This window comes from Pan troglodytes, chromosome 5, assembly GCF_028858775.2.
Source record: "Pan troglodytes isolate AG18354 chromosome 5, NHGRI_mPanTro3-v2.0_pri, whole genome shotgun sequence".
Lineage (NCBI taxonomy): Eukaryota > Metazoa > Chordata > Mammalia > Primates > Hominidae > Pan > Pan troglodytes.
In genome coordinates, this window is record NC_072403.2 from 91,151,221 (window position 1) to 91,223,309 (window position 72,089).

At 38.3% G+C, this 72,089-nt stretch overlaps 1 protein-coding gene and 1 long non-coding RNA gene across 7 annotated transcripts; both read right to left on the minus strand.

Moving 5' to 3' along the window:
* Positions 1–5,509: 5,509 nt before the first annotated feature.
* On the minus strand, positions 5,510–6,242 carry LOC134810322 (uncharacterized). Its single transcript, XR_010158073.1, has 2 exons — positions 6,100–6,242; positions 5,510–5,705 (listed from the first exon to the last, which is right to left on the minus strand). It is a non-coding gene; the product is annotated as an uncharacterized LOC134810322 (long non-coding RNA).
* A 14,337-nt stretch (positions 6,243–20,579) lies between these two features.
* On the minus strand, positions 20,580–54,210 carry HMGN3 (high mobility group nucleosomal binding domain 3). 6 transcript variants are annotated; one of them, XM_009451581.5, is made up of 7 exons: positions 53,900–54,112; positions 34,291–34,341; positions 27,884–27,913; positions 22,919–22,969; positions 21,615–21,728; positions 21,408–21,494; positions 20,580–21,061 (listed from the first exon to the last, which is right to left on the minus strand). In XM_009451581.5, exons 1-7 carry the CDS (start codon positions 53,912–53,914, stop codon positions 21,023–21,025), a joined length of 387 nt encoding a protein of 128 aa, XP_009449856.1. In that variant the 5' UTR covers positions 53,915–54,112; the 3' UTR covers positions 20,580–21,022. The 6 variants fall into 6 exon arrangements, with proteins under 6 accessions (XP_009449856.1, XP_009449857.1, XP_009449858.1 ...); XM_009451582.5 differs by having other exon boundaries at positions 21,395–21,494; XM_009451583.5 differs by lacking the exon at positions 21,408–21,494 and having other exon boundaries at positions 53,900–54,210.
* Positions 54,211–72,089: the final 17,879 nt, after the last annotated feature.

The window sequence follows — 72,089 nt, forward strand, 5'->3', positions numbered from 1 at the left end:
CCCTTTTCTCTGACTCCATCTTAGTTCTTTTTTTCCATCTCCAACAGTGTCCAGGTTCATTGCTCTGACCTGCGAAACAGAAGCAAGGCAAAGGAAATGGCAACACTTCGATTAATTTTGAAAAAAAGAGATGATGTTGATGAGGAAATGGTAGGAAAAATGCCATGAGATGAAGGCTATCCAGAGAGTAACACTCTTTCGTATGCTCCTTTACAAATCTAACTTGGTCTGCCCCTGCCCGCGGGCTAGGTCTACTGGACCCAGGTTTGCATTTGCTAAGAAGATCTGTAGCAGAAGGTCCAGGTCAGCTAACTCGTCTAACAAACAGTCCCAGACCTCAGTGGCTTAATTTGATACAAATATATTGCTTCCTCACATCACAGTCAATGTGGTTGGCAGTCACGCAGGAGGAGTTCAGGTTTCTTCTATCTTTTGACACCACCATTGTCAGCACATATCCTAGTTGTCACAGAATGAGTGGCCAGGCATACAAGTCATGTATATCACTGCCACTCATCTTCCATTAGTCAGAACTCACATAGCCTGAGCCTAATTGCAAAGGGGCCCAGGAGGAAAGTAAACGGGCTTGGTAAACACTAGGCAGTGTCTCTGCCACACCAGGTCTGAGCTAGGGGATGAGAAATATTTCTATTCCTCTCTGAAGGCCTGATTTTGGTGTCTTTGGAAGGGACTCATTGTCACATTTAATAGTAAATTCTGAGATTTGCCTTTCAATTTAGTGAATAGTAGGGGTTCACTTGAAGTTGAATTGCTGAATATTCCTGATTCTCCATCAAAACATCGTCTCAAATAGCATCTAATAGTACCTGAATCAACAGTTGGAGATTCTGAAAAAGTGAAATTCAAAAGCTTTGCTGGATCCTCTCTAAGTAGATTTTATTTAGTGTTGTAAAGGTCAATAAGAGTGCAGTAGTGTACTAGAGCTTTGGCTCTTTCCTGATTTACACTGTTGAAATGTTTTTTATCACTGAAAAAGATTTCACCTTAAGCAAAAAAAAATGCTACTGGGATTTTCATTTAACCTGTGTGTGCACAGGACACACTGGACTTTCAGGAGTGAAGCCCAGTTGTTAAGAACATGGGTTCTTTGAAGACTGTCTTAGTGTGACCTTGAGCAATTTCCTTTTTTGTTTGTTTGTTTGTTTGTTTGAGACAGTGTCTTGCTGTGTTGTCCGGCTGGAGTGCTGTGGTGCGATCTCAGCTCACTGCAACCTCCTCCTCCTGGGTTCAAAGGATTCTCATGCTTCCGTTCTGGAGTAGCTGGGATTTACAGGTACACACTACCATGCCTGGCCAAGTTTTGTATTTTTTGTGGAGATGGTGTTTTACCTTGTTGCCGAGGCTGGTCTCGAACTCCTGACCTCAAGTGATCCTCCCACCTTGGCCTCCCAAAGTGCTGGGATTACAGGCGTGAGCCACCACACCTGGCTGAGCCATTTACTTAATCCTCTGTGTCTCAGTTACCCTATCTGTCAAACTGAAGGGTGAGGCATAAGGATGATAATAATAGTACTTACCTGGAATAAAGTGGATTGCCTTGCTTATCCTATATTCCACCTCCCTCCAGGGGTCCTTCCCCTCCTGCGGAGGTTGAAAAGCTAATATCTGCATTTCTCAAACCCCTTGGCACGTAGGGACTTGGATGTTAGGTCAGTCTTGTCATTTAGATTGGCTTGTTTGAAATTTGGAAGGCAGATGTGGAGGCCATTCTCTCACCTCACTTGGCCATTTTTCTGCTGGAACGCTAGATCTTGGAGGTGTGAGGCTACATCTGCAGCAGGGGTCCAGCGTCCTTTCCCCAGCTTCTTTGGTGCCAAAGGCAGGGGTAGTGGTGGGATCTGCAGCAGCTTCTCAAATCTAGATTCCTGCTCTGGGATGCATTCTTGAATTTACTAGCTCTCAGTGACCTTGAAAGTAGTAGCTTTCCTAGTGGGAGAGTTCTGTATTTCTCTGATAATTACTTTTGGAGGACCAGCCTAGAACCTATTCCTTCAGCCTTTCCAACAACTTTGTAAACATCTAATTCCTTGTATTGAATCCCAGCTTGCATAAAGTGGTTTCATTTTTTCTGTAATGAATCCTGACAAAATCAGTATCTCATAGTGTTATTGTGAGAATGAAATAATATATGTAAAACACTAAAACCTGGCATGTAGTATTAAACACGTGAGTTTTACTATTATGTACACATATGACCAAGAATGTGAAAGGAACTGTTACAGGATTGTCCAAAGAGTTCCATTTTAAAAGATGAATCTAGCTCTAGCAATATGGCTACCCAGCAGCAAATAAAGTGGAGATTTAGTTATACAAGGTTAATTTGCCCACATTCCCTTTCACATGCTAATTAAGAAAAAGCTGTTCGGCCCTCTGCTGACCCCATTACTTTGACAATTGCCATTTCACCTGGTCCTAAAAGGGCGCAACCTCAAATTACTCTTTAGCTCTTGGACTTTATGAGAACATTGTGGATAAAGATGAAAATGCACCAAGAACAGAAATATCTTATTAAAACCCTCTTTTTAAAAATCAATTTATTTAATTTCAGGAGCCAGCTAAAGATGAATAACTGTCTATTCTAAAAAAAAGTGCTAATATAAAAGAAGAAAATTTTAAACAAAATTGTATTTGGTCACTTTGAAACATCCTTTATTCAAGATTTTAAAAGCCTAATTTAACATTCATTATTTCATCCTGAAATCCATTCAGTCTGCCTTTCTTATAAATTACCTTTTCAATGCATGCTTTGTATCAAAGCCACAGAATCGTTTCCTTTTGTGGTTCCTTTTATTGAGCTGATATTTTGAATCCAAAGTGACCATTACTTGCCAGGCATGAGGAATTTTCAACAACTCAATATCATTAATGAAATTTGGGTGGCTGTTTTTGGGGATGGCAGATGTTTGTTATGAATGATGATGATGATATTTTTGACAAAAGAGAGACTATGTAACTAGCTTTTTCTGGAAATAATTCAGTTTCGTATTTACATCCTTGTATGACTTAATAAGCATCTTCTATCGTCAAAGAAGGATTGCTGGATACCACAAAGAAGAAAGGTGTGAATACACTTTAGAACCAGGTGGACTCTAATGAGATTCTAGCTACAACTTTAATAGCAATTTTTGGCAAAAATTATTCCCAAATCTCATTTGTAAAATAAGAATAATAATAGTTTCTCCTTGGATTTTTTTTTATGATCACTAAGGTAAACATGTATATAAAATACTTAAGAGAGTGCTTGGCCCATAGGAAATCTGTGGAACTACTCCTGACTACAAGCAAGTTGCTTTAGTTTTCTCACTAAAACTTCTTTGCAGAATATTAAGATAACTTTGTTTCAAGACCTAGTAAATGCTTCTAAGTATTATTCTGACTGTTATTACTATTCTTTACAATTAGTCAACTCTCTTTGAACCAGAATATTTCACTGACAGAGTACTCCTAAAATATGACAGATGACAATGGGTTACTGTATTTTTCATAAGTCACTCAATAGTTCTAAAAAATAATAGGTTAAAAATAATAAAAGCTGGAATAAAAATGGCTACAGACCTAAATGCCACAGAATCAGTTCATGAATTTCTATTGTTGCATGAAAAAAAAAGAATTTTTTTTCCAGTTGAGCACCTGTTTATTTCAATCAGCAGAGCACGGGAGACTATATCTGAAAACTTTGCTTCTGAGCTCAGCATCTAAACCTACTCCACAGATGGTTTTTATGCTACTTCTAGACAGGAAATACAAACTGTTCACAGAAGTATTAAATATTCTTATAGTCGTTATTGGGAATGTTTTATGTTTACAAATGTGACTTCAATTATAACCATTTAGGGCTTTAAAAAGCCAAAGGCAAGGCCATTGTGCCACTGACATTTTCTACAATGATCATTTGTAGATCCCCATGAGTGTATTTTCATCTGCCTGTGCAAAGATGCTGAGAGTTGTTGAGAGTTCTGAGTATTCTGTTAGTTTTGAGTTACCAAAGCCAAGACCCCTGCCCTGGTCCAAGGAACTGACTGGGTCTTGGAAGTTGAGGAGGGAGTTTCCTTCTAAGTACCCAATGCCTCTTGTCCTTCTAAGGCACGATCCACACAAACCCAGGGAATAAGGACCCTGATCTCCCATAGCCATCACTGGCCATCTGACTTACCTTTCACTTTACCTTAACCTGTTGTTCTGTAACCAGACTCCTCAGTGCTCTGTCAGATAAACGGCAATCAAATGTGATTGCCAAAGTTCTACCTGCTGTTGTCAGTACTGAGGTTTATGACAGTGGTATATCTGACTGCTACTCTGAATGACCTGGAATTACCACATTTGGGGCTCTGTCCTTCAAAATCAGAGTATTTGACACCAGATATTACAACATAAAAATTAGGTGTAGATAACGAGTAAAATCCTCCTTTTGTGGAAAAAAATTGTGGTTTTTCCTTCTTTGACATCCCCTAATTTGTAAAAATTTTTAGAGACAGAGTCTTGTTCTGTCACCCAGTCTGGAGTGCAGTGGCACGTACCATTATAGCTCACTGCAGCCTCAAACTCCTGGACTCAAGTGATCCTCCCACCTTAGCATCCCAAGTAGCTAGGACTACAGACATGTGTCACCATGCCCAGCTAATTATTTTATTTTTTGTAGAGATAGGGTCTCACTATGTTGCCCAGCCTGATCTGGAACACCTGGACTCAAGTGATCTTCCTGCCTTGGTCTCCCAAAATGCTAGGATCACAGCCTGAGCCACTGTGCCTGAGCCGTCCCCCAATTTTAAAAATACTTTATGGGAGTATAATTTACATACCATAAAATATACTCATTTTAAATGTATAATTCAATTACTGTTTGTAAATTTACCCAGATTTGCAACTATCACCAAAATTCAGTTTTAGAACATTTTGGATTGTTCATTGCTAGTATACTGAAATACAATTGATTTTTGTATATTGACTGTGTACTGCAATTTTGCCAAACTTTTCAAAAGTAGTTCTAACAGTTTTTTTTTCTATGTGTGTTTTCCTTAGGATTTTCTAAATACAAATTCCTGTTTTCTGTGAATAAAGACAATTTGCTTCTCCCCTAATTTTTAACAGATTTCAAATCCAGTCCGTTTCTGAGAAGGAGATATTGGGAGGAGATGCTGATCTTGGCCATACAGCCCTTGCAGGGTGTCTGTCTGGCAAATCTGGAACCAGGAACCAGGAACCTATTTCTTGTTTTCAGGAACAGGACCCCTCTTTGGAGTTATTTATTTTCTTATAACTGTAGTTGTAATTACATATATGTTTTTATATATTTATAACTGATATTTAGCACAGTTAATGAGAGTGTTTTCCTTCTTAGGTTAAAAAAGAAAAGAAATGCAAGACTGGTAATTCAAATGCTTTTGGGTGGCATTTATGGACACAACTATACATATGTACCGGAATTTCTACTAGGTGTTCATTGCCATTGCTTCTTACTCAGCTGAGCAACGAAAGAATTACTCACCCCTCACAAAAAAAATTGTCTCCTTTATTTTCCTTTTTTCTGCGGAATTTGTCAATAGCACTTGATGTGACATCTTCATAAACTCCCTTCGACTTCATATCCATGACCCATTTATTGCTAAATTCTATTCCTTCTCTCTTATCATATTGACACAAAGGGTTTAACTTTTTAAATTATTCTTCTTTCTCTCCTTGGCCACCTGAAAAGCCAAAGATATTTTCTCCGTTGTTAAAGCTATTTAATATTCTTCCAGATAAAATATCAATCTACACATTTACCATTCCTCATCTTGATTAATGTAAACTTCTCCTGTTGGCCTTACTTATAAATCACTTTCATTTGCCAAAAATTATTTTCCATCTTTGTTCTTGTAAGAGCATATCTTTACCAGACTCTTCTTTTGTTAACTGCATTCCCCCTTAGGATTTCCATTATATTATGAATCTTGTTTGTCTGCTATGTGTTCTGCTTCCTGTCATCTTGGCTAATGTTTTAACTTTGAGGACTTTAGTCTCTGCGCAGCTATCCTTTTGAAATGTAACTCCTCTACCCATTTCAGAGAGTAGCACTCATACATCCACACGTTTACCAACCTGGGGGTTTGGAAGTCAGGAAATGTGTTCTGTTTTAGTCATCTGTGTGCCCCCAGCACTTAGCACAGGCCTCTGCTTAAAGTTGTCTCTTCACGTTCCCTGATGACTGAGCATCTTCTAGGCGCCTGATGCCCTGCTGCACTCTGGGGACAGAAAAAGGAATTAGAAGCTGTCCAGGGCTTTGATGAGCTCACACTCTAACTTCGAGGATTGTGAAAAGAGCAACTTATTATTCATTGTGATGAAGGCTATGATGGAGGCACAGACAAATGGCTGTGAAAACATAAGGAAAAGACCTGCCCAGGGGTGAAAATTTCATGAAGAAGGTGCCACTGGAACAGGACCTGGAGGGAGTTTTTACCAGAATCGAGACTCTAAGCAAAATGGTTCCATAGCTGTTGAAGTAAAAATGAAAACAAAACAAAACAAAACAAAAAAACCAGTATATTAGTAGCAAATATTCTGGGCTCCAGTTCCATCTTTGCTATTTTCTAGTCATGTGGTCTTGGGCACAACATTTATCTGTGTTCTGATTTCCTTATCTTTTAAATGGGAATGATATGACAACATACCTGTCAATAATTCTGTGAGGATCACATGAAATTATACATGTGCAAATCTAAAACATTATATGAAAATAGCTTAATTTCAATATATGCTATATATATGGTATGAAAGTTTGTATTCCCTATTGGGAAGCCAATCGATAGTATTTGTGGTTAAAAGTTATTTTTATAATATACATTAACATATATAATATATAATTATTAAAAATTATGATTAAAAAATCAATAACTGAGAACAGAAAAGCATATTATTTGGAATTTTGGAAGCAAGACACTAGGGGAATACCTGAAAGTGTTTGCTTTTGGGGAGTGAGCTTTGGAGGGCAAGTGTGTAGTAGGCAGGTACTTATGTATCACTTGACTTTTAAAACATTTGGCTTTAAAAAAGGTAAAAGTAAATAAAAAAGAGTGGAGATCCATCGAGAAGGGAGTTTATTTGTGACCTGGAATCCCTTGTTCCATCATACCCCCAAAGAAGAGCACAGACCCTGCCCCTTGAAGCCTGACCTTGTACCCAGATGCTCACTCTGACTTCAGGATGGGAGATTACTGAAATTCTAGAGCAGTAGGTCCTAATGAGGGATGTACTGTGCCCTCAGGGAAAGTTTTCATCTTCTGGGGAGTTATTATTAATTGTCACAGTGACAAATGATGGTGAGGTAGGTGAGGGGCTCTGGAGTGGGTCACTGGCATCTCCTGGACAGGAACTAGGGATGCTAGACATCTCGCAAGGTGTGAACAGGTCCACACAGTGTAGGATTGCCCTGATTCTCTCATGACTTTCACATATCCTACTGTACATTCATGTAGTTAAAAAGAAGTCACCTTGTTTAAAAGTATCCAAGCCTAGAATCTAACTGTGTTTTAATATATTCACATTGAATTTTCTGAAATTTTCTTGCAGTTTTAAACATGTTTAGTTTAGACCTTTAATAAGTATTGTGTGCACCATTTCAGAAAATCATATCACCAATAGTAACACCATTCGTAGACTTTGAGACTCCAGTGCAACTGTAGCTGTTGCATCACAGTGATTCCAAGCATACGTAGCAACATATTTATTCTCTATTTCAAAGTTTCAAGTATAAAAGAAGCATGTTGATAATCCACTGAGTAGGTTTTATTTTTCTCAGGTTGTGCATCTATCTCTTCCATTATGTCTTCTTGTGAAGTCATGCCTAAACATCTGCATATTAAAATATACAGTTTATTATAAATTACTTAAAAATTCCTATTCATTTTACAGCTAGAGCAGTATGTGTTGATTTTGAAATTATGCCTGTAGATAAGTTATATTATCTATGAACTTTATTTCAAGATAGTAAAAGAGTTTTGAACAAATATTTATTACATAAGGCAGTAAGTCTGGCAGGGCTTGAGTATAGTTATTTTAGGAAATCCTGGAAGTTCTTTTTTGTATTTGACCTGGATCCCTACTGTCACTGTTTAGGGCCATTTTCAATTCAGTCACCTTCCCCCTCCCTTTAGAGATGGAAAAGAGCTACTCAGAATCACCTTAAATTTTTCTTTCTCTTTTTAAGTCCAAAGGTGTCAATGATGTAATATTGCCCACTAGGTTTGGCATAGCAAAGCCTTTTCCGGTTATAAATATAATTTTGCATGGTTCACAGTTCAAAATCCACGTGTTTTTTTTTTTTCTTTTTCTTTTTTTTTTTTTTTTTGTGGAATCAGCTGCAGGATGGCAGGAGTTTTTCTGCAGTCTTTCAGTGAAGCCTCTCTGGAGCTTCCCCGACTGGTTATGTAGAACTGGTCCTGCTTCCTGATCTGTGGGGGCCCCATGTGCCTCTACCCCAGAGCTAGGGCTGCTCTGCATTCTACCCTTCATACTGCTAATTCACCAAGCTAATTAGGCTGGTTAAGGGTCTGTAAAGGCAGAAATCTGTTGGAGTTTAGTCTCATTCATTTCTTTCAGAGGAACTTGCAAGGAAGCTCCTGTCAGCTTTTGGAACGGGAACAGAATCTCAAAGGCTTGGCATGAGAAATAGCTGAAGGTGCCAACCTTCCAGGCCAAAGATTCTAGTCACAGAGTCCCAATTCAACTTTTTCCCTTGAGGCAAACTTCAAAGTATGCAGGAATCAAAAACTCATATAATGAAAATAAACCAAGGGATAACACACTTAGCTAAGACTTGCTGGAAACACATTTCTCCCACTGTACCTCAATTCTCTCTGCCTCCAGAAAGACCTCATGGTACTTAATTACTTGCAAGGAGGACAGAGCAGGTTTTCTGATGTTCACTTTATTCCAGTTGCGCCAGTTTTATTAAATAAAGTTATGTAGCTTACCACTAGCCAGGCACTGTTCTAAGCACTTTAAAAATGTTAATTCATGTAATCCTCATAACATCCCTAGGAGATAGGCACTTTTATTATTCTTATTTTACAGATGAAGAAACATGTACACATTGTCTATTTTTCTTTGCTGGTAGATGTTTTTCTTCTTTCCCTTTTTTTTTTTTTTCCTTACATAAGGTTTTAGGACAATGCATAATTTTCTTGTAGAACTTTTTTTTAATGATTGAACAAAATCACAAAATGACTAGAGCAAAGCATAATCTCAAAACACGACGTTTAGAGTTGTGAGTTTTTTGTTCTAGTGAAATATGAGCTACTTAAGGAATTCCATAGAAGGGCATAAACTAAAACCTCTTAGAGATTCATTTGACCATTAGGCCTAATTTAGAAGAATAATACAGCACCAGAGGTTTTAATCTCTTGAATTTCTCATGTTTTATGTGCTCTTGGCATTGCCTAATTTTTTTCCCCACTAGTGAACCTCTAGGCTTTTGGGGGGTGGCAAGAGAAGAATAGCATCCTTACAACCTGTGTAAGGCTATTGTTCACACACCAATGCACATATTAAAAGAGCAAATGTCCAACTATGGTCATTCACACTTTGCTTGCACCTATATAGTACCATTTATATGCAAGCTTTTGTGACAATTTGATTTAATGAATATCCAGCTAGTTGGTTTAAAAAACTATCATAGTTCTAGCAAAGTCTTGAGACTTGTGGTCTGTTAAAATTAGAACCCTCCTGCTGGAGCATTTTGGATTTTGAAAAAGGAAAGTATATGGCAGCTTCACTTATTAGATAAATCTTCCATAATATAATTTCCTTAGGGTATTGCAATTCTTACCACCCCTATTTTGGAATTCTGAAGCACATGCCATTTAGATTTGGATTATTTTCAACTATCAATTAGTGGGGAGAGGTGGGACTACTCTCCCCTTTAAAGCATTTTTCCATGCCACTGAAATTTTACAGGAAGCTTGGTATTAACTGGAATGTTCAGAGAATGTGGATGTCTGGCTACTTGGATAAGCAAAGAGTTAATGAGAAAGCCCATTCTGTTAGAATTCTTAGCCTTCTTTGTAAAACTAATTAGCCCACCTAATGGCCTTAGAAAACAAAGTATGTAGTACTAAACATCACTGATTCTTTCTTTTAGAGAACAAGGTATTGGTATGCCTGAGGGTCCTCATTCAGGAGGACCATTATTGCTCTACAGAACTGTAGTTAGAGAACAGAGAGGACAGGACTCAACCTTCATTGCTTCCTGGACTTACCTACTCTGGAATTCTTTTCACTTGTATCTCTAAGTTTTTTTTTTTCCTTTCTTTCTTTTTTTTAATCAACAAGATGCACAGGCTCTGGAGCAGCTTGCCAGGGTTTAAATTCTAGTTCTACCATTTGCTCATTGCATGATGTTGAGCAAGTTAATTCCCTGTTCCTGAGTTTCCTCATCTGTAAAACAGGCAAAATAGTAGCACCTACAACAACCCATTACTACTCATGTTATGAATATTAAATATTCACACTAAAGCACTAAGGAGAATGTCTGTGTCTGAAATTAGGCAAACTGCGAAGTCTAATGGGACAGTCTCCAAGACTGTCCTCACTTCTGACACTAACTGCAAGCCTAGGGTGGGTCTCTAAAACCATGCCTACTTTTGATAATCCACTGAAAGAGCTAACAGAACTTACTGAAAGCCGTTACACTGATAACTATTACAGTTTACTACAGGATACTCCTTAGAACCAGCCAAAGGAAGAGACACATAGGGCCAAATCTAGGAGGGCTCCAAACACAAAGCTTCCATTATCCACAGGATTTTCTACTCTCCTGGTCTCAATGTGCAACAATACACATGTAATATTGCCAACCTGGGATGCTCACCTTAGCTTCAGTGTCCAGAGTATTTATTGGAGCTTCATTATGTAGGCATGATTGATTGTTTGCCCATGTGGTTAAACTCAGTTTCTAGTCTCTCCCCTCACTCTCCAATGTCACGCTAACACCACATGGCTCAAGGGCCACACCATGGGTAACCTTGTTAGCATAAACTACCAGGAGTTGTCTAGCCCACCATGAATAACAAGATGTTTCTTTCACTTGGAAAATTCCAAGAGTTTAAAGGTTACCTCCCAGAAGCCAGGGACAAGGACCAGACCTCTCTTTGGGTCAGGCCAATTTCTTTATTACGCAGGGTAAGCATTCTCCTAATGTTTATGATTATAATAGTAATTGCCCTCTTTCTCTTATAAGAAGATCAAAGAAAAACATTTTTTCCCACTTCTCTTTTTATTATAAAAATGTACAAACATACAGAAAAAAACATTGTAAGAAACACCAATATAACCACCACACATTTTGCCATATGTATCTATCTAGATGAATATGAGTATACATATGTATGCATATATAATAGGTATGTTATGTATGGGTAATATTTTTGGTAAATCATTTGAAAATCAGTTGCAGCTATCACTACCATTTATCCCTCAACACTTCAGCACACATTTCCTGTGAATAACTACAATACCACTATTATAACTTATAAAACTAACAGTAATTTCCTAATATGTAATATCCAGACTATATTCTAATTAAAGATAAAATATGAGTTAATTGAGGGATCCAGTTAGTTGCCAGACTCCTTTTCCCCAGACACATGCTCATCCTGTATCTCCCCCATGGAAGAATCTAGGGTGGCTTCATGTTTCTTGCTGTTCAAGTCCAAACACTGGTGGCTGACTTTCAAAGCTTTCTATGATCTTGTGGGTCTTTTGTGCATTGCCTGTGTTCCCACATACATTTACGTAACATTTCCTGAGTGCCTACTGTGTGCCAGGCATGGTGCTGATTGCTTTGTGTTCACAGTCTCGGTTCCTACTGCCTCATTCCATCAACCTTCTGCTCAGACATGGTGTCTCCTTATCTTTCTGCAAAAACTGTGTGCATTGATTGTCGAGAGGGGTTATTTTGTCCTCTCAGCCTTTAGAGTTTCCTAGTTCAGTAGTCTTCAAATTGTGTCCCATGGATTCAGTTGATGAACCCCAGGAGTGGCCTTGAGGTTGAGGTGATGGCCAAGAGGTTGGGTCATAGTGTCCCTATAGCTTCCCCTACTACCACTGAGAAAGAATTGTTAGTATTCTACCACTTTTAAAAAAATGGTTTTACAAACCATTAATCTAATCCAACCAAATCCTTTTACAGAACAGTGAATCAATTTGCTCACATATCCAAAACTTGGGTTTGGGGAGAAGAACCTACTTCAGGGATATTTGAGTACCCATGCTTACCTTTAGCCTTTGGAAAGGTTGTCCCCTTGTCTGAACAGCCACTCAAACTCCTCTCAGATCCACTCTTATCTCCTTAAAGCATTGGCAACATCTACCCTTTCGTTATCATTAAATCTCCCAACAAGCTGCCCAAGGTGGTATCTTTCTCTGCTCTCCTAAAGCATTTTTAGTCTGAACTGCATACATTTAACATTTAATTCTGTGCTCTGGAAAATATTTTTTCTTTTTTTGTGTGTTTTAGTTTTCTCTCCCTTCAAGGTCAATGGTACTTTGAACTCGGGAGAACGACTTCCACTTTTTAGTCCACCAAACAAATAAACATTTACCGAATAATTACTGTGTACCAGGCACTAGTTGAGGTGCTTTGAAGAACATAAGGATGAATAACTCCTTGCTTCCAGATGCTCAAATTCTATTTGTGAAAAGAGACAAGGAAATAATGTTCTACAGTGTGAATGAAGTAAGTACAAAATATAGGTCAAGAAAGGTGCTGTGAAAATGCAAGAGGAAATGCAACTCATTATAACAGAAAAGATCAATAAAGTTTCCATTTGTTTCTATCCATCACGGGGCACCCTGTAGACAAGTGCTGTTGATTAACAGAGGGTTTTACTCCATCTCAGTTTTGATGAATTAGTATTCAACTTTGCTGGGAAAAAAATCCAGAAGTAGATATGGCCAAAGGCCTGTTTTGCCTTACAAGAACAAAGCCAAAAATTAAATCTCTTTTTGGGGTTGTGATTACTCTTGCAACACAGGGCTCAGAACATAGTAACTGCTTAACACTTGCTTGTTAAAAGCAGCTTGTGGTGCTTTGTACATACCAGTTTTTAAGAGTACCATTCATTATCAATTTCCTACATTGAATTCCATTAAAGAGCAAAAGCATATTTTAAAATCACCTTATTCCGATTCGATCCTACCTTCAGGAGATTTCAAAAATTTCTCAGGAGAAAAAGCAATTCTTTTGGAATTCAAAGGAGACTCAGCTCCAAGAATAAAACTACATCAGATAATTATTAAGGTCAAGCCCAGGTCTACGATTCCCAACTCTGAGGCTACCTTCCTCTTATCATTTATTCCCCAAAACTATTTAACCTCAAATTCAAATTCCATAGGCAATTTGTGTGACATTCTAGGGTTTTCTAGTACAAAAATATATTAGTGGAAGAGCCACAAGAAATACTCAGGACAAATTATTTCCTGGAAGTACAACTAAACATTAATTACGCCAAACCCAAATTGTCATGTTTGGCAGGCACTCTCTGGCAACCAGATGAATAATACTTTTAAGATGTTATTCATTAAGTTAACGTATTTAATTTCTTGTGGGTTTGTTTATGGCTAACATCTGTTAAAGTCATGGAGCTATAGTTCCCAAAATGAAATCCATTAGAGAAACTACATTAAAGGTGTACCATGAAAGAGGTTAGGATTCCATAACGGCTCTTGTAAATGTATGTTTATTTGTGTTACTATGTAATTAATGTTGGCTTCCCCACCCACTATACTCTAAGCACCATAAGAGCAGTGAAACTAACCTTTTCACTACTGCTTCCCTAGTGCCTTGCAAAATGCCTGATACCTAGGTGTTCAATATATTTTTGCTAAATTGATGAACTTGGAAGATAGACTTTGGCGCACTCCTGGATTACTCTTTGCCTAGTAAAATATACTTCTTGGAGATCAGGATGAACTCACAGAAGACACACTAATCAATTTGCAGAGGCGGGAACAGCTAGGGAAAGTGTAGGTTGAGCCGTAGGAAAATGCTGTTTTTGCTGGTCCAAATGAGAAGAGAAGATAAACCTTTCTTTTGGTTCAACCTAATGTGACCATTTTGAATATTCCTGCTCCTTTTTCTCAACCATCTGAATTTATAAGACTCATTTAAATGCATCACACTTTTAAAAGACATCGGCTGGGCGCAGTGGCTCATGCCTGTAATCCCAGCACTTTGGGAGGCCGAGGTGGGCGGATCACGAAGTCAAGAGATCGAGACCATCCTGGCCAACATGGTGAAACCCCGTCTCTACTAAAAATACAAAAATTAGCTGGGCGTGGTGGCATGCGCCTATAGTCCCAGCTACTCGGGAGGTTAAGGCAGGAAAATTGCTTGAACCCAGGAGGCAGAGGTTGCAGTGAGCTGAGATCGTGCCACTGCACTCCAGCCTGGTGACCGAGTGAGACTCCACATCAAAAAAATAAAATAAAATAAAATAAGACATTTATGTCCTATGACCATAATCTGGCAGGGTAAGAGAAACAGAGTTGTTTTAGACAGGATGTGATAGACATCTTTAGATATTTGAGCAGCTTTGGGGGAAGGATCAAATTAGCTTATATGTGCCTGATCCTAGTTTAACTGGAATCAATAATTGGAAGCTACAAGGAGACAGTTCTTAATTCAGCAATAAGGGTGAACTTTCTTTCAGAGCTGTTTGGATGATACTTCTTCAAACCGGATGTATTTAATCAGTCTGAGTAACTCTTTGCTTGATCCTATTGTAAAGAGAAATCTAAGCCACATCAGGGAGAGACTAGATGACCTCAGAGGCTCTTCTTAGCTTTAGAGTTTATGACTTGGCTTCAAGGAACCCAGTGAGACCCATTAACGTAGGTCCAGGTGTATTTATCTCTAAGGGGATATTCTGTATTCAGTTGTTAAATATTATATGATTTAAAAAGAAAGGTATTACAGATCATGGTATAATTTTTCTACAAAAGTGAACTTGGGTCTAGATTAAAAATAAATGTGTATACACAAGGTGAACAAGTACTATCACAAGAATAGGACCACAACCAACAGAAATATTTTCTTAAATTTGTGGTATTAGTGTTTTAAAAGGCTTTAAATCCAAACTAAATTAGATAAAGATTAATTTTTGCATTAATTCCAAGGAATACTTGCCAGAACCATGGTTTATATGTTTGGGCTACACCAAACATATAGCGTCCAATTAGCTTCAGTTGGAGATGGATATAGCAGTGCTAACAACCCTGAGCTTGGTCATTTCCTGTCCATAAAAGACCAAATTCAGTTCAACAAGTATTTACTGAGTCTATTTAATTTGTCATGTCCTAGAGGCACAAGGGAGAATGAGACAACGCAACCACTCCTCAAGGAACTAATGTGCTCCAAGTTTTGGCTAGAAATATTAATACTCCTGTATTGGTCCATTCTCGTGCTGCTAATAAAGACATACATGAGGCTGGGCAATTTATAAAGAAAAAGAGGTTTAATGGTCTCACAGTTTCACAAGGCTGGGAAGGCCTCACGATCATGGTGGAAGCCAAAGGAGGAACAAAGGCACATCTTATACGATGGCAGGCAAGAGAAGTCAGAAGCGAAGGTGGGGGGAAGGCCCCTTATAAAACCATCAGATCTCATGAGAACTAATTCACCATCATGAGAACAGGATGGGGGAAACTGCCCCCATGATTCAATTATCTCTACCTGGTCCCTCCCACGACACTTGGGAATTATGGGAACTACAATTCAAGGTAAGAGTTCGGTGGGGACACAGACAAACCACATCACTCCCTGAACACTTAATTTGTGCCATTTAACACTTCTTAACACCTTATAAAGTAAGTACCATTTTTAATCTATTTATATATAAAAATACTAAAATATAAATAACTGAGTAAACGCTTGTGGTCATACAGCTGGTGAGTAACCAAGACAAGTTTGGCTTCAGTGTTCACAAGCTTAAGCATTATAATATATTGCCTTCTGAGAGAAGCACAATTCCTTTGCATTGTTCAAGGGATACCCACTGCCTCTGACAAAAAATGTGGTATATACTCATCAGAAGATGGCTACATAGCCCGTTTGTATTCATCCAATGAGTTCAACTGATATTTGTGGAAAACCTACTGTATTTTAGATACTGCACCAGGTGATTTCACAGTGACTATCTCATTCAATCTTAACAGCTTTGTCAAACAGATACTATCTTTATTTTACAGAGAAAACTGAGAGCTAGAACTTAAACGACCTGTCTGGGTTCACACAATTTTTGAGAAATAGTGCTGGGATTTAAGCTCAGGCCTCCTAAGTCCTGTGCTCTCAGTAGGCTTATAAAAGTCATTTTTTAAAAGAATACAAGTCAGTAGTTTTTAGTATATTTACAAAGTTGTGCAAGCATTACCACTATTTAATTCCAGGACATTACAAAAGACACCCTCCACCCTTTAGTAGCCACTTCCCTTTCCTTCCTCCCCTGTCCCCTGGCAACCAATAATCTAGTTTGTGTCTCTATGGATTTGCCTATTCCAGATATTTCATATATGTGGCCTTTTATGTCTGGCTTCTTTTACTTAGCATTTTGTTTCCAAGGTTTATCTGTGTGGTAACATGTATCAATATTTCATTCCTATTTATGGCTATTCCGTTTTATGGACATATTATATTTATCTACTCATCAGTTGATGAACATCTGGATTAGTTTCCACTTTTTCGTTGTTACCAATAATGCTACTATGAACATTCATGTGCAAGTTTTTGTGTGAACATATGCTTTCAGTTCTCTTGGGTATGTACCTAGGAGTGGAATTGCTGGATCATATGATAACTGTTTTAACTTTTGAGGAGCAGTCAAACTGTTTTCTAAAGAGGCTTCCCATTTTACAGTACCACCAGCAGTGAATGAAGGCTCAAATCTCTCTATATCTTCTCAGTACTATTTTTCCTTTAAAATTATTATAATAGCCATCCCAGTGGGTATAAAGTGATTCTTCATGATGTTTTTCAGTTGCAATTCCCTACTAATGATGTTGACTGTCCTCTCATATTTCATGTGCTTATTGGCCATTTGCATCCATTTTTGGAGCGATGTCTATTGAAATCTTTTGTTTTTTTTTCTTTGAGATTGAGTTTTGCTCCTGTCGCCCAGGCTGAAGTGCAATGGCATGATCTCAGCTCACTACAACTTCCACCTCCTGAGCTCAAGCAATTCTCCTGCCTCAGCCTCCCTAGTAGCTGGGACTACAGTCATGTGCCACCACACCTGGCTAATTTTGTATTTTTAGTAGAGACAGGGTTTCACTATGTTGGCCACGCTAATCTCGAACTCCTGACCTCAGGTGATCTGCCCTCGGCCTCCCAAAGTGCTAGGATGACAGATGTGAGCCACCGTGCCCAGCCTAAATTACTTATTTTTAATTTGGTTTCTTGTGCTTTTGATGTCATACCTAAGAAATCATTGCCTAATTTAAAGTCATGAAGATATACATGTAAATATTTTAAAATCGGGCTTTCAAAGACTCTCTTCTCCCATGAGGGAAGAGATGCATAATCACAAAGTTCCCTTTATGGCTTTAAGTGAGCCTAAGTCTCTATTTGGTGTTGTAAAATTGGGCTTATTTTCACTAGGGGATAGGAACATTACATTTAAATAAATAATTAAACATTTTCTCCTAAATTAAAATTATTTATGTAAAGTGCTTATTACAGGACCTTAAACACATTCTGGCTATTATTATCCTAATCATTATAACCATCCTAAGATTTTAAATCAATATTCTGCATAAAATAATAAATAGAAAATAATAAAAGTTTGGCATTCATGGTAAAGGGAAAAACATTCAAAAAAGAGACGCGTTAGCATGTGATAGCTGAGCTGAGACAGCTTCTCTAAGCCCATTATTTTTGGTCAACCTAAGGGATAGCATTTGTACCTCTAACCAACAGTGATGTCTCCTAAAATTTGGGGATAGAAACCTTCATTTCATACCTGTTTCCAACTTCTTAATTATGTAAACATACATTTAAGATTTTATGGGATGGTTCACCTATTGTTTGACCATTGTATCTTCACTTTTGGTTCAGATTAACTTTTCACAGAACTTATAATTGGGGATTCCAGGGCCACATGCCCATTCTTGCTGCACCAGAATCCATGGGGTAGCCTCCAGAAAGAATTTTAAGTGTGCAGTAAATTTTAAGTGTACAAAGAGTGCAACTCAATTATGGGGGTACCATCTGACTCAAAGTGATTGTAGATTCATAGGGCTTTTATGATTCTCCAGCAAATTAGCAGACAAGTGTCTTAGAGAAGAAGAATCTTTTCCTAATTTTCTATAAATTCACCAAAGGGGTAGCAGTGGGGCAGTGCATGGAGAGTCCCACAGCTTCCATGTAGTTGAAGGTAGTGTGTCCTTATCTTTGGCAGTATATTCATCAAGTCTTCAAGTTCTGGGGGACCAATTTAGGGATCCTGGGTTATTTTGGGTAGCTGTTGTCTCTATGGTATCTGCTCGGTTTTTCAATGTGGCCATGATAATATCCATATATTGTACTTAAGTAGACACCAATAGCCTACAGAACCCCTGATCTTTGTGTGTTTGATGCTATTACTGATAGCAATAATAGTAATAATTGATGCTATTAATAATAGTAATAGCATCTATGGTTATTATGAGCAACAATGATTTAAAACACACTGACTCCCCAATAGAAAAACAGACAAAATCAGAATTCACAGAAGAAATCCAAATGACCATTAAACAGAAAAAGTTTAATTTTACTAATAATAGAATACATTTAAAATTAAAAGTGAGGCATATTTTCATTTATTAGACTGACCAAAATGAGTGCTGGCAAAGGTGGAAAGAGATGGTATTCAAATGTTGGTGATGGAAGGGGAAATTGGTACATCCTTTTTGGAGGCAGTCAAAATGTCAAATGTATATTCCCTTTGATTCAGACATTCTGCTTCTGGGAAGTTATTTAGTTGAGCAGAAGAAATACATAGGTAGGCAAAGCTTTGTATATAAGCATGTTTACTGCAGTATCATTGACAGCATTGTAATATTAGAAATGATCTATTTCTCCAACTACAGATTGAATAAATTCAAAATAGGATACTGATTCATTCTCTTTTAAAAATTATATATATACATATATATGTGTGTGTGTACATAACCCTAACACACACACACATACACACACATGAGAAAGAGAAAATAGAGAAAATAGTGTGCAGTGATTATCTCTGGGATGTAGGAATGGGAGGAAAAAAGATTTTGACTTTTTGCTTTATGTATTATTGTAGTATTTGGTCTTCTTCTAAAAAAAATCACTGGTATCACTTATATAATTTTTTAAAAAGTAAACCTAGGGAATTTATGGTTCACTTCTGGAATGGAAACTAGCCAGCAATATACTTCAACTGAGTACTAACTGTATACTGAAAATATTTTTGTGAAGAGTTCACTGGATACTAGATATTTTTCTTCGAGGTAAAGCAGTTTTTAGCATGTCCAAAACTCATGAATTAAAGTATGTTTCATACTCAGAAGCCAAGCAAACTATGAACAAGATTATTCTGTATATAACATGGTTGATATATGCAGTCAACTAATGACAGACTTGGGACAATGAGGCAAGTTTAAGTTCTTAGGCCCAAAATATAATCTGGAGGAGGAACTTTGTTTTTGTTCATAAGCACAATATAAAAGCATCTAAGGCCCAAAGGAACAACAGCTTCTTTGCAGGAGTCCCTGAGCAGCACAGGCACTACCTGCCATCTTAAAAGATTCAAGTCTTCATTTAAGACAAATGCCCAGAATTCAGCTTTCCTGGAGTGCTTATGCAGTTACCAAACTTCTCAGGTTGCAAACAACAACGAAAAATTACATGTATAAAATAACTCCTCTGTTCCTGGCACTGCTATGTCCTTTCATAGACATAAAGACACTGTTTAAAATTCAAGACTCCAGCCTGGATTTTCTCCTTCCAGTAAGTCAAATACACTCCACATCCCTATTTCTTATCCTAGAAAGGAGCTCTAATAATACCCATGCCAACTCCATTCTCAAACTGATGCAAGGCTGAAACACGCTCATGTTGGGTAAAGCACTTTCAAAGCTGTGAAGTTCTCAACTGAATGCAAAGGATTTTGTACAAATGTGACTTAGTATTTATCATTTCAAAAGTGGGAGATTTTCAAAGTTGAGCCTTAGTTTATGTTTTTTTTTTTTTTTTACTAGCTTTGATTTAGCAGCACTATATCCTATTTATAAGGATTTTTAAAAATTAGTGCTTTATGAAGTTTTATTATACAGTAATCATTGCTGGTCACTTCTGGTATAAAGTGAATTAGATGTAATTCTTCTACATTAGCATTCATAGATGATTTTATTAAAATAGTAACAATGTTAAAGGCCAGAAAATTAAGAAACAATCTTATTTGACTTATTGGAGATACCGCTATGGCAAGGTCTATCAAAATTCTTTATATCTTCTGCAACAATAAAATGAAACACTCCCAAAATGCAGTAAAGATACTAAGAGTCAGGTATTCTGCAGACAAGTAAACCTTTTATTTTAAACCACAAATAGTCAGCAGGTGGCCACAACTATCCATGTTTCATTAAAATCACATAAAACCTAGGTACAAAAGCACCACTGATTATTGCTCTAGAAAAACTGCATGAAAAATTCAAATATGCACAGTAAAAACACCACAGTATGCACAGGACTAAATTTTAAAGCAAGTGCATGGAATGCTGAATCAATCTTACACACAGCTTCCAATATTTAACTGATATTTATTTTACTTGAGGATGATGTAAATTTCCAAAAAGCATGACTATGAGACGATAAAATGTCCATCCTTATATATTTTCGTATGCCAACTAGTAGAGTCCTAAAAAATTAGCATTTACAAAATACTTGGTAAAAATAGCTTTTAAAAGTTGTCCCAAGAGATACATAAAATCAACCCCAATTTTTCATGACAATTCATTCTCCCTCGTTATCTACAGATTCAGTTTTCTGTGCCTGTGAAAAAGAAAGGAAAAAAAAACATATAGTTACTACTGAAACTACTATAAGCAAAGGAAATTCCACCCACCAACACACACAGTTTTGAACATTTGTTTTCTTTTTTTTTTCCAGCTTTACTGCAAAACCTATTTCAACTCTGAGTGAAGAAGACAAGGCAGGAATATATTACACAAACACTTTGTTTCATTTATTGCTTTCTGCTTTTCAAACAACCACAGAAGCCTTACCTGCAAGCTCCCACTCTTCATAATGATTAAAAAAAAAAAAAAACCACCACACTACTATCTGATTCTAGTCACTGCAAACATGCAGAATTTTCTACTGTACCCTTAACTCTCACTGTTTCAATCTGCCCCTTTACTGACAGTGTGCTGGGTGGGGTGCCTCTGGAGGTTGAGACATTAACAGTTGAGCGAGAGATGTGGATCTGCAATAACATTACAGGCAATAAAAAGAGACATTAAGAACGTGCTATCACCGGCTGAAGGATTGAGAAATTTCTTTAAAGACACTGATTCAATCAGTGGGAGGTATTTATGGAAAGTACCTCTTCAGCTTTAGTTTCACCATTTTCAGATGGTGCAGTACCTTCCTTTCCAGCTTCCTGCTTTTCCTCCTTCTTCCCTTTAGCACCTCTGCTAATCTTTGCTCCAGGTTCTTTCTAACAGAGGATCAAAGCACAGTGAAAGAGAATGTTAGACACGGTGTGATGATGGCTAAAATCAATCAGCCTCTGTCCAAACACAAGGTGAAGTACAACCGTTACCATCATGGTGGCCTTTATGGAGACACGGGAGCCTAATTTTGCTGGGTTTCAACTGAGTTACACTGCACAAATATGAGTCTCTGTGAAAATGTAGTAACAGGTTGCACAGAAAGTCCAGTGTACTTTCTCTTCTGTGGAAAACACAATGATTCCTCTCCTGGATTTGTTCAGTGGACCTCCCCTCCAGTAAGGGGAGAAGTGGTTCTGCCACGGAGAGAGCAGCAGCAGGACTTGGGGAAGGAGGAAGCAGAGCTGGGGAAGAACCCAGCCAGGGGGTGGCTCTGTGGCTGCTTTCCAATGAACCCCTCACGTGGAGACATGTGGCTTGCATGACTAGAAAGCTGGGAAGGTGCAGGGAAATGAAGCCCAGATGAAGAAAAGTTCCTAATTTTAAGACCAAACAACAAAAGTGAGTTCTGTTTCTGAAATCACCTACTCATGCCACTATACACATAAGTTTTAAACAATTCACATGGGACAATACCAAAGGGCAGAGTGCAGAAAAGCCATTTTGGGTAAGTTCCCTAAGAATTCTGTACTTCAGTTTCCTCATCTGCAAAACAGGATATTTGTATCTACTTCAACAGAGTTGATGTGAGGGTCATATGAGTAAAGCAATCAACCTTATCTGCCATACTATAAGGGCCTTATAAATGCTAATATTACCTGCTGGCATTATTATATTATTATTATTAGACCTCAGACTGGCCTGCGAAATCCAGTTAGATGAAGTCAGAAGCCCCTTCCCAAATTCCTCCCATAGTGGGGCAGTGCTGCCAGGGCCCAAACTCATCCCCGCTGTGTGCCGCATGAACCGTATGTTCACGAGGCTGCTGCCAAACCCCCATCGGACATGAGGCTTCTCAGAGCAACATCTCTGACTTCCCGTGCCTCACTGACCAAATGGAAAACACACTCCTATTAACGCAGAAAACTGTGCTTTATGCCTTTAAGCAAGCCCGTAACAGTGGTAATGGTTTCAGTTTGGATCATTAAATACGGCCTTTCTTTGAATGATTCTGAGGTAGGGAATTATAATTTATTCATTGTTTAAAAAGCCAAAAGTGGGAAACAGCACTTCTTACCTTAGCAGATGTTTTTCTTGGTTTGGGTTCAGGTTTTGGTGGAGCAGGTTTCTGCAAAGATAATTTAAATCACACAAATACTGAAAAAAAAAAAACTATCAGCACCAAAAGAAACACGAAAGGACTAACAAAGACAACTATCCATTTTGACATGGCTTTGGTCATTAAAAAGTATTTCATCCTATTTTCAGCACCGGGTAACAGCATAAAGATCTCTGCATTTCATAACTATTTTCACCCTGGGTTCACAAGGGAACTGCAGGTGAGATCGAAAAGCCGACTCCTTATTCCCTGGTCCAGAATAGCTCTCCGGGAACAGGTCTAAGCTTCTATCTCCAATGTGTCTGTTCTTCCTTTTATCACAGCACAGCAGCAAGAGGAATGACTCAGGCCCATGGCCAAAGGACTCAATGAATTCAGTTGCACTGGCCTTCCTAACAGTCTAGAAATCACAGCACAATCACTAGCAAAGCCCAACTGGTAATGAAGACTGCTGCCTGTGAAGTATTTCAAAATCACTTCCAAATCCTTCCACTTCTAATGTAGATTTCGAGTTCTGTTGCCAAGCTTCTTCCTACTTTTATTCTCCCCAATGCCAGCTCAAGGTGAGAATCTCTTGTCTAACCAGATATGCTGGGCTCATTTGTGTCTAAAGGTTTTTATTGAGAACATCATTATAATGATAAAATGTCTACTGTTAGCTCCCAAAGTTTAAAATTTTTCACAGATATTATTAGCCAAACAGTCCCCTAGGAAACTATTTTTCTCCTGCCTCATGTGGTCCTCCTCCAGTTCCCATGAGCAGCACCTGCACACCGTGTGACCATGGACCCTCTGCCACACAATGCTTCAGCCCTGGCCAGCTTCCCAGGGGCCTGAGACCAGGTGGCATATGCGGATAACTGGGGAAAGATAACCATTTTACACCAGGAGTTTTCTGTGGATATTTTAGGGCAAATATTTCTCTCATAGAACTAGAAAAAAGTGTACATCTCTCCTGGCACTAGAAGAATGGTTTTAAAATAGAAAACACGGGCCAGGGTCTCCCCCTATGGAGAAAAATACATGTTCCTCCCTAGTGCCTCTAGGTAATTCACGTTCACACTGAATCTGCCCCTTTTCATCAAGGGCATAAAGTGAAATTGTAGACAGTTTGATTTCAGAAGATTGGCTGTTAGAAATGGCCTTTCAAATAAAAAAAGAAAATCGAGCTTGAAAAGTTAAGAAATGTTTTTATTAATCTTCTTATCACTCTAAATCTGCAGGCCAAATACAGCAGCTTTCATGGCTCTTACATTTTCAGAATTTAAAACATTTTGTCATCCTAAGCTTTGATATACTGTATTAATATACATGTTTTCTCCATTTACAGTAAACAATTTCCTTTTATATTATTTTCTGTAGGACAGACCTTTCCCTCTGACCCAGCATTCAAGTGTTTTGATAGGACCAGGAAATGAGGTTTTGTAGTCTGTAATCCTGCTGGCCTCTGAGGAGGCTCTGTTTCGGTAGCACAGGGAATGATCTCAGTGGAAGGTGCTTATATTGCTGGTTTCTGGTGCTCAGGAAAAGCTTTGTTTCAAATTTTGGTTTTCATTTGACTTACAAGGTCTGTTCCCTTAACTGCCTGGAGACTCACAACAGCAACCCCAGCTCTTAAGTCCTCCTAGTGACTGACACCTCTTCCTAATATGGTTTAGCTGTGTCCCCACTCAAATCTCATCTTGAATTGTAACTCCTACAAGTCCCATGTGTCATGCGAGGAACCCAGTGGGAGGTGATTGAATTATGGGGGTGGGTCTTTCCTGCACTGTTCTCATGATTAGTGAATGAGTCTCATGAGATCTGATGGTTTTAATAACAGGAGTTTCCCCGCACAAGCGCTCTCTCTCTTTGCCTGCCACCATCCACGTAAGACATAATTTGCTCCTTTTGTCTTTCTCCATGATTGTGAGCCTTCCCCAGCCACATGGAACTGTAAGTCCAATTAAACCTTTTTCTTTTGTAAATTGTCCAGTCTTGGGTATGTCTTTATCAGCAGTGTGAAAATGGACTAATACAGTAAATTGGTACCAGAAGAGTGGGGCACTGCTGAAAGATAACTGAAAATGTGGAAGTGACTTTAGAACTGGGTAACAGACAGAGGTTGGAACAGTTTGGAGGGCTCAGAAGAAGACAAGAAAGTGTGGGAAAGTTTGGAACTTCCTAGAGACTTGCTGAATGGCTGTGACCTTTCCTAAAGATTTGTTGAATGGCTTTAACTAAAATGCTTATAATGATATTGACAATGAAATCCAGGCAGAGGTGGTCTCAGATAGAGATGAGGAACTTGTTAAGAACTGGAGCAAAGGTGACTCTTGTTACGTTTTAGCAAAGAGACTGGCAACATTTTGCCCCTGGTCTAGAGATTTGTGGAACTTTGAATTTGAGAGAGATGATTTAGGGTATCTGGTGGAAAAAATTTCAAAGCAGAAAAGCATTCAAGAGGTGACTTGGGTGCTGTTAAAGGCAATCAGTTTTAAAAGGGAAACAGCAGAAAAGTTTGGAAAATTTGCAGCCTGGCAATGCGATAGAAAAGAAAATCCCATTTTCTGAGCTGAGGAGAAATTCAATCCGGCTGCAGAAATTTGCATGAGTAATGAGGAGCAAAATGTTATGCACAAGACAATGGGAAAAATGTCTCCAGGGCACGTGACAGACCTTTGCAGCAGCCACTCCCATTACAGGCCCAGAGTTTAGGAGGAAAAAATGGCTTCGTGGGCCTGACCCAGGGTCCCTCTGCTCTGTGCAGTCTAGGGACTTGGTGCCCTGTCTCCCAGCCACTCCAGCTGTGACTAAAAGGGGCTAAGATACAGGGGCTATTGCTTCAGTGTGTGGAAGCCCCAAGCTTTGGCAGCTTCCATGTGGTGTTGAGCCTGCGAGTGTGCAGAAGTTAAGAATTGAGGTTTGGGAACCTCTGCGTAGATTTCAGAAGACGTATGGAAACAACTGGATGCCCAGGCAGACGTTGTTGCAGAGGCAGGGTCCTCATGGATAACCTCTGCTAGGGCAGTGCAGAAGGGCAATGTGGGGTTGAAGCCCTCACACAGAGTCCCTACTGGGGAACTGCCTAGTGGAGCTGTGAGAAGAGGGCCACTGCCCTCCAGACCCCAGAATGGTAGATTCACTGGCAGTTTGCACCGTGTGCCTGGAAAAGCTGCAGCCATTCAATGCCAGCCTGTGAAAGCAGCCAGGAGGGAAGCTGTATCCTGAAAAGCCACAGGGGCGGAGTTACCCAAGACCATGGAAACCCACATCCTGCATCAGCGTGACCTGGATGCAAGAAAAGGAGTCAAAGATCATTTTGGAGCTTTAAGATTTGACTGCCCTGCTGGATTTCGGACTTGCATGAGGCCTGTAGCCCCTATGTTTTGGCCAATTTCTCCCATTTGGAATGGATGTATTTACCCAATATCTGTATCCCCATTTTACCCAAGAAGTAACTAACTTGCTTTTGATTTTACAGGCTCACAGGTGGAAGGGACTTGCCTTATCTCAGATGAGACTTTGGACTTTTGAGTTAATGCTGAAATGAGTTAAGATTTGGGGGACTGTTGGGAAGGCATGATTGGTTTTGAAATGTGAGGACATGAGATTTGGGCAGGGCTGGGGGCAGAATGATATGGTTTGGCTATGTCCCCACCCAAATGTCATCTTGAATTATAACTCCCACAGTTCCCATGTGTCATGGGAGGAACCTGGTGGGAGGTGATTGAATTATGGGGCGGGTCTTTCCTGTGCTGTTCTTGTGAAAGTGAATGAGTCTGGTGAGATCTGATGGTTTTAAAAATGGGAGTTTCCCTGCACAAGCTCTCTCTCTGCCTGCTGCCATCCACATAAGATGTGACTTGCTCCTCATCTTCCACCATGATTGTGAGGCTTCCCCAGCCACATGGAACTATAAGTCCAATTAAACCTCCTTCTTTTGTAAAATGCCCAGTCTTGAGTATGTCTTTATCAGCAGTGACTGTGAAAACAGACTAATATACTTCCTTACGAGACTCACGTGAAACACTGGCTTGCCTGATCCAAACAGCTGTATTTCTGAACTTGTGAGTGGTCCTAATACCCATTTTTGCTTTGATTCCTTATATTGTATCAGGCACAGATTTGGGTTGAGAATGAAATCCATGCTTTCCTGAAGACCAAAGTAGCATGAAGCTTCTGTAATAGCTGGTATGGGGATATACTAATATAGTGTCAACCAAAATGCCAATGCCTTTCCCTCTACCTTCTCAGTGGGAAGTCTGGGCTGCAGGAATTTTAACCAAAATCCTCCACTAGAGTCCAGCTAATCTCTCAGGAGAGCAGCAAAAGAGAAGAGCATAAGAACCAGTAAGGAGCACAGGTTGGTGAGGAAGAGCTGAAGGATGTCCACCTCAGAGGCTCAGCCACATCTGCCCATCTCAGCTTGTATCCTAACCCCGCAAGAATCTCCTGGCCCACAGAAGGAGACACCAAATAGCAAAGTAGAATTATTACTATTACAAAGATTCTTTAGGTCTGAAATGAGGCTACAGTATATGGACTCAGACAACTTTCAGAACATTCTCATACATACATTCTAAAGTATGAGTTGTGGACAGAGAATCAGAATTCTGTCCACTTCAGCACATCATAGGTACAATCTGAAGACTGGAACTTTGCCTAATATACTACTTTTGTTTCAGAGATCTAGCAATGTCAAACAACATCCTGCTTTATATTCTTCGTTATGGGGCTGGCCACTGTTTTTCTGACACATTTGATCAAGTGAATTGCTTGGCAACATTGGTCAAATGTGCTAGACATGAGGACCCTAGGTAATTTTCAAAAAGAAAATAAGCTCATGGGAAACCATGTTAATCTTCCTTTTGCTGCTTCACTTTGGACAAAGGGAACATGTACTCATAAGAACTAACACTGAAGTGGTTCTAAGGTACTTACCGCTGACAATCTGGCAGACCGTCTTGTGGGCTACAAAGGGAATGGAAAAATATACATATTTTTTGGTGATTATATAAAACAAAGTTGATTTTTAAAAATCTATTCTTAATATACCTTACTTTGTTGAATGACTATAATGTATGATTCCCATCACCTTCTCCAGGTAAGCACAGTGAAACATATCCCAAGTCCCCTGGGCACGATGACACTCAAGAGGAAGTGTTTCTAAAAAGGGGTAGGTATACTGTTCAAATAAACGGCTTCTCCCAACTAAGGGTGTGGTGAATAAGTAAGGGAAATGAAGATCAACTTAGGCTTTATCCCAAATTAAAACCTCTACTTTTATGACAAAATCAACAACAAGAACATTGAGGTGCTATTTAAGAGCTAGTCTTCAGTCTGACTCCAGCTCCTTAAAAATGGAACTAAAGCTTTTAAGTTAATACAAGAAGAGACTTATGCAATTGTGTAGAAACCAAAATAGCAGGAGTTCCCCATCTTGCTGCTATGTTAGAAATGAAAATGACTACAAATCTTGGCAGTTAACAAGAAAGGCTTCTTTTTACCTATAACAAAACAAACACATTTATCTAGTAGTATATGTTCAAAGGATTTAACTAGAATTAAAAGTGCATTATTTTTTCTTTTAATTTCAAAGTTTAGAAAATTTACAGAGAAACTGTGTAGAAATTGATATTTTGGGGAAATCTTTTTTTCTTCAAGGATATTACAAGTTAACAGCAAATGACCCTGAAAAGAAAATCTAAATTAACAGAACTGTCCTAGGCATTTCAGCAATAACACACAAAATTGATATTCTACTTACCATCCAACCTACGGTGGCTCCCCAAGGGATTTCACATTCTAAAAGCATAACTGCCTTTTTAAAAAAAGTGCTCTAGAAATAAATACTCCATACTTTTTGTCTGTTTTATTCACTGCTCCATCTCCAGTAGGGTACTGGCCAACATATAGTACAAACTCAGTATTTGCTGAATAAATGAATCCAAGCCTTTCCCTAATTCTCACTGCCTTATGCAGACTTTGCCTCATTACAATAGCTTAAATGTTTCAAATAATTTTTCCTAAGGGGGACAGCAAAAATGGTCAGTAGGAATCCATGCCATAATTACGAGGAATCATGGAATTCTTGAAGTGGGGCTAAGGTCAGTCTAGGTCAGCCAGTCAGGCCAAACTGGAAGAAATATTTCTTGCCATCTCCACATCTAAGAACTTTCTTGCTGAAAATAGCCAGAGAAGCTAAACTCATCTTTCTTTAAACTATAGAAGGAAATGAAGGGCCAGAGCCTCCATGAATACTTTTAACCCTGGAGTCTCGAAGAAAGATCAGAGCTGGACTTAAGGCCAGCTAGGAGAATGTGCTGAGAATGAAAGGCTGTGCAGGTTAAGTGATTGGGTGGGATACACTCACTGCACAGAGTAAAAGCTTGTACAACTCAGCACATAGCCCTGTGAATTAGTACAGGAGGAGTGTGTGTCAGATTCTCCATAGGAACCATAGTGCCTGCTATGGTTATCAAGGGTGCATTCTTGACAGTGCACCCATAAGTCCCTGGGAACCAGAATCCAAATCCTGCAATACCTTTCCCAGCATGGTTAACTGTATTAAGTATACTGAAGGCAACATTTTCAAGTAAACCAGGCAATAAGAGGGTATCTTGTGTTTTTTTAATGTACTTTCTGAGCATAGAGGAGCAAAGAGCACCTTCCAATTACCCAACAGAGCTCAGCTTTGAAGCTTCAGTGTGGCCTCAAGGACTATCCATGTCTCACAAACTACAGCAGGCAGAACAATACCTTCCAAGATGAAAGTGACAGTCTCCATGCTAAAGAGAGGTGAAAGAGCCTTATCTGACTCCCTCTCCACTTGATGTCAACTCATGTGCACCATGCTGGTCTTGCCTCATGTTCACCTCATCTGACACGTCTCCATACTTCCTTGCACAGGACCACCTTCTCTTATATTTCTATGGCTCCAATATGTAGCAGGGGCCCTCAATAAGTGTTGAGATGAACAGAAGGGGTAAGCACCAGAAACATACAGCAACTGTGAACTTGTAGGGAGGGGAAGAAGTCCTAGAGCCACTACTCAGTTACTCTTTAGTTTGGGGCCTGAAAAGGGGCCAAACATGTTAGCCATTACTCAAAACTGCCTCCCTATCTGCCATCTAGTTGTCTTGAATAAAATCTCCATGAAGTGAGGCAAAATCATGTGAAAAGTTCCCCAGCTGCGACACTGTTGTTCCTCTCCATGTGAACACCTGAACATACCGAATAGACTAAGTGATGCCAGAGAGCTCTTTGGGATTTCCAGAGACATTCCAATCTAAGCACTGCTCTACTGGGACTAACAGCTGTTCTGATCCAAAGGACTTAATACCTTTTAAAAATTCAGGTCCAGTACAGGAGTTCCAAAATAAAAAGCCTAGGAAATTAATGCAAAAAAAAAAAAAAAAAGCCTAAGCTGTCTAAACCAGCCAGTACCTAAAAATCCTATCTTCTATTATAAAATCATTTTATGACTTGCTACATACAATTTCCCAGCTCTTCTTTCTATGCCATTAAAAAAGACTTTTCTTACATTTTCTTTTCCAGTAGCTATCATAAGAGATTTTCGTTTTCACTGCAAACAGTGGAGGCTGAGATGAACCTTTCACTCAGTCAGCAGTACTGATTATGCATACAAGTATGGACACCTTCCTGGAAAGTTCTATCAGCTTTCACAGCCTTAAAATCTGTAAATTATTGGACTATATTTATTGGATATGAAATAGATTAGACTGCTATTTTTTCCTTTTTGAAACACTAACATGTGAAGTACTCATTTGAGACTCAGATTGTTGGGTGGGACTACGAGGGGAAAAAAAAGCTATTAAGAATTTCTCTTGTTTTTTTTTTTTTTAATTGTGAATCCTCAGGAAAAGTGGTCCAGAGACTGCTCCTCAGCACTTCTCTGACATTCGCTATTTCCCTTCCTTGCTTTGTTTTCCTTAATTGCCAATATCCAATTATTTTACTAGCTCTCAGGGAGGGAAGGAGGGCTTTTAGAATGAAAAGTCATCATTGATAAATATGACAAACAGATACGATAAATGTGAGGGTTTGCCACTATGGTATATAGGTGCTGGTCACAATGGAATTATCCCATAGGCATCATCCCATAGGCATGATCATCCTTTAGGTTGGAGAAAATTCTGGCGAAGCCTATTCTGAAAGACATGAAATCTTCTACTTTAATATCCTGGTTGCAAAAGCAACATAGAAGTCTAATCTCCCAATGACAAAGTACACAGGGATAGCTAGATTCAATAGAATCACTGCACTTTGCTGGATACTGCTTGAAACACATGGACTATTCCTTTGGAATGTGGGAGTATTTTTATTTTTATGAGATGTTTTTGCTCCTGAGCCTGACCATGTACCTCCAAGCAAAACCCAAAAGTCAAGTTGCTTTTAATTCTAAAAAAAAAAAAAATGCCTAAAAAGAAATTGCCTTTTTTTCAAAACTGGGAAGTAGAAAAGTTTGTACCTCAGAGCCTTGGCTGGGAATAGACAAGACAGAAAAATGGATACTGGATTACCAGATTTTTAGGACTGTCATAAAAGGGCCATAGGGATAGCGGATTTTGGAGCAGGAGATGCAGATATCTTTCCTGGTTCTGCTATTTACAAGTTCTAACACCCAGGGAAAATCATGTTTCTCTGAGAACTTTGCTCTAGTTAAAATAGGGATAACATCTGTCAATCTGTCCTCAAAAATAGCACTTCTCTGACATTCACTATTCTCCTTCCTTACTTTGTTTTTCTTCATAGCTAATATTCAATCATTTTATTTTACTCTCTCTCCCACTACAAGGAAGCTCCATGAAAGCAGGGATTTTTGCTTCTTTTGTTCACTGTGGGATCTGGAGAGCTTAGAACAGTGCTTGGCGCATTATAGGTGCTTATACATTTTTGTTGAGGAATAATCTGCCTTCATCTCATTTTAGAGTTACTATATGGACCAGACAAAATAATGGATGTAAAAGGGTTTGTAACTGTTGATTGTAATGACTATAATGTATTATTTTGGTTATTTACTGTCCAAGTCCCCTGAAGTACTATCTTCTGCACAATGCCTTCTAATATGGCAGTGGAAGAGGATTTTCAAAAGAGAATCCCCCTTAGTAACTGTTATCTATTCACTAAAGTCAAGGTGGTGCATACTCAATGACATAACTGGAAAATTCAGTCAATCCAGTGGGAAAGAAAAAAAAAATCAATCAATCAATACACTGACAGTTTTTACCCGAAACCATCAGCAAACTAACTGACCTTTTCACTTTTTAAATAACTGTGTTGATGTCCTGAAGACATTATCATGAGTTTTAATCTGGCCTTGGCTTAAATGACAGGTAGAGCCTTGTCTAGAAACCATTTTTATTAACAACAAAAAATACATAAAATATATAGAAATAATATAAAATAAAATATAAAAATAACAATTAAAAATAAAAACATAATAAAAAAATTAGCCAGGTGTGGTAGCATGCACCTACAGTCCCAGCCACTTGGAGGCTGAGATGGGAGAATCACTTGAGCCAGGGAGATCGAGACTGCAGTGAGCTATGATCTTGCCACCTCACCCACTCCAGCCTGGATGACAGAGTGAGATGCTATCTCAAAAAATAAAATAAAATAAAATAATATGTATAAGACAGCTGTACAAGCAAAACCACACACATATCCTTTATATATACATTCTCACAAGCTTGATTTACTTTTGGTGTAGTGGAATTGGAAAGACAATCAAAGATTACTGGGTGCCATGGTGTTTCTAGGTTTTTTGACTGACACATCAATTTAAATGCCAGTCCCTAAGGAAAAACCCACATGCTTTTGTTTTGGTGTCCAAATCTTAAAAACATTAAGGTTAGTTATACTTAGCCAACTGTTCTAAAAATCACATTTTGCCATTTCCCAAGAAAATTCAAGCATTTATCATTTTTTGGTTGGTTCTTGCATGTGTGTGATGACTCTGTTTTGGATAACAAACTTCATGATTATTCCAAACTCTGTCAAACAGTGAATGCTAGGTACATGGATGATGGGGACAGACTGTTTTGTTTTGCTTTTAAATTATTTCTTTATAGGTTCTGTTTAAGATTTTCCACTTGGCAGAATGAATTTCCTTGTACAAATCTTGTGCAGGGGTTTTGGTATCAAGATAAACTCCTCTGAATTATTAACCACATTATGAATCACCCAATCAAAGAACCTGTAACTAGATATTGTTTTTGTCTCACCCATGACCCCTTTTAGTTGATAAGTTCAAGGGTAACAGCTGCAGTTTTCCACCTATTCTAAAGCCCTGTGCAAAGGGAATGGTTGTCATCAAAGTTATATCTCTTTTCCTACTGTTTAGCCCATCTTTTTTTAGAGGTTCATAATAATAACTGTGGATGGTCAAATCCAAGAATCTCTTCCAAGTTTCTAGACTTTTGGAGGTTTCTGAATTTTAAAACAAAACATCTTTGAATCATTGCCTAATTAATTATCCCAATATCCTGAGTGTTCCCAATTTAAAAAAAAGCTTTAATATTTTGACATATTGTGTATCCCTCCATAGTTCTTTTTTTTTTTTTTTTTTTTTTTTAGAGTCTCTCTCGCTCTGTCACCCAGGCTGGAGTGCAGTGGTGTGATGTCGGCTCACTGCAACCTCCACCTCCCAGGTTCACGCCATTCTCCTGCCTCAGCCTCCCGAGTAGCTGGGACTACAGGCGCCCACCACCACGCCTGGCTAACTTTTTATATTTTTAGTAGAGATGGGGTTTCACCGTGTTAGCCAGGATGGTCTCTATCTCCTGACCTCGTGATCCGCCCACCTCGGCCTCCCAAAATGCTGGGATTACAGGCGTGAGCCACTGCGCCCGGCCTGTAGTTTTTGATTTTAGAGATGATCCTTCTCAGGCAAAATATTCAGAACCTAAAAAGTGATTTATAATCCACTCATTGGAGCACAGAATTTATGACATCAACAGTCTTTCATTTTCTTGCTGTGAAAGGCAGACTTTGTTCTCCTTGATGAATTTACCTATTATCTTACTCTTTGCCCAGAAGGAATTCTCAGTATCTGCTTTAACAGAAAGCAGGGCTGACAGGTAGAAACATAAACAACACAGTAAGTGGAAAACGCCTCATCAATATACCCAACTGAAACACACCTTGGCCAAGCGAGACTACATATAGACACTTATCGCTGTTTCAGGTAGTCTTAACAACCTTGATCATTCATATTAAACTTTGTTCATACAATTGTCCGCATTTCATTCAGATGCAGACAATCCTAATAATATTAAACATTTCAATGTAAATAATTAAATATAGGATGTCAAAGATATACTTACCTCCTGTTTAGTTACTTTGGATCCATCTTTGCCCTCTGTATTCTCTGGAGACTAGAAAGAAAATATTTCAGTGAATTGTATTTAAATTGGAAAACACACATTAGAAAAATGTTTTTAAAAAGTTATCTCATTCCCAGGACAAGACAAGCCAACAGATTTTTTTGCAAAGAAAAAGTAAATTACAACAGGGTATGTCTTTTACACACCTACGTGCATGCATGCACACACACGGTAGACAGCTGCATAACTGCTCAACTTTTAAAGCAGAAATGGTGAAAGAACGATGTGATTCCCTGTTCTCAAAGTGCATTCACCCTAAGCGACTTTCATTTATCTTTGATGATTCCAGTTAAAGAACAGGGGCCAGAGGTCAGTGGCAGGAATGCCTGGGAGCCACCCTCTTGTTCCATTTGCTTGTTCCAGTCACTCCATTCCTTTAAGATAAGGGCAGGATGCTGGTAAAGCCCAGGCCAACCACAAAAGCACATTTTCATCCCATCCTTGCCTAGCCTTGATTTCTAGCCCATTTCTTGATATGAACTGACAAATTTATCATAGATTACCATTTTTCCATTATCAACTCCAGCATCTCTACTAAACTCCCAGCCTTGGCATGACAGCCAGGCTACGTGCCACCCCCAGCTGATTTATTTCCAGGTTTTGATCCATCCCCTGGGGCAGCACCTGCCTCCTCTTGTAACAGCTCAAACCGGATTCCTTTAAAGGATGTGTATACTATGGGAAAAACATGTCTTATATTTTCTTTATATTTTAAAGTAAAATGTACTTTGGATTTATTGGACACTGCACATGTCCCAATATTTTTTATTGGCTAAGAGTTATTAAATAATATTAAAACAACTAAACTACTTAGAAAACTAGACTATTTAACATTTTTAAACTACATAAAGTTAGAAAGTGAATACTCAGTCTCTATGGCACAAATAGGCTGCTGATCTGAATAGAGCTCCTGTTAGAAAAAAATACAAATAGCAAACTGACATTTGACACGATGTTTGGCTCAGCAAAATAAAACAGCTATGTGGTAATGCCTCATCTGATAAAATGAGAACAAAATTCAAGAGATCATAAAACCCACTGTTTGAGGCTAGTGACACTGTAAATTAATATAATCGTTTCAAAGAACAACTTGGCAATATGAAAAAGACACAGAGGACTAATATGATGACCTAGTAATTTCAATTTTGGTACCTGGACTCAGAAAAAGAAACTCTTTGTAAAAATATGGTTTTATTTGTACTATTTCTAATATGGAATAAGTGGAAGCAACTCATGTATCAGTAAATAATAGAGAAATGATTAAGTAAACTATTACTTATTTACATATTTATGTAACAGTGAATGGAATTAAAAAGTTAGGTGATGTAAACACATGAAAAGTCCACATAAAATAAGGCTAAATTCAAAAACTTAGGTCATAAAAATGTACGCAAAACAAAGGTCCTAAGTATATATAAAAGTCTTTAGGAAAGATAAAAGCTTTTCTTCAAGGCAAAGGACCCAGTGACCTTTCTCTATTCCCTAGAGCTGCCCGTTACCCAGAGCCTATCATATGCCCTCTTTCCAGAACCTCCCATGTCATGGATTTCTCTCTTGTTTCCAAATTAACCATCTCCCCTCCTCCGTGGAACCTTCTCAATTATGAAGAAACAGTTTTCTCTTTTTTGTACCCCACTCTCTTGCACGGGAATATTTCGTTTATAGATCTTGTGTTAATCAGTCAGTTGTGGCAGAGATGGCAAAATCTTAGTCTGAGCATATGAAGATAATTCCTAGGTGGACCACTGGTCTTTGCTCACTTCCATGGCTACAAACTCAACCCTTCTGGCCACACAACAGACCCTTGGTTGTCTAGGAGTGCTGGGCTTTCATTCAGACCTGTCAGGTCACTCAGTAGATTTCAGTCTAGGGTACTCTCTACCTATAATTGATAGGCAGTTAAAGCAGCAGTACATAGCTATTATAAGAAAAACTGATGTTAATGACATTATTTTCATATTTTTCTATGCAGTGGATTAGTGACAGGCAATATGATGGAGTTCAATCTCTAAACACCGACCTAATAATGTTTGTATGGGATGCAAATTATTCAAAAAAGAGAAACTTGGAAAGGCACTGCATGAAAAAAGCAGGTACACTGAAAATGTGAATGCCTTCAGACAAATGAACATAAGGCTCTGGATGTAAAGAGCTAGCAAAGCTCGTTTCTCTGGCAATCTACCACAATGGCTTTCTGTTAGCAAGCATTTAATACATCTGCAGTCAGGAACAATCAATCTTTACCGGGGATCAGTGTGATACAATGGTATGAATGCAGGATGTGGGCTCAAGACACCTGGTTTGAATCTTGGCTCTATACCTAGAAGCTGTATGATCTGGGACAGTGACTTGATCACAGTGGCTCAGTCTCCTTCATCCATGAATGATAGATGATAATGACAGCTAACTCAAAGGGTACTGCTTATGATCAAGTGAGATACTGGAGAAAGCATTTCATAAACTGTAAATTGTTACACAGAGGTTATGCAATAAAAAAGATCTTTAGTCTTCTAAATTATACAGTATGAAACTATATTCAACAGAGCCTTAAAGTTGAGCACATTTCCTTACATCCAGATTCCCTGCAAACTGGTTATCTGTTTTTGTTGCACAGAGTAACAGGTAGACTATTTTGGAAAGACCTACCATTATAAGCTGTCTTATCACATAACCCTCTCCATCAATTAACACTAAGCCACAGGCCGGAGACAGGAAGGAAGAGAGCATGGTTTTAAGGGATTAAAACAGAAACCCAAAGCTTTTTGTGCCAAGGGATTGCGAAGAATAAAAACATAGAAAGGAGGGAAACAAAAGGTTGGGGGTGGATATAGGGGATCTCAGATGTACTTCAACCTTCTGGCAGGTGGATGTGAAAGATGAGGAGAGTTAGATGGGATGCAGGGACTGCCAAGGCAAAGGGGGCTCTTGCCCCACTCTCCAGGACACAACAGGCTTACACTAATCCAGTTTGAACCAAGAATGGTCAAGAGGGCCCAAATCATGGTCAAATAAAAAGGTCTCATGCACGTATCCACGTCTGCAAGAGATGTTTTAACTTTTTGTTGTTGGTTTCTCATGCCTTTTAAGGAAGCTGCTTATGTGAGGATACTCCTGTATGCTCTCACCCTGTACCAGCCCTAGGCTTTGTTTCTTATCCCTTCTGGCACACCCGAAAAAGGAAAACAATGGGGAGTGGGGAGGGAAGGAATGCTTGCTCAATTAGATTTTAAGACTTAAAAATAATAAACAATATAGGTAACTAACACTTATACAACAATATGATACTTAAAAGAGACACCAAAAACTCAAGGATATAGAAAGCATGAAAATAAAAGGATGTTGAAAAAATATATACTTAGCTAAAATTAATTAAAAAGTAGAAATGACCTAAATATATGTCATCAGAAGGATATATACACTGTGGTATATAATCAAATAAATGTAGCAGTGAACACAAATGAACTACGGGTGTGCACATCAACAGAGATGAATCTCACAAACGTAACGTTGGGCAAAAAAGGGAAGTCATGGCACGATTTTAAATAAAGTTTGAAAATACAAATACAAGAAAAGTCTATAAAGAAAAGCATAACAAATGATAACTGCAAAATCATGACTGAGGTTACCTTTTGCTGAGGAAAGGGAGGGTAATTTGACTGGGAAAGACAAAGTCATTGGTAAGAGTTATATTTCTTAAGCTAGATGGTGGTTTATTATTATGTAAATAGTATTTATTTAGATACTACGTATGTATGTATGTTTTATATTAAAATGTTTTTGATTCATACAAAATAGAAATTCTGAAGCTAATAAAAGCAGGCTCATTGAAATAAAAAACTCAAAACACGGATAAACTCTAGACCAGACACAGTAGGAACTGCCATAGACTGCTGAGGAATTAAGAATGCAACAAAGAACAATAAAAGGATGAACAAAAGAGAGGTTAGGTGATGTGGTTAATTGAGAAGCTCCACAACTATCTAATAGGCATTTCAGAAGCAGAGAAAGAGGTATCAGTAGGAAGGCAAAGACATAATGACTATTTTCCCAAAGTAAAGTCTTGACTCCCCAGATTGAACACTCACACCAAGGAACAAACTGAAAACAAAACAAAACAAACAAAATAATACAACAGGACATATTGTAATAAAACTACAAAGCATCAAGAAAAATGAGAAAATCTGTAAAGTTATCAGAGTTAAGGCAGATTACCTATAAAGAATTACTTCTCCAACAACAAATACAAATGTATGAAAATATAGAGTACTATTCAAGGAGTTGAGGAAAACTGCCAACCTAGAATTCTATACCTAGCTATCATTCAAGAGTGATGGCAAAATAAAGCCATTTCAGAATACAAACATAAAGAGAGTTCACTTCCAACAAAGCATTTCTTTCAACAAGAATCTATTACTAAAGGATCAAATTTAGTAATAAGAAAAACAAATCTAGAAGGAAGGAAAACTATGTAAGAAAAAAATGTAAAAAATATACTAATAAATTTAATTAACCACTAATCGTGAACAACATTACCTATTGTGTTTTTAAGTTTCAACAGAAATTCTACAGCAGTTCTTTCCTACAGAAATACAACATATAATTTTAGATTTTCTAATTGCCACATTAAAAAAGCATAAAAACAGGTAAAACTAATTTTAATATTTTATTTAACTGACTATATCTAAAACTTTATTATTTCACCCTGTAATTAATGCAAAAAAAGATTAATGAGATATTTCACAGACTTTTTTGTACTAAATCTTTAAAATCTGGTGTTCGTTTTGTACTTAGAACACATCTTTATTCAAATGCTAAATTTTTATCAGGAACATCTAATCTGTATTTAGAATTCATAAAACTTACAGTAGTTTTACCCAGGTTGTTCCAAACATTTATAATTTACCAATCACTGATTCTAATATCAGTTTTTAAACTTAAGTTGATTAAAATTAAATAACAAATTCAGCTCCTCATTCTTAAGTGTTTAATAAACTCACGCAGCTAATGGCTACCATATAGCACAGCTTTAGACAAAAACAATCATGAAAGATAGAAGTGGGGTCGGTAGATAAGAAGTTAAAGGATACTATGGTCCTGGTTTTGTTCTGGAGGATGATACAGATACAGATTAATTTTAGACTTTGTTAAAATAAAATTTAAAGTTACCATTAAAAAATGTAAGAACAGAAATAGGATCTATAAACTTCCAAATCAGGAGGGGTGGAATAAAACATATTTACCAATAAAAAGCAGGAAAGTAAAAAACAAAGGAAAACAAAGAATAGAAAACATAAAAAGTCCAAATAAATCAGCAATCACAATACACCTAGACATAGTATACCCTTCCATTATAATGTCAAGTGACAGAGGGAAGAAACAGAGTAATACATGTACAGGACTACACTTCTACAAATTTCCTTTTTTGTTTTTTTGAGACGAAGTCTCACTCTGTCACCCAGGCTGGAGTGCAATGGCGCGATCTCGGCTCACTTCAACCTCCACCTCCTGGGTTCAAGCTATTCTCCTGCCTCAGCCTCCAGAGTAGCTGGGATTACAGGTGCGTGCCACCACACCTGGCTAATTTTTGTATTTTTAGTAGAGATGGGGTTTCATCATGTTGGTCAGGCTGGTCTCAAACTCCTGACCTCAGGTGATCCACCCACTTTGGCCTCCCAAAGTGTTGAGATTACAGGTGTGAGCCACCACGCCCCACCACTTATACAAATTTTAGAACATGCACAAATCAATATTATGGATGGATGGATGGATGTGTCATAAAGGTATAAAAGCAAGAACTGGAAGAATACACAACAAATTCGTGATGATGGTTATCTTTGGAGGCGATGATAAGGAAAAAGGAACCAAGGGGATGTTTCAAAGGAAACTGAACTTTAATAATTTATTTTCTAAAAAGGCCTGAAATGAACAATGATTTTTAAAAGACTCCAATTTGTGAATTCTCAGTGGTGGGTAAATAGGTATATTATATTATTTCCTGGATTTCTCTGTATTTATGTTTTTTTCTAAATAAAAATATTATCCATACTGGGGAGAAGAAAAAGACTAAAAGCAAACCTACTCTATTAAAAACAGTACCATATCTACTCCCTAATACAAATTACATAACTAGGTTTACTCACAGCATTTTTTCTATTTCTTCAATATCATATCAATCTGGTTTATATTGCCTCCTCTTCTGTACAAGACATGTAATATAACTGCTTCATTTGTACTGATAATGAAGGCACTGGACTCAGAACTCTTGAAGGAGTGTGGGAGTCGAGATGGGCAGAGGGAGTGTGGATTCCTTCAACAGCTGACCAACTGTGCCATCCCCATTCTTTCTTTACACAAAGATGACTGGGTCCTGCATGTGCAGAACACTCAAATGTACTGAAGGGATCAGAACTGTATTTTCCTTAAGTCTTTCCAGCAGTCCCTATCAGAAACCAAGGGAAGAAACTTGGAATTTTTATTCCATAGGCCATCCATGAAGAATCAACAAGGTTTGCTGACCTTCTTTCATGTAAACAGTGGTTACCACAACATAAACAGGCACTGTGGGGTGATGAGCCCAATTTTCTCCCTCCAAACTCAAGAAGGTATCAGAAGAGTGTAAGAAAATCCTTACACCCTTTCAACAGCTGCTTAGGAACGGCTTTAGATGGCAGCAGTCTGTGGCTTTGTTAGTGTGGAGAAGGACACTGAGGGAGAGGCAGGAGGCAGAGAAGTTTAACGCTACTGCACTAGGAGTGATCTTCAGCCCATGGAAGACAAGAAAGAGGAGGGTTCAGGATTTTCAGCACAGTGTTGGACCTTTCTTATGTTAAACTTCCAAAAAACCTTCACTGGTACATGTAGTACCAATTCATTGATACATGTATTGGTACATGTATTGGTACATGTAGTACAAATTCATTGATACATGTATTGGTACATGTAGTACAAATTCATTGGTACACGTAGGCTCTTAGTTACTTAGAGTTTTACTTCTAAGAGTTTAAGTGACAAAGGCTATTGTTTTACAACTTCAGCGAATTAGCTGAAGGCCTACAGTAATTATGAAACTCAAATAACCATTTGCCAGCAGCCCCAGAATAAATCCAATCTCAACTCCTAGGTTATCCATGCTAATGAGGAAAAGCTGATGGTATATATAACAGTGCAAAGAGACCAATAATCATTTCTTTTAACCTAGGGAGTGTATTACATTGAGATAATCTTTTTCTAATTTGCTGGCCAATGTTTTAAAATTATTACTTTTATTGTTTTTTTTTTTTTCAGTTACAAACTCAAGGCTGGAGAAAAAAGCAGTCCAGTATTAAATTGGTTAAAAGGAAAACCACTATGGCACCAAAAAATTCAAATAACACACCACGAGAAGGTCTGAAATGTGCCTATACCTAACTCTGTCGCTCTTCAGCTAAAATGAACACATAACTACTTAACACGAGGTTAATTCTCTCCACAAATGAGGGCACTGTCCATGAAATTCTTATAAGGTTTCTTGAGTTAAAAGGTAGTCTCCTTAAATTCAAATACTTCTATGACACATTAAACAGACACTGGAAGTTTTACTCAAAGCCACCAAGCGATGTTTAACAATGGCTTGGTTGTTTTTCATTGATCCTGTAGGTGTATGTCTGGGATCCTCTATTACTACATTGCTTTTAAAGTAATCTTTAAATATCCAATACTTGGAATTGAGAGGTCCCTTCATGGGATTAATAATCAAACTTACGTTAAATTTATTTTCCATATCCTCCCCTGCTTGGCTTATCAATTCCAACAGGTGACTTCTATAAATTCAAATTACATTGATTAAGGTCACTGCAGGCTACTATTGTCTTTTGTAAATGTTATTTTATTGTTCAAGATAAAAGTAGTAATTAAGAACGCTTCTTTAGAAGACTTTGAACTGAAATAAATAGCAACTCTCTCTTTTCTGAGGACCACTTTGCAGGGAAAATATTTCTCTTGCAATCAGATATAAAAGATAACTAAAAATAAAGAAAGTTGTGTGCCAGTATGTTCAGTGAAACTTTATTAGTGTAAATACACACAATTCAATAATTAGGGTTTATATTTAATGTTAAGGAAATATAGGCCAGGCACAGTGGCTCACATCTGTAATCACAGCACTTTGGGAGGCTGAGGAGGGCAGATCACTTGAGGCCAGGAGTTCGAGACCAGCCTGGCCAACATGGCAAAATCCATCTCTACTAAAAATACACACAAGGCTAGGTACAGTGGCTCAGGCCTATGATCTTAGCACTTTGGGAGGTCGAGGCAGGCGGATCATGAGGTCGGGAGATGGAGATCATCCTGGCTGACACGGTGAAACCCCATCTCTACTAAACATACAAAAAATTAGCTGGGCCGGGTGGCATATGCCTGTAGTCCTAGCTACTCAGGAGACTGAGGCAGGAGAATTGCTTGAACATGGGAGGCAGAGGTTGCAGTGAGCCGAGATCGCACCACTGCACTCCAGCCTGGGTGACAGAGCGAGACTCTATCTCAACAAACAAACAAACACCCACAAAAAACAATTAGCTGGGCATGGTGGCACATGCCTGTAATCCCAGATACTTGGGAGGCTGAAGTGTGGGAATCGCTTGACCCTGGGAGGTGGAGGCTGCACTGCACTCTAGCCTGTCTTGTCTCAAAAAAGGAAAGAAGTTTAAATATTTTAAACCTCTTTGGTCTGAGCTGTCCCTTTCACTAGAGTTACCTTTTTTTTTTTTTTATGTGCTGTGGTTTTGTACAACCATGGCCATGCAGAAAGCACGTGGCTCAATCAGAAGCCTGAATTCCAGTCTGGCTCACACCTGACTTCTCTAGACTTGAGTTTCTTCACCAGTAAAACTAGTTAAGACGGACCTTAAGATCTCACTCACCTGACTAACTTAGCTACTTGTGTACTTATTTATCACACTATAGAAGTGCCATGTGTACATCATGGGAATGCCAAGCACTGGGGTATCAGGAAAGCAAAGGAAAAGGAGCACAGCAGAATAATGAAGACGTGTATTGCAATTATTTGCAAGGCAATGATTGAAATGATTTAATCTTCACCGCAATCTTATGAGGTTGGTAAAACATGATTATATCCATTTTATTAACTAGGAATTGTGGCCAGAGAGGTTGAATAACTTGCCCAAGATTAGTCAGCTGGTAATCTTGCTGGTAAGTATTAACAGAAGAGCTGGAATTCAGCTCTTCTAGGCTGGCTCAAAGTTCATACTCTTATCCACTACACCATTCAAAGTGGTTTGTGTTAAGTGTTCTTAATTTCAAAACTGGGTGCAGATCTGGGATTCTAGAAGAGCAAAAGCCTTCCAGCTTGGGAAATGCTTTAACCTGTAGCCCTAGCCAAAGAACAAATGATATGTAAAGGAGTGCTTCCTATTCTCCATCATTCATGAGCCTCTTGAAATAACAACAAACAATAACCTATTAAAAATAGTTTATGTTGAGTTGAACAAAATTTTAGTATTATTCTGGGTTTTTAAAAAGTCATACGCACAGATCTGGTTGTTTTTATCTCAGTATTGAAACCAAAAACATACACCAAATCATCTATAATTTTTTGTAGTACTTTACATGTTCAGTGTGCTTCCATATGGTTGTTGCATTTGATGCTTTCAATATTTCTGAGATAAACAGGGGCACAGTCTTAATATTTCCGTTGTACAGATGAAGAGTAGAGCTTCCAAGAGGTCAAGTGACCTTCCCGAGGTAAAAAGTGGCAGAATTCACACTAGACCAAAGTCTCTGTATTGTTATAACAGGGCTCTTAAAAGAGATGTTACCAGATGGTTACTTTATTATTTTCCTGTTTGCTCGGACATACATTAACTTCTGGCAAATGGTAAACACAGTTATGATGTTCCTTGTATTTTTGCAAAACTAATCAGCTGGCTGTAATGTGATCTACATATGGTTGCTTAGGACAAATAAGATTAAAAATTGTAATTAAGGGGTAAAGTAAAGCAATGAGAAGTAGTCAGAATGTAGTTTGTTAAAAAATGTATTAAATAAAATACATATGGAACTTAAGGAGCCTTTAAAGCTTCACATTTTGATAACTTCGTCTTTGGTACGTTTATCTCCCATATACATCATGCCTTACTTTTCATACCATGAATTTCTACAATGTAGAACTTAACTAATTCTGTCCAATATTATAAAAACATCCCACAGTTTCCACCTAAGAAAGAGACAAAGAGCGAGCAAAAAGTAAAAGAAATAAGAAAACCAATACCTCTCAGGGTAGATTTTGTATTTCATTGTATGGGGTCAAAATAATCAAAATATAATTTTAAAATATCACTTGTACATTTAAAAAATAACATCTGAAATAAAACATTAGTCAACTGGTAATCTAGCACACCTAAATAAAAATCCATCCAGTCCTAGGTCCAGTGGATTTTCCTAGCTATTAAGCTTTTATTCTTCACGAGTTCCAAAAACAAAAGCATCTACTTATTTTTTAAACCCAGTCCCTAAGTAATGACAGCTTAATATTTACATTAAAATCCCTCAATATATTGTATAATATGCAAGCGTATTTACATGTTCCTGTTCACAAGGGAGTATTCCCATTATTCTATATACAGCAAATTGATGAAGACAATGTATCATGGAAGTAGCAAATCCAGCAGTTCACAGTGGAATCTGAGAAAATTATAGAGTCAGACTTTTAATACTCTAAACAATCAATATTTAGGTGAGGAAACTGCATATGTGTATCTTGTCTATAACCCTACAGTCCACTAGTTACTGAAATACCTAGAAGATTTCATGGTAATGCTCCTCTCTTACCAAGAACAGAACTGGACCCTGAGGCCAGCCTTAGGGCAGGATCACAAATAATAATGACTTGTTGGGTAACTTTCTACAACGGGCATTTAGAAACCATGGCACTAGCCTATATTGTAATAAAGATATTTTAAACAAATGAACACTCATGTTTACGTAACTCTTGATTCCTCCATGTTTCATTCATTAGGCACTGTAGTTAAAATAAAAATACATGTGGTTATTAGAAATAAACATATACAGAAAGTATTATGGTGTAATAGTTAACAGCAAAATTCCTGAGTAAAAGAGGGCTTGGTTAGAATGCTGGTTCTATGACTTCCTAGCTGTGTGACCCAGAGGAAATTTGTTAATCTCACTAAATCCCAATATTTTCCTCTGTGTTTGAGAAAGGCTGCAGGGCTCACTGGTTAAGATCACAGGCTCTGCAGCCAGACTTCAGGAGTGAAATCCCAACTCAGCCATTCCTTATTACAGGTGCTGTGAGGAGGTCTGTTAACCTCTTGGTGCTTCAATTTTCTCATATGTAAAATGAGAACGGGAAGAGGACACACCTTACTGGGTGGTTGGAAGAATTAATATTATTAATGCAAAGTGCTAAAAACAGTCTGACTCATAGAAAGAGACCTCTTTCTTAGCTGTGAGATGAAACTGCTTCATTAAACTGTTGTGAGAATAAAATGAAAAATGAAATTATAGTATATACTTCTCTCGCATTTATTTCTAATAATTTCACATTTTTATTTAAACTAAGGTGCATTATGAATACCAAACACGTATCTCAGGTCTGGTACACCCAGGCATTCAGGAAATAGCTCGATTTTGATATTAATTCAATTTTAATAGTAGTAAGTATATTTGTGTTAATTACTGACATACATTTCTCTTAAAATATTAAATTTTGGAGCCAATTTCGAAGTTTAAAACCATTTTTCTATCTTCCTACTTCTGAATGTGCATATCATTTACTTTATGTGTGACTGAATATGTATTTGCCTTGGGCATATCTCAATAGCCCTGTTTCTGGATATGCCCACAGGGTAGAAGAATACTGGATTCAATAAATAGCTTGACCAAGAACCCCTACGTGATTTGACTGAATTCTTCTAAGAAGACAGTGAAATGTACAATAAGTAAGTAACCAGTGAAAAGGAATTCAACATTTTGATTTAGTTTGTTAACTTCGACAGTGATTTTTAAATTACTCAGGAGACTAACATCATATTTCAACACTCTAGGTACTGTGAAGGCAGACAGCTTAAATGGTGTTTATTTCAGTCACCATTTCCAAATTGTACCCTGCAGGAAAGTGGAATATATTTAACTCTGGTGTAAACAAAAGCAATGTTTTAGGAGAAAAATATAGGAAAAGAGGATCACTTGGTACCTGATCTTCCAAGGGAATTTTAACATTATATGAAGATATTTTTAAACATTTTTTTTTCCGTTAGAAAAATCAACCATGTAAAAATGCACAAGATTAAAGCTTCTGTTCTTTCAGAAACACTCCATTTGTTATTTGGTGATTAAACATGTATTTCTACAATTGCAGTGAATTTGACATCAGGGTGGGATCTGCTGGCTCCCTACTACTCACTGCGTGCACCATTTATCATCCCACAAAGTGGAGGCCTAGTGCTTGTTAGAAGCCTGTTATTTCACTGTGATTCTCTTAATAATTAAAAATCTCATAATCACAACAAACATCCATTGACTGTTTTACACATATCAGGCACTGGGCTAAGTTCTTTGAATTCACCATCTCAGTTAATTCTCATAATCAACGAAATAGAGCATATCATTATTGCCATTTTACAAGAAGAGGAAACTGAGTCTTAGAGAATTAGGAACTTAGCAGCTTAGGGAGAGGTTAAGGAAGCTACCTTAGATCATATAGCTAATAAACAGCGAATGCCAGAACCATACTAGAGTTTTTCCCACTGTATGAAATAATTAAACCTACTTAGTATGAAATGATTAAACTTATTACTCCCTTCCTTTGAAAACAATTTATTCATCAATTTGTTCTACAAATATTTACACTACCTGTGCTAGGTGCTATGGGGGATGAAAGGAAGATCAGAGCCATGAATGACTTCATGGTAAAGTAAAATTAGGATTACAAAACAAAATTAAATCAAAAATAGGTAATCAATCAAATAACTTGTGCTGATTTAGAAACATGGCGCCAGACAACTGCTGAAACACAACAGGGTGGTTAAAAGCTATAACCTCCAACCCTTTTAACTGAACAACACTCTTTCGCAGTGTTTCTTCTTTGGACATTCAGCCTGGCCAAACCTTTGAATGCTCACTGCTCATAGCTTCTCTTGTGGCTCATTATCACTTTCTGGCATGAATTATAAATACTTGTTTATGTGTTCTACCTATCCCATCAGACAGAAAAATCCTTAAAAACAAGGGTATTTACTCATTCAGGTAGGAAAAAACAGTAATTTTTCATTTAATTTCCCAAGGCGATGGTATCTTGCATAAAGGTGATGCCCAATGAATGTTTAACATGGAGCAAATGAATAATTAAATGTACAGCCCTGCCATTTTGGAGCCTTTACTCAAATATAGATTCCATATCAATATTTAACTCAATCAAATGGAGCAAGCATTTATGGATGTCAGGCCCTTTCATATTCAGACTGGGAAACTCAATATTGCTAACAAAGAAATTCTTTCCTAACTGATTTATAGATTCAATTCAATCTCTATCAAAATAATGGCAGGCTTTATTTTTGTAGAAATGTATAAAGTGATTCTAAAATTTACATGAAAACATAAAAGACTGAATAGCCAGAAACAATTTTGGGAAAAAATAACAAAAAGTGAAGGACTGACATTACCAGATTTAAAATCTTACTATAAAACCATAATAATCAAGATACCAAGATAGCGTAGTTTTTAAATTTTTTGTAGAGATGACGTCTCGCTATGTTGCCCAAGCTGGTCTCAAACTCCTGACCTCAAGTGATCCTCCTGCCTCAGCCTCTCAAACTGTGGGGATTACAGGTGTGAGCCACTGCTCACCTAGCCAAGATAGTGTAGCACTGTTATAAGAACAGACATACAGACCATAAAACATAATTGAGTGTCCAGAAATAAAGTTTTACATTTATGAAGGAGCTTCAACAAAGGTGCGTAGGCAATTCAGTAGAGAAGGGATGGTCTTTTCAACAAATGGTGCTGAGATAATTGGATTTCTACAAGCAAAAAAATGAATTTAAACCCTTACCTCATACCACACACAAAATTAATTCAAAATGGATAACATACCTAAATATAAGAGTTAAAAGTAAAAAACCTCTATGAGAAAATATCCATAACCTTGAATTAGGCAAAGATTTATTAGATATAACACTAAATGGATTTCATCAAAATTAAAAACTTTTGTTCTTCAAAAGACACCATTAAGAAAAAAAAAATATTTTTAAGTCACAAACTGGGAGAATATATCTACGAATCATATATCTGATAAGGGACTTGTATCTCAGACTTATAAAGAACTCTTTCAATAATAAGACAACCCAATTAAAAATGGGCAAAATATCTGAATAGACATTTCACATATGATACACATTATGCTAGTAAACACGTGAAAAGATGCTTATTGTCAGTAGTTATTACAGAAATATAAATTAAAATTCATTAGAATCTCTATAAGCAAAAAATCAACAATACCAAGTATGAACAAGTATGTTGAAATTAGAACGCATGCACTTTGGAAAACAGTTTGGAGGTTCCTTAAAATGTTAAACATAGACGGCCGGGCGCCGTGGCTCACACCTGTAATCCCAGCACTTTGGGAGGCCGAGACGGGCGGATCACGAGGTCAGGAGATCAAGACCATCCTGGCTAACACGGTGAAACCCCATGTATACTAAAAATACAAAAAAATTAGCCGGGCGCAGTGGCGGGCGCCTGTAGTCCCAGCTACTCGGGAGGCTGAGGCAGGAGAATGGTGTGAACCCGGGAGGCGGAGCTTGCAGTGAGCTGAGATCGCGCTACTGCCCTCCAGTCTGGGCGACTGAGCCAGACTCCGCCTCCAAAAAAAAAAAAAAAATGATAAGCATAGACTTTCATACCACCCGCCAGTTCTACTCTTAGAAATCTTCCCAAGAGAAATGAAAATATATGTACATGCAATCACTTATTTACAAATATTCACAGCAGCATTATTGATAATAATCCAAACCTGGAACAATCCAAATGTCCATCAACTTGTGAAAGGATAAACAAAAACGAGTATATCCATACAATGGAACACTATTGGACAATAAAAAAGAATGATGTACTGATATATGCTACAACACAAACTGATCTCAAAAACATCATGCTGAGTGAAAAAATCAGTCGCAAAAGACTACATATTGTATTATTTCTTTTAAATAAAATTTCCAGAAAAGGCAAATCTAGACACAGCAAAAGTAGATTAGTGCCTAGGGCTAGGCTGGGAGTGGGGATTGGCTATAAACTCCATGAGGGACCTTTGTGGAATGATGGAAATGTTACAAAACTGGATTATGATAATGGTTGCGCAACTCTATACTTTACTAAAAATCACTGAATTGTATACTTCGAATGGATGAATGGACTTTATAGTAAGTAGATTATACTCAATAAATGTTTTAAAGGAAATTATACTCTCATAACTGAGAGTCCTGAGTGTCTATTTCCCTCAGCACTAGCCAGTAGGTTTTTAATCTTTTTTTAAACCAGATTGGTTATTTTAAAAATTACATCTCATTATTCTTAATATTGTACATTTCTTTGATTTCTAGTAAAACCAAACATTTCTGTCTACTTGAGTCTTCATTATTTTCCTATAAAGATATACATCTTTTCCATAAGGAAATGTGAGATGCTATCTTTTTAAAACAGCAAACCTTTTTCAGTGATATGTGGTACAAATATTTTTTCCCAGTTTTTCATAAATTTAAAAATTTTGTTAACAGTTTTTTTTTCCATATTGAAATATTCATTTTCATGTAGCCAAATTTATCTGTGTTTTCATTTACAGTTTCTGTTTTTGGTGTTATGACAAGTAATATTCTTTTCAAAATTAACTATCACAAACCTTGATCATGGTTAGTTAAGCATCCCCTGTGCTAATAAGCCCAATGCTACTGCTACTGGGCCTTCCATTTTAAGGAAACAGATAAAAACCTAATTTTGAGTTTCAAAGCTAGAGGCAGATGGGCTTTCCTTCCTTAAACCTTTAAGTGTCAAGAGACATGACTGCTTACATGCCACATTCATGGAAAATTGCCTCATTAGAGAATTTCTGATGTGATACACTAGACATTTAAAATAGTTCTAGTGATAAGGAACTGGAAAATATTAATAAAAAGAAAGAGGTAAAAATGTGTTTCCTGTCGCTAATCATGCCAGGACTGTGACTCTAGGCCTCGCTGGCTCATGTCTCTTCGTAGAACATCAAATCATCACATAACAACATGACCACTGCGGGCATTTGTGGATGTCTGGCCAGAACAGCCTAGAACTCAATCACTCATTGTCTCACCACTGAGTCCATGAATGTTATCATTTCCCCTGTAATTCCACTCACCCACCATCCATTATCTAAAAAATACAGGAAACTCACTTTTATTTACATCTCACAAACTTAGAGATAATATGCACTGAAGAACTCTTCACTAAATGCTCTATTACTTCACAAAATACTATGGCATTTATAAAAAACCACTTGGCTTAATGTAGTTATGACTATCACACACAAAGATACACATAAAACTTACAAAGAAATGTCATCAGAACATTTTAATATTAATTCAGATGATATTACAGCCCTGAAGTTGCAAAACTGAGGCCTGGTCATGTTAAGATACAATCAGGAGACACACTTGAATACCTGGTAACAAAAAATGACTCTGACTTCTTTGTATATTTGAGTCCTACCCACACTTTTAAGACCAGCCTAAAGTTAACTTTCCTTATCTGTCCTACTGCTTGTGGGATCTATAACTACACATTCTGGAACATATACACAGTTTTAATGTTATTCAACTGTTTTGTGCTGCTAGTCTTATCACCTCATTGAATTAAACACAAGTTCCAAGAGGGCAAAAACTGTATGTCCCTACAGCATTACAACAGGGCTAGGATTCCAGATGTTTTCATTGACTTTACCTGTACCACTTCTTGCTCTGCAGAACAACTTACTCAGATGTTCATTAAATAACATTTCTTGATTTCTAGGAAAGGTTGATACAGGGGGCTAAGAAGGCAAAAAAGTACTATGGGGACATTTTAAAAGCTTATTATATTGTAGAGCAGACAGTTCTTTAATCAAGAAAAATATTGTGTAGTATGTAAATGCTTTGGCAGTTACCCCAGCTTTGAAGATCTTGAAGAGCTATGCATGGATTGTCTCCAGTTCTTTTTTGTATCTAAGCAGGCTTTACCTAATGACAGTGGTTCCTCACATAAGTTCCAGTGAACTTCAGGATTCCATGAGGCTGCTCTAAGACTTGACTGATAGATGGATGGCCATGATCGCCGTGTTTAATCTGAGGTTGTTCCTGCCCAGGTACCAACTGAGGTCGTTAGGCTTCAGGTATAAATGGAAAGCCTTCCTATTAATCAAGGAGAGGTTTTCCATCACCGGAGAACACTCTGATGTCCTCAGGAATGACACACAGGTGCCTGTACACAGTTTTGCCCCTAGTCTCAGGACCATTGGCTAGCTTATGCATGGGGGTTCCCTGCCTTCCAGGGAAATAAAACTGTAGCTGTAATTTTACTGTTATTTTAGTTTTTTTTTTTTTCCCTTCCCTCTGTCTCCTTGAGAGAGGTAGACAGGGGAAGTAAGAATAATGGTTTCAGCAGCTCTGGCCCTTGAATAAACAGCAAGGAAGGGTTCCATCGTCAGGGTCCATTATACATAAAGTGTGCACACCTAACCTACTGTTTTGTAAACAGTTGTTATAATTCCCAGTAAAAAAAGATGGCCTCCAGCTCACTTACTCTGTAACCCGTATCTTGATGATTAGTTCCTTTGTCTCTACTAGAATTTCCAATCCATCATTAACCCTCAGTCAAAATGCTGAAAATGGTGACATCGCTTAATATCCTAATTCTAGTAAAACAGGGCTAGAAAATACCTTCATAAAATTAAGTTTAAATAATAAATCTCAAGTATTAGTGCTCTTAATATGCCATCTGTCTTCTTAAACTGGGAGTACCTTTGGATTTCCTTAATTCCTCTTGACCCACCCTTTCGTAGTGAGTACGAAATGGGTGAGAATAAGACTTTGGCATCTATAGCATCTGATTAAATCTTTACTAGTAGTTACTGGTTGGTGAGATGCAGGGCAATTTATATCTTTAAGTCCCAGCTGAATGGGGGTAACACCGCTCAAGCTGTTTTCAGGATTAAATGAGATAATGCAAGTCAAATTCTGCACAGCGTGAGGGACACAGTATGTGCACAACAAACTCTAAGACTTTTAAACACTTTCAATTATTTTTAAAAAGTGGGGTAGGAGACAAGTTTCCACCCAATTTTTAGTAATAACATATAAGAAGGGGAAAGCTTTTGAATTTTTAAAACTTCAATATTTTAAAATAATGCAGTCACTCTCACACACAAATTAGTCCATGGTCTTTGATGAAGCAAGATATTAGGTGTAATTTTGCTTCAAATTTAATACCCACACTCGTTGACACTGTTGGAAACACTGAGGCTGGCGGTGGGAGGGTGCAAAGCACTTGCTTAGGAACCAGCCATCACACACTGATTTCTCAGGGAGGAGGAAACCTTTCCCTTCCCTCCCCGGGACAAGTCGAAGCCCCACCCCGAGGGAGATTTGTGTCCCTGAATGTGGTAGTTGGTGTCCGGGGCCTGCGCAGAAGGGGACAGTCCGCAAGGGGCGGAAGACAAGACAAAAATGACTCCAGTTCGCTAGACGCGCAGAGGGGCGGATAGCGCGCGGACCCCGCCTTCCCCAACCGAGTGTGGGTTCCAGTCGCTGGGGAGGACCTGGTGGCCCCCTGACCTTGGACGAGCCATATTGGACGCCCCGGCGCCGTCCCGTCTTCCACGCTGCCAACTCCACCGCTCCCGACCCGAACTGCGGGTAGGTCCAGGCCGCCAGGCCCCGCCTCGCCGGCCCCAGCCCTGATTGACACTGGAGTTGGTACATACGGGTCTGCAGCGGAGGCGAGCAGGAGGGTGAGCGCTATTTTAAACATGGCTTTCTCTTTCCCTTAGCCTAGGAGCCACCGCAGCGCACCCAGCCCGCGAGTACAGCTGCATGGGAATAATCCCAACATTTGCCTGATTTATTTTCTTCCCTCTCCTTACGCTTGTACTTGTTTTTCTCCTCTCGCTGTTTTCCCTTCACACTAATTCGCAACCTGGCAGTTTGCAAAGAGGAAACTCCCTTTCGGAATGGAAAGCCGCTTTTGCTTCTTGTTGTTGGGGGTGGAAAACATTCCAGCGAGAATGAGTTCAAAAAGAAGGGAAACCGCGCCACTGGAGAGAAAGTAACATTAAGAGATCGATGAGGACGGAGTGGGTGGGGGGGAGAGGGAGAGAGGAACGTCTGCAACAGGCATCTAAAAACAAGCGTGGAGGAGCAAAGATTCCCAATCCCCGGGTTACTACCGCGCGCGTTGTGCGCGAGCCATTGCAATGCCAGCATTTACTGTAAGCAGAATTTGAAGGCTTTTGAAATCTTTTTTTGGTAAGACTTACCTTTCTCTTCGGCATAATGACTATGTCGGTGAAGCAAAAAGTAAAGCAACGGACTGGAACTGCTGGCGCCGCCGCTGGATGCTGCCTCTGCCGCTGCAGCTGCTCACGCGCAGGGCACGACGTAGCCCGGCCTCTTCGAACTGCACCTCCGCGGCTCCCTCTGGGGGCCCTCTGCTCGCCTCCCTGCTGCTCCAATGAGGAGCCCCGCCAGCCGGCCGCGAGGCCCCATTGGCTGAGGCAACGTTCTAAATTCCACGAGGGCACGCCCACCTCCGCGCGCGGTACGCGCTGTTGTAGTTTCCACTTCACCGAAAAAAATCTGCCTGGCGACTGAGCATGCCCAGTTCAACTAGTAGCCTCCAGGCCACACAATCCTGAAGTTTCATTGTTTCGCTGCTCTGTCTTTGAGATTGTAAGAATTAGAACAGTGTGTGTCTTCATAGGAAGGAAAAAGAGTAAGAATGAATACGTAAACTTTATAATGTAAATATATACACAGCAGGTACTTTATACATTTCCTACCCATAAAGGCTTTTAATTAATGTTACGTGATGGGAACCTGTAAAGCGTGGGAAGGTACTCTGTACTGAAGAGCGTGGCAACCTCTAAAGGCCTCAGTTTCCCCCCCAGATACATAGTGACAACAGTCCCTAAAATCACTTAGCTCTAATTTTCTAAAATCTGTGATTATAAATCACTCACTAATTCAGCTAACTTCAAACTAGATGTGAAGACGAATGGGACATGTTTGTTACAGAAATTAGGAAAAGAAAGAACAAGGCAAAAACTGATTATTTTATATTTGAGACATATATTTGAATGACACCCGTCATGTTACACTTTATGCATAATATTTCTCAAAGTTCTGCAAGGCATAAAATGAGCATTGCAAAAATATTTCTGAATTCATTTTATGAGATCAGATTTACTCTGATACCAAAACCAGTGAAAGACTTCAAAAGAGAGTTACAGACCAATATCACTCATAAACATAGACACAAAAGTCGTGAACAAAATTTTAGTAAATGAAACTCAAAAACATTTAAAGGGACAATACATCATGACCTGTGGGGCTTATCTTGGTAATGCAAAGCTGCTTTTTTAATATCTGAGAATCAATCAATGTAATTGGCAGAATTAATAGAATAAAGGGGGAAAAACAATCCTTTCAGCAGATGCAGGAAAAGCGCTAGTGAATGGGTAAGCAAATTGTGATGAGCACATGTAGTGGAATACTATTCAGCAATAAAAAACAATAAAAAATTTTCCTACATGGATGAATATCAAAAACAAAGCGCTGTATGAAAGAAGTCAAATACAAAAGACCACACTGAATGATTTCATTCATATGAAATTATAGAAAAAGCAAAATTGGGCAAAGTTAGTTTCAGAATCATCTTAGCAGGCAAAGCTCACATCATAGGAAAATGTGTTGAAGCCTTACATTACAAATATGGCCAAATCCACTTTGGTAACACAGAGTCTGCAAATATGTATTAAAAATATCATGTATTAAATATGTATTAAAAAAGCAATGAAGTTTAATATTTCACTTTTTCTTTAGTAATTTTCAGAATACATTAATTGATCTAGCACACTCCAGAGGTGGTTGATTACTTTCTTTTTTGGAACATCTTTATGAACTCATGGATTTTTACATATTTGGTGTGCATCAGTGTATTGCTATCATTATTATTACCTTTTTAATGCTCCTATTACCACATCTTTAGCCAATGCATGCCCTTTCAAATTAGTGCTTGTGTCCTTTTGACATGATCTTAATCATTTTTGATAGATTCCTTGTTCCTGGGCATTCAGTGAATGACAATAGTATACTGAAACGAATTAAGATAAAAATCAATTGCTTAGAGCTAGATAAAAATTTACAAGTTAATAATTTTATCATTAAAATAATATTTATAATGAAGATGTCTTGCAAGAGATTAATTTGCCAAATACTTGATAGTTAAATAAAGAAAAAGTCAGTGAAAACATTTTTAGTAAGATATGTGTGAGAAGGATATTGAGTAGCACTTGCAATCTGGACTGGATGGCTATTTTTCTTCATGGAGATGGAAAGGTGCCACAACAAAGGTAGTGCTAAGGTGAATATTTCTCCTCTGTGATGAAAAATAACTCACAAAATTGGCTTCTTTGTTAATTTTTTTCCAAAACTAAACACTCAGATCATCAACAGCAAACAAAATTGTGAATGTTTTTACTGCACACAATAAAAATGCTATGATGAAATTGAAGCTTGCTTGTTGGATGAAGAAAGCGATTGTGAGGACCTCGAGTTCTTGGAATCTTTAGTTCATTTACAAGTTATGAAAATAACAGCTTTGGTTGAAAAACAACAGCATTGCTTATCTTTCCTTTGATGTAGATTGCACCTGGCTGAGCAGTACTCTAGGAAATGAAGTGTTCTCCCTTGTACCTTTAGTAGCCTTCAAGATCTGGGAAAGTCAGTGCAAACCTCTACTGGTGGCCCTGGAGGTAAGAAGAGTAGGCAAAGAGAATGATTTAGCGGGTAGCTAGAATTCTAGGTTAAGAGATAAAGACATCTGGGCAGAAATGAGGGTGTCACATAGAAGACAGTGAGGAGGTCAAGCTGGTAAGAAGTACAGACTCATTTGTTTATCAATATATTCCACTGAGCATTTCTACTACTTTGGAATATCAGCCTCTAAGACAGTAAAAGTAGGATGTATATACTATCTTAGCTAAGGTAGACCTGGATAAATTAACAGAGTTACTGACTGAGAAAGAAAGAAAAAAAATAGTGAACAAACTTGTTTTCCAATTCCAGCTCCTCTCCTCTTTTGTCCTACTCAAAACTGTTGGAACAGTACACCTACTTCACATTTTTCAATCAGCAGGGCAAGACCATTTATAGTGTCATGACTATCATTAAGGAAAAGAAAGAGACAGAGACATTGACAGACACACACACGCAAACACACACACACACACAGAGAGAGAGAGAGAGAGAGAGAGAGAAGGGAGAAGGGAAGGGTAAGAAAAGCAAAGAAAGGGCCAAGCATAGAAAATAGCAGAGCATATATGGTAAAGGTAAGTAATGTTTCATAAGATAACTGTTTCTATTTTCCATATGTGCTCATATAAACACATACACAACACACATATGTGTGTGTGTATGTTGGATTGTGACATGAAATATATTTTTAGTATGGTCTTGGTCAAAAAAATTGAATGCCACTGCTAATGAATGTTGTGGATCTTTGACGTTCCGAAAAAAAATGCTTAATATTAAAATTTTTTTTTTAGAGGTAGGATCTCATTCTGTTGCCCAGGCTGGCATGCAGTGGCACAATCATAGCTCACTGCACGTCAGACTGCTGGGCTAAAGAGATCCTCCTGCCTCAGCCTCCTGAGTAGTTATATAGGTGCAAGCCACCACACCAGGCTTGAGAGGAAGTTTTCAAAGGAAACAATGACTTGCAGATCATCTCCCTCTTGAACTGTCCCTCTTTTCCTCTTTCAGGCAGACACAGGCAGGGTCCCTTAGGCTTTTGCTGTAAGTAATGACAAATTACTGGAGAAGTCAGATCCAGAATGTACATATTGTTGCTTTTGATAGTTGCAACTGTACACCTACTTTGCATTTTTCAGACAGCAGGGCAAAACAAATGATAGTCATGACTATCATTAAGGCAAAGAAAGAGACAGAGACATTGGCAGACAGACAGACAGACAGACAGACACACACACACAGAGAGAGAGACAGACAGACAGACAGAGGGAGAAAGGAAGAAAGGGGAAAAGTGAAAATGATAGTGTGTTGCTTCTGATAGTTTGTAATTCCAGATTAAGTTACTAATCTTCCATAAATAGGTCAAAAATACACAGTGAAGAATTCAGGTGTGTAACAAAACAACATCAAAAACAACAAATAAGAGGTGACAAAAGAATATTTTGTTTGTATTTTCCAGTCAAGTCTCTACTTTGATTGGGTGCTAACTTTTGAAGAGACCAAGGTTAGTTTTTACAAAGCAACAATAAGAGTCCAAGAACCAACGGTCCCAAATCAAATGAGCTGCCTGATATTAGTGCAGATCCCCAGGCCCCAGTCCCAAGGTATTGAATGGCTAGGCTTGGAAATCTGCATTTTCAAACAAGCTTTTCATGTGTTGCTTACACTATAATTTGGGGACTAGAGTATTTAATAGACTAGGCCCTTGCTCTCAACAAATATTTGCTGAATGCCGGTACTTGGATTCTGATGACAGGTATCTATAAAAGCCTGTGGAGTTCTCAACATACTTCCAGAGCAGGAGCGTAATTCTGTGGGTGAAACTCACCCCACAGTCCTCACCTCATGCTTTTGCTCCATCTCAGTTTTGCTGGGCACAACCTGTTTATTTCACATTCTTTCTCTTCTCTAGTTGCAAGGAACCTGAAGAGTGATTAAAAACTGCACACATCCAGATACCTAGAAAAGTGTCTTCTTCTTCCCAGGCAGCCCCCTAGGCAGCTCCTTGGGCCCCTGGGAGATGAAAATCCCTGACCCCAAATCCTCAAAGGGAACTTACCTCGGCCAAAGCCCCATAAGCCACACCCTTTCAAGGCTAAATGTCAATGATTACATAAGCATACTTCACAACTGCATTAACAGCAAGAGGAACCAGGGCATTCTGTGACCTTCCAAGGAACCCACTCTTTGTTTTCCCAACCTTCAATCAAATTTAATATTTGTGCAGATTCTTTACCCCAGGTATGTTTTACACAGTTTTCCCACCCCCGGTACTTTTCAGGTTCAATCTCTGCGATATTTACCTCTCCTTCTTGCTCCTGCTGCTTAAACTCACAGGAGTGTGATTAATTTGCTCTTTTTAGCACCCAAATGACTATTTGGGGATGAATTAGATATGCTCAGTAGCTAGAACCAGGGATTGGGATACATTGGTTTAGCCATTCCTTTTTGTCAGATTGTTAGCATGGCTGGTGCCAAGAGCCATCCAGGCTCAAGGAGGTGAGAAAGTTAAGGGAAGGAAATCCCCAAAGTTCATGGTGAGGACACAGCAAAATAAGGACTCCATCCCATCCCCTTAGGTAAAAAGCCACAAGCTGCAAGGTGCCAAAGACCAATTAGTGGTTGTTGGAGAGCTCTCCGACTGAATTGCACATTCTTGTAAACTACTGTCAGTGCCAGTACACTCTCAAATGGGACCACACCCTTTTCTTTAAGCTAGTGATTTTGACTACCTATTTTTGGTGTCTTCTGCATTTCCTTCAAATCTCAGAATCCCTGGGAGCTTGTAAGGAACATCTAGTAACCCCATCCCCGTCGCTACCCTCAGTGGTCCTGCCTTTCGGAGATATCATACCATTTTCCTTTTCTCAATGAAAGCAAGAAAATGCTGGTTTGGGGAAATGAGAGTCGAATGAATCATTCTGAAAAATACCATAAAGCAACTGGAGATGATTTTCAGGTTAGCTTGGTTAATAACTCTTGTAATTCTCAAGCACTAAGAAAGAGTTAGCCGATAAAATGAGTTTGGCCAGGTCAGAATGAATTCTAGCCACCAGGTCAGAATGAATTCTAGCCACAAGGCAATAAATTTTTTCCCAGCAGTGGAAAACTAGCCTGCAAATGTGCCATAATCTTCAAGGCTGCTTATCTGCATAGGGCTTTTGTTGTTTTTAAAACACAGAATTGTGCTACTCCCACAAAAAAACTCTCATCCTTTTCTACCTTCTCATTCCCACTCCCACTTCTGCTGTCTGTAATCTTAAGCAAATGGGTTGTTTTTTTCTTTTTTTTCTCCTAAATAATCCAATTTATCTCTTAACATGTCAAAAAAATTGTTTTAACCATTTTAAAAATAAATGTTTATCAAAAAGTTTGGAATTTGCAGTCATAGGCATGAATTCAAATCTCAAGCTATTGAGCTACCATCACATTACTTAACCTCTTTGAACCCTGGTTTCCTTATTACAAAATGAGAAAAAGAATGTCTATTCAAGGCAGATACCACTAGTTACCTGCCCAATATTCACACTAGCTTTCTTCCTACTAACAGAATTCTGATTTTGGCAATAGGCCTGGTCAAAACAAAACAAAACATAACAAAGCAATCTTTAGTTCCTCCAGCTCCCTGGCAGATAGAGGTTGCTATGTGACACCTCTGGGGCTAATGAAATACATGAACACACAGTCATAAGGTGATTGTGTAAGCAACACCAAATAACAGGGCAAACCTAGCCGGGTAGCTAGCTGCCTTGTGCCTTTGTTCTTCCTCTCCTTCCATCCTGGAAGTTGCTAACAATGTCTGGAAGTAGAACAGCCATCTATGTCCAAAGAGAGAAGGGCCACAGTTCAGGATGAAAGAGCAGAAAGGCAGGACTTGAGGTCTCTGCAGTGGCCCCAGATTGTCCAGCTGTAGTCTACCGTTGATGTTTGGAAAATAAACACCATGTTTGATCAAGACACTTTAGGTGGATGTCTGTGATGTGCAGCTGAATACTATCCCTAACTGATACACTGTTTCATGGAACTGGTGTGAAAATTGAAGATGTTAAACCACCAAACTATGGGAATGTGCATATCCCTGAAGGATGATGCTTAACATATTTCATTTGAAGCATGTTTATTATACTCCCCCTAAAATGATAAAAGAGAACACAGAAAATTTTTAACTTTTCCTGAATCCCTAAGGGCCTGATTATGAACACTTAAACCTCTTAAAATTACTTTAAAGTAGGCAGGGATAAACATGATTAAAAGAAGTATTTTATTGTTGCTATAGAACGGGGTGCTCCATAATATGGCCTATTGCTATGTTTTACCAATGCAAATGCTGGATTGTTGCTCAACTCCATCTCAGTTTTAGTGTGACTCCCTACACTCTAGATGCTGGAGTCCACACTACAGCTGGGGTTCTGGATGTAATTTGCATTTGCCTAATTAGAAGCATGAGGTATAGACAGTGGAGGTTAGGAAGAGGCCACACTTTTGCTACATCTGCTGTGTCTGCTGCTTTTTTTCCTAAAACAACATCAGCAAAGATCCCAGGCACCAGCATTGTGGATTCGGAGAGGCATGTCTCCCTGCATTCACTCTGTAGGCGTAGACTGTTAGCTGGTGGGGTGTGGTCTGAAACTGGCAGAGACAGGGGCTTTATGATTGAGAAAGTGTTTTTATTCTTATAGAGTCCCGATACTAGTGGATTCCTGCTTGCAAAACAGACACAGCTCCTTTGACGACCTTGTTCTGAGTGTGACTTTGGGAGACTTTTCTGAGAGTTCAACCTGCAGTCTATCTCTTTAGTCTTCTGAGCTATCCCATAGTCTATTGAATCTTTGAAACCTTTTCTCCTTAAATTAGGTAGAGTGGGTTCTGTTCTCTACAACTGAATCCAGAACTATGGAGCTTCCTTTAGTGTTGCTTACCAAATATTTCCAGCTTTCAGAGACATACTTGGCTGGGCTCAATGGCTCATGCTTGTAATCCCAGCACTTTGGGAGGCCAAGGCAGGTGGATTGCTTGATCCCAGGAATTCGAGACCAACCTGGGCAACATGGTGAAACCCTATCTCTACCAAAAATAAACAACTCACAAATATTAACCTGGCATGGTGGCATGTGCCTATAGTCCCAGCTACTCAGGAGGCTGAGGTGGGAGAATTGCTTGAGCCAGAGAGGTTGTGGAGGTTGCAGTGAGTTGAGATTGTGCCATTGCACTCCAACTTGGGTGACAGAGCCTGACCCTGTCTCAAAAAACGAAACAAAACGAAACAAAACAAAAAACAAAGAACAACAACAACAAAAACAAAAAAGAGACACACCCTCACTGGAGCTGATTATGGAAACAGATATTGATATGGAGATTGCCCATGTGTTTCTTTCAGTGATCACAGTGAACAGAACAGAACCCTTTGAAGATCCCCCCCTCCAATGGACATAGAGCTGTCAAAGCTAAAAATGAACCTTTTATTTAAGCTGCTGAGATTTGAGGGAAATTTGTTTCCACAGGATTATCTATCTTATCCTGAAATGATATAGAACTTAGATCCTAAGAGAAAGGTGCTGCTTTAATAATAAAACAAACCCTAAAATAAGTGGCATTGGCTTAAGAGCTGGTCAGAAGGAATCAAGCAAACTATTACTGAAGCCTGGAAGAATGGAAATTATTTTTCTAGTGGGGAAAAGTTTGGTAAGACTATTCCCTACAGTAATTTGGAGGCAAAAGGCATATCTAACTTTGGGGAAGAGGTTGAAAACAGATTATCATTACTGTTTATTGCCTATTATTAATTGTATTTAATAAGACATTGTAAGAAAAAGATATATTCAGAGAAGACTTGGTCAGTTTGTAAGGGTAGATGAAAGAGATTTAGAGAGTCTACAAAGTCAAGAACTTATAAGGTTGGAAAAGGCAACTGCTTCTCAGTCTAAAAAATGAAAGGTAAAGTCGATCCTTTGAGCAACAAAAGCACATTAAAACTCAGCTTTGTGGCAAGGATCAGATCACTGATCATGAATTAGGGTATGGTGCCCAGTAATTCCTTCAATTAGACCAAACGGCCCAGAATGACTTAAATTGGCTCATGGGAAAAGGCGTAGCTGTCACTGCTAGGCTCAAGGAACCTATAATTAGGGGAGAGGGGACAGAGGGAGAAAAGGGAGAGGGAGGGAAAAGAGAACTGCTGGGGCAAGAAAACACAGAAATATGGCAAAGAAATAAATCTAGAAAGAAACATGGGAGTAAGTCAGAAGACAACCAAGGTTAATTTTGTAAGACAGTTTTACTGCTAAACAAAGGCTCTAATCTGGATTAAATGTGATTGTTGCAATTTGAGACTTAACATGGCTCTTGGACTCTGCACCATTTATAGGCAGGAAGCAGGGTGCCTATTCAGAGAAGGCTGAAAGAGGACTTTCCCAAAGGGAGAATCCGAGAATCACAGAGATCAGTGGACAGGGGAGCTCCTTTCAGGAAATCCAGCCTATTCAAGGAACATTTCCAACCCTCTGGGTAGGAGGTTTAAAACATCTGCCCAGTCTAATATTGAAAGGCCAATGACTGCTAATGACAGGCCAATGACTGCCATATGTTTCCCATTCTTCTGCTTTTTAATGTGAGTATTTGTTGAAGGTATCTTGACTCTGTTCTACTACTGGATAATGTGTGAGTGGGAGGTGGGAGGGCCAGGTCTCTGGATCAAAAGGAGATATACACAGACCTATTTTACAGGCTCCTTCACATTATCCCCTGACATAAAGACTACCATGCATCATCCAGGGATCCTGGGTTTTGAAATTGATGCCATCACTGAGACTTTTGAGTTTTCTTCCCTCAGAGGAAAGTGAATGAATGCATTTTGTACATGGGAAGAAACATGAAGGAAATACTTCATGCCCTGAAGTGAAGACTGCAATTATCATTAGTACTATTCACCAAATATTTCTGCTTTACTGCCTCATGACAGGATTGCACTTCCCCTCCCCATCTTTTAAAGGTAGGCATAACTATGTAACTTGCTTTGGCTAATTAAATGTGAACAGAAGTGATGTGTATCTTTTCTGAGTATCATTTTTTTTTATTGCAGCAAAAAAACACATAACATAAAATTGACCATCTTAGCCATTTTTAGTATATAGTTCAGTAGTGTTAAGTAAATTCCCATTGTTGTGAAGCCAATCTCCAAAACCTTTTCATCTTGCAAAACTTAAAACTCTATACCCATCAAACAACTTCCCTTTTCCACCTCCTCCAGCCATTGGTAACCACCATTCTACTTTCTGTGTCTATGCATTTTACTACTCTATGTCTCTCACGTAAGTTAAATCATACAGTATTTGTCTTTTTATTGACTCGCTTCTTTCACTTAGCGTAATGTCCTTAAAGTCCATTCATGTGGTACTATGTGACAGAATTTCCTCCGTTTTTTGAGGCTGGGTAATATTCCATTGTATGAATATACCATATTGTATTTATCTGTTCATCCATCAGTGGACATTTGGATTGCTTCTACCTCTTGGCCATTGTGAGTAGTGTTGCTGTGCTGAGCACCATCATTAAGAACCAGTGCATGATTCACCATACTGCCCCCTTTTTTTGCTGCCATGAGCAAGGAAGCACATGCAAAGATGTGCTTCTCTCCACCTGGGCGTTTGAATTATTAAAATGAGCAGAGCTCCCAACTGACCCAAGATGGACATGTAGAGTGAACGAGAAATAAGCCTTTGCTGTTTTGAAGCCACAGAGATTTGGGGATCCTTTTTCTTTTCCTAGTGAAAACTGATAAGGTTTAAAATTAAAACTTGACTCTTCCAAGGTTTGCAGAGAACTTTGATGAGAGACTCCCATAATGGAGAAGGCTGATGTATTTGAGCCCTATAGTTCTCTTGTGTCCTGCAGTTACACCTTCTTCTTGAGTCTGTGGGGGTGGGAGGGTAGGGAGGATGGCCATACCCATAGCTTCTCCTTCTTTAACTGGCCAAAGTCTGGAGAAATCTCAAATCCTGTTTTCTCATTCCTCATCCATTTATCTCATTTTCTGTACACTGGATTGGCAACTTTATTACACGCTGTATTTGATAGGATTAGCTTTGGCTGTGAGAATGAAAACTCCCAAGTAACAGTGGGTAGGAAAATAGAGTTAATATTTTCCCTCACATTAAAAACATAGGGTTGATACAGTGGTTCCACAACTAACTGAGACACACTTTTCTGTCTCATTACTCTTTCACCTTCATTACGCACCTTCTGTATCTTGGCTGAAGATGTCCTATCCACCTTCATTCCTCATATGTTCATTTTGGCCAGCAGGAAGGATAAATGATAAATGTCCTCCCTCTTTAAGGCAACTTCCGGAAGCTGCACATATCACTTCCATTTACATCCCATCATAGAATTTAGTCACATCAAAGGAAGTGGAGAAACATGGTCTTTATTCTGGGCAATGATATTCCCAGTTTTTAGTAAATGACATGGCTATTTATAGTGGTATTCCCAGTTTTTAGTAATACTTGTGACAAAGAAGAACATTAGTATTGAAGTGTAATTAGCTGTGGTAGGTAGAATAATTTTCCCCCAAAACATCCTAATACTAGAATGTTTCTGTAAATATATTACCTTTCATAGGAAAAAGGATTTTGCATATGTGATTAAGGCAAGGACCTTTAGACAGGCAGATTATCCAGGATTATCCCTGTAGGCCCAATCTAATCACATACATTCTTAAAAGCGATAATTTTTCCAAGCTATGGTAAGAAGGGAGCTAAGATGAGGGTCAAAGATTCCATGTGAAAAGGACTCAACCCACCATTGCTGGCTTTGAGGAGGAAGAAAGGGAACCATTAGCCAAGGAATGTAGTTGCCCTTTAGAAACTGGAAAATGCAAGGATATAGATTTTCTCCTAGGATCTCCAGAAAGTAACTCAGCCCAGCTAACACCTAATCTTAGCCCAGTGAGGTCCATGTCAAACTTCTAGTCTATAAAACTGAAAGATAATAAATTTTTGTTGTTTAAGCCAGGAGTCCCCAATCCTTGGGCCATGGGTCCATGGCCTGTTATCTGTTCATTCATCTGTTATCTGTTAGGAACTGGGCTGCACAGCAGGAGCTGAGTGGCAGGTGGGCATTACTGCCTGAGCTCCACCTCCTGTCAGATGAGTGATGACATTAGATTCTCATAGGAGCATAAGCCCTATTGTGAACTGCATATGTGAGGGATCTAGGTTGCATGCTCCTTTTGAGAATCTAATGCCTGATGATCTGAGGTGGAACAGTTTCATCTTGAAACCATCTCCCATCCCACCCTTGAGTCCGTGAAAAAATTGTCTTCCACAAAACCAATCCCTGATGCCTAAACAGTTGGGGACCACTGGTTTAAGTCACTAAGTTTATGGCAATTTGTTATGACAGCAATCGAAAAATAATACATTAGCAGCTTCAGCCACAATGCCCTCCACTTTGGCCACCCAAATATTCATACTGTTTTTTTGACACATGGTACATACTCACCTTCCGTCCAAAGGAGAAACCCATCCACATCTTCCAGTTACAGTGTTCAGCTCAAAGTCTAACACACCTCCAGGAAATAGTTAGTCCTTTCCATCAGGTCTGGATGTAGCTAAGTTATCTGCTAACCAAATACCTAATATACTGCAATGAAGTAGAAAGATTCATTCTCTTTTCAGTAACTTTTTTTTAAGATAGAGACAGGGTCTTGCTATGTTGCCCAGGCTGTTCTTGAACTTCCAGGCTCAAGTGATCCTTCTGCTTGGGTGTCCCAAAATGTTGGAATTAGAGGCATGAGCCACTGTGCCCAGCCAAAAACTCATTCTCTAGCACAAAGTTCCTTAATTTGCTCATTTAGCAGCCTTGATGACAGGGTTTCCTCTTTGGGATGATTAGCTATGGAAAACCATTACTTATCAGAATATGCAACTTCAGAAAGATACATACTCTGCCTAGCTTCAGGCGCCTCCAAACTGTGACCCACAAAGGGTGGCTATACATGGACATTAGAAACTAGAGCTTCTCCCTAGATCTTTGATCTCATCTAGCATTCTGGCTAACATCTCTTTCTGGACCAAAGAGAAAAGTATTGAATGAGGTTTCACATCTGCTTTTGACCCTAAAAGGAAACTAAAAGAAATTTTAGTTCAAAGGCATGGATCAACTGACTTTACATAAGAAGACTTTAAAGAGCTTAAGCCCCACAATTTGAGAATCAGCATCATCCCCAGTGTTTGGGCCCATTTGTAAGAAATCAATTTGCTGCTTTTCCCTATATAGAGACCCCTTCAGAATAAAGTGCCTAGTGTGTCAATGTCTTTAGCCTGGAGAATTAATCTTCATCTCGGATACTGATCTACCCCTTCTTCTTTCTCAAATATATAGAATCCCTGTATCCTGTTAATTTTTCTCCTCTATCAATATGGCAAAATTAAAATAAGTAGCATTCTGCTCCAGTTAGAATGTAGAAAGTTATGACAGTCACTCTCACTTTTAACTGGAAAAAAATTGGACAAACTAAGAAAATAATTTTTAAAATGACAGCTGTTAAATACAAAAAATTCTAAAGGAACTAAATTCAAAAGAAGGGTCAAATCCTAGAAATTTATATAAATACATAAGAATGATAGAAATGTAATCAAAGTTTTGAAAAATCACTCCAAAGTATTATTTTTCCAGCTGAAATAAAAATATTAAATTGATTTCTTAAAAACTATTCTTAATCAGTTAACTTTAGGCTTATGCTTGATATGAGAATATAATTTAAGGTAATTGCTAGATTTTATTCAGATTTTTTTAGCACTTGACATAACTAATAATGGATCACATGATTTTTTTCAGCATAAATAATAAAATATAAACTATTCTTGTTTAATTCTCAAAGCCCAACTCACAAAAGCATGAGGAACAAATATAAACAACATCCACAGGCCAACAGCGACCCATAGCCATGAGCAGGCCACTTCTTGAAATAGGAGTCTGAGATTCAGCCATCAAACAAGAGAAAGTCCTTGATTCACAGCTATCTATGTGCATAGTTTTGTAGCATTGATCTGGCATGTATCTTGTGTACCTTTGGTGAATTCAGTGTCCATGCTGCTCATGTGATACCTCTCTCAAATCCAAAACCCAAAGAGAGGAATTAACTAGAATTAAGAAATGAGATTTTACCAGGTAGGGTCGAGCTTTGGCGGCCCATATACCATTGCAATATTAAGATTTTTTTGAGCATCCCCCAAGAAATAATTTTTGCCCAATTGAGTGTAATAGTGTACTCACTGGGAATGCATAATGTAAATGAATTTAAACCAATGATAGGACATATTTATACAATTAATATTTTGAATGTGTATTTGCAGGACAGAAATATTTTCCTTTGAATTGTATGACTTTTTTTTTAACATGTAACTTATATTTACAAGAGATAACTCCCCTTTGCCTGGCCCCCCCAAATTTCCCTAAGTTGATTACAGAAGTTGGTGACTCAAAACTCTTTTAATAGAAATTCACTTTGAAGCACACTTTTCCTAGGCACTTCAGGGATCATCTTGTGCTATAGTGTCCAGCCCCAGACCTTTGGATAATTACAAAGGTAGTAATGGGTGTTGTAAACTATTTTTAATATTTCAAAATACCTAGAGAAAATCCTACTCTTGCTGGAGTTCGTTTCCCTAACGTGCTCAGTCTTTGTTCTATAAAAACAGGTCTTTGTTCTATAAAAACAGGACACTCATTCCCTGACATCTCCTTCCCGCCCATTCATGTACCCTGCCTTCTGCCTCCCACAGCTCCCCTTTTTTGTTTGCCACCATTCCTAACCCCCTTAGATATTTGTCAGAATTTTTAACAAAACAAAATTTACTGCTCAGTAAGTGAATTTTTCTAAATATAATATTTTGAAGTACAAGATTTATGGTTAAAAGTTATTAACAGGAGAGCTTAGTAGTGAAAATGTTTCAACTACTGATTTATTCTAACTTTCTACTGAGGTATAAAGAGGTCAAATGCATTTTCCAAGATCATCCAACTGGTTAATAATGGAGGCAGGATTAAGTCCCAAATTTCTGACTAAACCCTGTTATATGTTTCACTACATTATTGCTGTCCTCAGCAGGAACAACGCTAAACACTTGTACCATAAATGGCATGAAGGCCATTTTCTGTGGATAGAGGTTAGTTGTTGCCTTACCCATTTCCCATGGATAAGGCTTGTGAGAGCTAATTTTGCCTACTTGGTGTATGCCAGGGTACTGTCTTCAGCCCAGAGCACAGCAGAAGTCTGAAGTGCAAAATGCTGGTGCAGCATTTTTGACAGATCCTGAAAGCAAGCCTTTGTTGTCTGTGACTGCTGAGTTGTGCTATGATAATTGTGGTTCACAATGATGTCCCTAAGGCACTACAAGTTTTTAGGATGTGATCTGAAGTATCGAAAAGTAGTTATATTTAGAACAGTCTTAGTATTCACTACATATGATGGCATTCTAAGGTGACAATATGGCAACCCACACAATTTATTTAATTGGACTTTAAAATAAGATTCCTGGAATATAATTTAGTAGAAGAATCAAGGTATACAGTCATATTACTTGTTATTATAGTTTATACTTGTAATAGTTTTACTTTTGCCTCATCAAGGCTTTGCTGACTATTATGGTATGGATGTCATTCACTCTTTACCTCTTTGAATTACTCAAGTTCATTAAAACACAATTAATTCATCAATTATGCATTCATTTAATAAATTCATTGTGCATCTACCATGTATCAGACTTGTGCTAGATACAGGGGAGATACTGATGGGAAAAAAAACTATAAAGTATAGCAACTATAACACTTATAGCACAATAAATATGAAATTACAACTGTGATGAGTGTTATTGAAGGGAAGGTATGCCTGTATCACAGTTTATTAAAGGCAGATTTGATGAAATTGAAGATAATAGTAGAGGATTCCTTGAGGAAGGAATGATTAAGCAACAGTCTGAAGAAGTAGCCTTTAACTAAACAAAACAGGCAGAGAAGGGGCTTCCAGGCAGAAGAGCAGCATGTATGAAGTCCCTGTGGCATGAATTGGTTCAATGAAATGTAGCCTAGTGCTGGTGAAGTGCAGAGAAGGTTGGAAAATGTTGTATGAGGTGAAACCAGAGTTAGGACCAAGTTATGCGTGATTTGTAGGTAGCGTTGGGCATTGTGGCTTCATTCTGAAAGCACTGAAATCATTGAAGGAGGTGGGGTGATCAGATTTATGTTTTGAGAAATCATGTGATAGCATTGTGCAGAACAGAGCAGAGGGGAAGAAAGGAGGTATTGAGGCCTACCAGGAGATTATTTTAGAAACAGGAGTGACAAATGATACTTTATTTAGACCATGACCTCTCAACAGGGGTGATACCGCCCCCAACAGGGCTAAAATTGGTTCATGGAGGGCAAAAAAAAAAAAAAAAATCTTAGCTATTACAATGATTTGTAGCCCTACAAACTCAACCCTAAATAATAAAACCTTATTCCTTAGTATTTAATTTCTATTACTGGGTTTTGCTGTTGTTTTGGGGCATCACATTAGCAGTATAGAAATTGAATAATTGGAAAATAGGCAAAATGTATGGAAGATCAGTGTTACAGAACTATGTAGAATAGATGGCTGTGATTAAAGAACTTTCTAATGCATGATTATTCCATCTTAAGGTCATATTGCAAGAGATGGCCCAAGCATCGCTATGGGCTGCTATTGGCCACCTTGTGGATGTTGTTTATATTTGATCCTCATGCTTTTGTGTGCGCATTGGGCTTTCAGAATTAAACTAAAATATTTTATATTGCATTATTTAATTTGACAAAATTAATCAATTCATCATTCATTTTGTCAAATGTTAAAAAGGAAAAAATGCCAACAATATCTGAAAGGATATCTAGCAGCTAAATAAGTTAAAAGATGTTCTCATACTGAGTAAAGGTCAAAAGTTTACTAAAAATAATTTTTAAGAAATTAATGTTATTTATTAATAGTTTTACTTTTGCTGAAAAATATGATTTGAATGTTTTTAAAATTGATCCTATTGCTATCATTATTGTGTAATTCTATATATTAACCATTTGCATCTGTAATTTGATATACTATAATTTATTTAAGCATGTAAATTATATTTGAAGCTACTCAGCATATTGTTTTAAAGTTGAGTTAAATATTGATACCTTTTTAATTTTTAATTTACTTTAACTTGAAAACTTTACTTATTCTTCATTCTGCATTATATATAAAAAGCTTACTTTTTTTTTTATTATACTTTAAGTTCTGGGATACATGTGCAGAACATACAGGTTTGTTATGTAGGTATACACGTGCCATGGTGGTTTGCTGGACCTATCAACCCATCATCTACATTAGGTATTTCTCCTATTGCTATCCCTCCCCTATCCCCCGACCCCCCGACAGACCCCGGTGTGTGATGTTCCCCTCCCTGTGTCCATGTGTTCTCATTGTTCAACTCCCACTTATGAGTGAGAACATGTGGTGTTTGGTTTTCTGTTCCTGTGTTAGTTTGCTGAGAATGATGGTTTCCAGCTTCATCTATGTCCCTGCAAAGGACGTGACCTCATTCTTTTTTATGGCTGCATAGTATCCCATGGTGTATATGTACCACATTTTCTTTATCCAATCTATAATTGATGGGCATTTGAGTTGGTTCCAAGTCTTTGCTATTGTGAATAGTGCCACAATAAGCATACGTGTGCATGTGTCTTTATAGTAGAATGATTTATAATCCTTTGGTTACACACCCAGTAATGGGATTGCTCTGTCAAATGCTATTTCTAGTTCTAGATCATTGAGGAATTGTCACACTTTCTTCCACAGTGGTTGAACTAATTTACACTCCCACCAACAGTGTAAAAGCATTCCTATTTCTCCACAGCCTTGCCAGTATCTGTTGTTTCTTGACTTTTTCATGATTGCCATTCTAACTGGTGTGAGATGGTATCTCATTGTGGTTTCGATTTGCATTTCTCTAATGACCAGTGATGATGAGTTTGTTTTCATATGTTTGTTGGCCACACAAATGTCTTCTTTTGAGAAGTGTCTGTTCATATCCTTCACCCACTTTTTGATGAGGTTGTTTTTTTTCTTGTAAATTTGTTTAAATTCCTTGTAGATTCTGGATATTAGCCCTTTGTCAGATGAGTAGATTGCAAAAATTTTCTCCCATTCTGTAGGTTGCCTGTTCACTCTGCTGATAGTTTATTTTGGTGTGCAGAAGGTCTTTAGTTTAATTAGATCCCATTTGTCAATTTTGGCTTTTGTTGCCATTGCTTTTTGTGTTTTAGTCATGAAGTCTTCACCCATGCCTATGTCCTGAATGGTATTGCCTAGGTTTACTTCTAGGGTTTTTATGGTTTTAGGTCTTACATTTAAGTCTTTAATCCATCTTGAGTTAATTTTTTAATAAGGTGTGAGGAAGGGGTCCAGTTTCAGTTTTCTGCATATGGCTAGCCAGTTTTCCCAGCACCATTTATTAAATAGGGAATCCTTTCCCTATTGCTTATTTTTGTCTGGTTTGTCAAAGATCAGATGGTTGTAGATGTGTGGTGTTATTTCTGAGGCCTCTATTCTGTTCCATTGGTCTATATATCTGTTTTGGTACCAGTACCATGCTGTTTTGGTTACTGTAGGCTTGTAGCATAGTTTGAAGTCGAGTAGCGTGATGC

Bases quoted from the DNA above. Each gene is read 5' to 3' on its own strand.
- HMGN3 (XM_009451580.5), bottom strand. The intron at 27,914-34,290 runs GTAAGTATATCT...TTCCCTTTGTAG, and splicing joins CCAAAGTAACTAAACAGGAG to CCCACAAGACGGTCTGCCAG. The intron at 22,970-27,883 runs GTAAGTACCTTA...TTATCTTTGCAG, and splicing joins GGTCTGCCAGATTGTCAGCG to AAACCTGCTCCACCAAAACC.